Raw genomic sequence first — 72,089 nt, forward strand, 5'->3', positions numbered from 1 at the left:
TCTAAAATTGGTAGGCAGGGCCACATTCCCCGTGTGGGTTCTGAGAATAGTCTGTTTCCATGCCTTTTTCTAGCTTCTGGAGATCCCCTGCATTCCTTGGTTTGTGGCCCCACACTTCGTCTTCAGGTCGGCAGCACAGCATCTTCCAATCTCTCTTTCTCTTGGCCTTTGTCTTCATATTGCCTTTTTTGACTGTGACTCTCCTACATTCTTATTACAAAGACCCTGATGATTACATTGGGACCACACAGACGATCCATGATAGTCTCACCATCAGAAGATCCGTAGGTTAATCACATCGTAATCTCTTTTGCTGTCAGGTAACATACTCACAGGTTGTGGGGCTTAGGACATAAACATCCTTCAGGGGCTATTATTCTGTCTACCACATCTAGGTAAGATGTCCCCAATGATAGCAATCTAAAAGCCAAGAAGAGAGCACATTTCCACACACAGGCCGATGGGCAAAAAAACCAGGAAATCTATATGAAAATTAGAAAGTTGAAGGAAAGCAATACAAGGCAGAGTCTAGACCATGAGCCAGCCACCGGTTTTTGTAAATAATGTTTTGTTGGAAAACAGCCTGTTCATTCATTTCTGTCTTGCTTGCGGTTGCTTTTGTGATGCAGTGGCAGAGTTGAATAATTGTGACGGAAATCATATAGCCTAGAGAGCCAAAAATATTTTCTATCTAGCCCTTTATAGGACAAGCTCTTCGATCCTTTGTTTAGAGAATTATCTGAGTGTAAACTAGAGTGCTTCTTTCCATAGCGGTTTCTCACTTGGATTGGGCGTTGTGTTAGATTCCTAGGGCTGCCGTAACAAAGAGCTGCACACTATACCAATTTATTCTCTCACGGCTCTGGAGGCTAGCAGTCCAAAATCAACAGGCCCACACATTCTCTGAATGTTCTAGGAAAGGAATCAGTCCTTGCCTCTTCTAGCTTTTGGTGGCTGCCAGCAGTCGTTGGCCTTCCTTGGCGTATAGGTGAATCACCCCAATCTCTACCTCCATCTCCAGGTAGCCTTCTTCTTTCTCTGTATGTTGCTGTCTGAATTTCCCTCTTCTTATAAAGGCACCAGTCACTGTCTAGGGCCCATTCTTATCCAGTATGACCTCACCTTGACCTGATTACATCTGCAAAGACCCTATTTCTAAATAAGGTCACATTTGGAAATTCCTAGGGTTAGATGTCAACATATCCTTTTGAGAGGACACAATTCAACACATAGCAGGTATCGAGGGATATAAAAAAAGTTTTTCCAACACGGAAATCAATGATGCTCCTAATTCACATTCCACTTGACATCAATCAGGGCAAATACTGGATCCCTCCAAAAAGGAAAGTGATTAAGTCCTTTAAATGGTAGTGTAATACATTTACAGTTGACACAGGAGTGCCAAAGATGTAGTAGCATATACCCCAAGTCTTGCTGACCTCAATGAGTCAAAACTCTTGATTCCTACATGATCGTGCGGTCTCATTTGAAAAGCTGCAATTTTTTATTTTGGTCTAATTTCTAATTCTCTTTGGTAGGCTTATGCATGCTTTTAACCTTGTACATGTCTCACAACTTAGAATATGTATCATTGAGTAACACACACACTAAAATATAACAAATATGACTATTTCTCACGGCCAGGGTAAATTTTGAAATGCTAGTATCTCTCTTTATATTCTTGAGGTTTGGAACAAATTTTATCTGGACCTATTTTTCATTTGTGTTTCCTGTGGCTAAGTATGTTTTTCTGCTGCCTATTAAGTTGAAGCTGCAGTGGCAGAGACTGCCTCATTACTTCTGTAAATGTGCCCAGAGGTTATTAAGCAATAAGCCTCTCTAATAAATATAATTTACGAATATGAGAATGCTCATAAATGATATTTAATTCTTAAGGGAAGCCATAGAAGCTCTGAATCCATGAGATGATATATCCTTTTTGGACTCTGCATTGCTTTTCTGGTTGAAAGAAATGAATACTGACTTTTAGAACTTTAGTGCAGGTCATAAATTAGAAAGAACTGTCATCTCATAAGGATGTTTTGGAAAAAAATAACATCCTCACTTGTGATCATTATTTGCTGTTGATGAGTTTGTGTTGTTAGATATTTTTTCCTCCCAAATCACAGGATATTTCAAATATTTATAGAAAAAGGAATGTTACTGCAGTTTTAATTAACATTTTTACACAAAAACTTCATATTTAAATATGATCAACACATTAGCAAGCTATCATGAAACAGATTTGTTCATTCATTTATTTATGTTTTCATACTACTTCATACAAAATTCCATGATCATCATTTATCGTATTTTATTATAATCATTCATTTATATGACTGTCACCTCTTCTAAACCGTGAAGACCTTCAAAATAAGACAATGCTTCATTCATCTCTGTAACCACTACCTGCATGCGAACATGTGGTAGGCACTTAATAAATATTTGTGGATTTTTTTGAAAACTTAAATTGAGAACAAACTGGCATAGTTCCTATTAATTAAGCAGTATGTACACATCCAATAAAAGCTAAATATGTAAATAAGTCATGAGTTTTACTTAAGCAAAAAGTTAAATATATGTAAATTGAGATTTTATGTTGATTGAAAGCACACCATATGCTTTGGTAGTGTTCTGCTTTGTCCATTTTACTGAGAACAATGCCAAGAAAAGTTCATATGTCCCAAGAAATTGGGAATCAATAAACTTCTTGGTAGAGTGTTTAGAAGAAAACATGATTATATAGGGCTCTTTTAACTCTATGTAAACTTACTTACATATAAGATCTATATGTGTATATATATTATATACATATAAATCATATATAATTTGTCCGTTTATACTTAATATTTATATTTCAAAATGCACTCAACGAACATATTGCTCTGATTTGATCCCAGGCACCGTTCTGCGCTCTGGGGCACGAGTTGAATGAGGTGTGGCCCTCCCTGCTTAGCTTGTTCTCCTGGGATTAACAACCCCTACTAGTGTTCTTTTATGTTTTGTGTAAATCACATTTCATAAACGATATTCTATATCTTTGAAATTTGTTTCCTTTTTTATGAATTGGCATGTTATAATTACCAATAAACATCTATTGAGCAGTTATTATATTTGATCATGGGAGATACAAAACTGCTCTCTGTTTACATTTCATCTGTATGAGAATGCCTAGTTAAAAGAGAATATTATGGTTCAATGAAGCTTTTTAAATATTTTCTTGAATAATCATGTATTAAAAAAATAAAGTATATTCAGGTGTTTGTCCCTGTCTGACTACACTTCTGTACGATCTAAGGCTGTTACCCTGGACTAGCTGTTGCTATCATATTGGTCAGTTCCATTTTCCCTCCTCCAGCTGTGTCTGTCTCCTGCCCATCCAGGCTTGCCACAAGGCCATATCCCAGTCATCCTTTAAGAGCCATCGAAAAAGTCACCTCTACTTTGCCCAACCGTTACCAGTGTTCTACCCACTCTAAGCTGGGAATAATATTTCCATTCTCTAAATTCCCATTGCATTATATCAGAACATGTTTCATTAAGTTTTGTACCTTTCACTAGAGCCACGTCATACATTATCTACTAGGTGTGAGCTGCCTAAGCGAAGAGAACATGCCCTGCTCATTTTTGAATTCACATAGTGCCTAGCTCAGTGCCTTGCACAAGGCTGCATGTTAAAAGTGTTTATTGGATTAATAAATAAATTAGTGCTAGTTAATTATCTGCTGGAAATACTCTCATCTAATTGTGTGAAAATCATAGGATAAATACTTTCTATGATTCTGATGACATTCTCAATTTAGTCAGAATTAAACCCTAGATCACTGAGATTCTAATATTTGTTACTTATATTTGGATTGAGAAGAGTTCATGGGGTGGGAAGGATATGAGGGCTTTTACTGGCATCAATGATTATTTCTTCAATATTTGGTTAAGAGCTGTCTCTATAAAACATATTGTAAGTAAAATATAACAGAAGTAAGATAGGAAACTATTATCATTGAGCCCACAAAGGAAAACTAAATTTGTAATTTTAGATATATTTTATCAATTGAAATATTAAAGTCATGTGGAATATTTTTTCTGGAAAATAAATATAAAAGGAAATGTAACCTTCTTGGAATAACTGAGTTTCTACTATTAATGGTAATGGTCCTTCCACGTTTAAAAGACCATTACTTCACCGGCACACACTTGATTTTTATTCTCATACTTACTAAAAGAAAATGTATGTAGTTTGGGATCCAAAAAGTAGGTTACCAGATTTTGAGCATTATAAGGTGAAAAAATTATAACCAGGTTCAATTTATTTTCTAAACTTTATTGATATCTTTACCAATTACATAGGGAAGGAAGTTAATACTTATGCGGACACATTCTCTTCCAGGTGACTGACTAGTGGCATTACGTATGATTTCACATTTAATTATAATCACATGAAAAAAATCTTTTGAGGACTGTCCCAGTAGCATAGTGGTTAAGTTCGCACACTCTGCTGCTTTAACTGTCTGAGGTTTGCCAGTTCAGATCCCAGGTGCAGACATACACACCACCCATCAAGCCATGCTGTGGCAGCATCCCACATACAAAGTAGAGGAAGATTGGTATGGATGTTAGCTCAGTGAGAATCTTCCTTAAGCAAAAAGAGGAAGATTGGCAACAGATGTTAGCTCAGGGCCAATCTTCCTCATCAATAAAAAAAAAATTCTTTGTCTCTATTTTATAAATAAGTAACTGAAGCTTAGATACATTTCTAAGATTAAACAGCTAGTAACATTTGGAATTAGAGCCTAATTATATCTGAATCTATACTCCATTTTCTTTTTACTTCCAGAGATTCAGTGATGTGCTAGTAAATATTTCCCAGCTGGCTGGGGGTGGGCTGGTCTGATTTACCGCATTTGCTAATGTTCATGTTACAGATACTCTTGTTTTGACTGGTTTCAAGCTATCAACACTATCTCAGTGAAGATGGAGTTTCACAGAAAATTTAATTCTTGGGTGCTAGTAACAATCACCTCCACACCACTGCAAAAAATGATTCTATAATAGGCAGCTAAAGTATCAGCACAGTGTCACAGAGAAGAGATCAATCGTTCCAGCTGCTAATGCTGAGTCAAGACAGAAAGAAATGGCATTCTAGGAGTTTGGAAAAACAGGAAACAGTGGGCAGACAAGGTGAAATCAAGAATTTCCAGTGGTTAGATACTGGGAAAGAATAAGAGATTACAAATGAGAAAATTTATAAAATTCTTTTTATCTTCAGCACATATTTTCCCATGTCTGATTATGAGATCTTTAACTATCATGTGAATTATATTCCCCAAATAACATAGTTTTTAATTGCAAAAAATTGGAAACAACTCCAATGCTTATCATTAATGGGATGTATACATAATGGTAAAATATTCATACAATGGAATACTATACAAGAGTGGAAAAGAATGAACTACTGTTACCCAAGTGAGTGTGGATGAAAGTCAAGAACATTAACGTGGAATAACAATAAAATGGTCACAGAAAAATGCCAAGAGGATTCCATTTAAATGAAGTTTTTTTAAAAACAGGCAAAATTAATCAATATATCATTTAGTAATATATACACAGAGAGTAAATGACATTACAAATAGTCAAAGAAATGGTTAACAGTAGTGAGTGGGGCTCTCTGCAGGGGCAGAGAAGGGGACGGCAGTTGTTTGCAGCATTGAAGATAATTCTTCATGTTGGTAAGGTTCTATTTCTTGACCTCAGGTCAGTATAGAGTTGTTGAATTTTCTTCGTTCTTCCGTCTTGCTTATGTGTTCACACATGTTCTAGGGATGCAAATGATTTACAGGAGTATTTTGAAAATTCAATAGCAATTTTAGTCATAAATCATAGAAAGTACTCAAAATTATTACATTATTAGCTGCTTGGGGTGGATGCACGGTGTCTGGACATGCAAACATGAGTGAAATAGGTGCTATATAAGACTTGGGAGGATTTTGTTTTGCTCACTTCTATTGTTGGTGATTACAGTAGTCAAACACGTAGAAAACACTTAACGATTGTCAGGTCTGATCACCTTCACATTTGGCTATTTGATCAACATATTTGGTATAAAAATGTATTGATACAACATTAAAGTAAGAGCAGTCAAGTCTAAAAACAAACCAAATTCAAAATAGAAGATCAAGAATCAGAATGATTTGAGATAGTTCGAAAAAAAGAGGAATGTAAACATTCTAGTGAAAAGGAAAGTATTTGGGAAATTTAGGAATTCATTTATATTAAAAACATGTAGTATAGTAGAGTTAGAAGAATATTGGAATATATGCTGAGATATATTAAATTCAACACCAGATGTCAATGTACTAAAAATGAGATTTTGTGCCTCTAAGATAGTAGCTTTATAAAATCACATGTAATTATATATAAGTCTAAAGTAGTGCTAAAATAAATCAAGAAGGAAAACACTTAACAGCAACATGTGTAATAACAAGTACAGAAGAGATTTTTTATTGACAGCTAAATGGACTATACAGGACTCATCATAATACAACAGATAATTTGCAATAATGGCGGCTTCATTGTCTAATACAATAACCAAGTATTTATTCATTTGTTATTATGCAACAGATTCTCAACCTTACACAATGTAGAGAGGGCTCACATTTAAGAACTGACGATTTTTACACAAAAAAGGGATTTTAATACTAATGTTGAACTAGATATTTTGACTGAATGCTATTAATTAAGGCTGAGGGCACATACAGAAGGATTTGTAGGCAAAGTAATGTTGCTTTGTCTTAAAAATTTATGTAGTATTTTTCTCATGAAAAATTAAGCTAAGATTTTTGACATTGTAAAGAAAATATATCACCCAGTATGTCACCAAATATCATAACTAAAACAAGCATTTTTCAGTCTTTTTGTTTTCTTTAAAATGAGGTTTAAAGATTTTAATCATGGAATAATGTATTTTGGGGACCTACTTACTGCACCTAATATAAACGAAGAATGTGCCTGTGAATATCTTTGGGTATATCATGTTCCTTTTAAAGACTGTTTCCTTTGGATAAGTTTTTACAAGTAGAATTACTATTTCCAAGGATCTACGTATCTTTAGACCCTGTTACAAATTGCTGATCCAAAAGATTTTTACTAATTCTTCATGACATTAGAAATATAAGTGTGGGGCCGGCCCAGTGGCGCAGCGGTTAAGTGCGCACGTTCTTCTTTGGCGGCCCAGGGTTCCCCGGTTCAGATCCCGGGTGCGGACATGGCACCACCTGGCAAGCCATGCTGTGGTAGGCGTCCCACATATAAAGTAGAGGAAGATGGGCACGATGTTAGCTCAGGGCCAATCTTCCTCAGCAAAGACAGGAGGATTGGCAGCAGTTAGCTCAGGGCTAATCTTCCTCAAAAAGAAAAAAAAAAGAAATATAAGTGTGTCATTTTAAATCTTATTAAATAGAATTGTTTTACTTTCTGAACAATACTTATTTGTTTGATATGGTGCTGCATTAAAGACTGATTTGCAACCTTATTTCCAGAGACATTAAAAATACTTTCAAAAGTGTGTTGACTGATTAGATTTCCTCTTTTATGCATTATTTGGTTATGTTCTTTTCCAATTTATTTGTGTTTTACTTAGAAATTTTGTAAGCTTTGCACAAGAAATAAAGAAATCTGACTGGTTTGCTAACGTATTTACAGAGAGAAATGGGAAAGAGTAAGATTGATCATTTTAACAAATGGACTAAGTTTATTGGTTTCTAAATTACTAACCAATTAAACCAATCTCATATAATGAATAATCCATTTCATGTCTATTGATTTAGAATGATAGCAAAATGCCATTAAAGTTAATGCCATAAGAATAATATAAAAGTTAGGATGTTAGGCCACTATTGTATTTTTTAGACAACAAAAGATGACAGACAGTAGAGGATAGTGGAGTGGAAATGAAGACGAGGGAAGTTACTCCTTTAAAAATTACTAAAATGCCCTATTAAGCTCTTCTGAACACCAAGAATAGAATATGAGAAGAAAAAAAATCACTTATGACGGTAAAATAAAGATCATTCCTAATGTATGCTTCCCAACACAATATGACTGCCTTCATTTTATAACCATATACTCTCAAAGAGAAAGAAAGTGACTTTTCAAAGAGAGGATAATGCTGAGGAAAACTAAATCGTGGCTGGTTGGCAAGTCAGAATTTTGCAGAATCAGATCTATAATAATTCTATCTTTTCTAAATTATGGTGAAACACTTAAAAAATTATACTATAATTGTATTATATTGTAATATAATAATTATATTGTATTATATCAAAAATTGACTTCAGCTGTTCTTTGAGTGTTGTTTTCTTTTGCACCCAATTTAATTTGAGTCACTGTTAAAAAATTATAGACTGGAAAACCTCAAACAGTCCCCCTACTGCTTCAAGAGGATACGAATGACAACTATTGCTAATTCTTATCCTTATTTGCCTACTCTTACAAATTGCTGGAAAAGAAGGCTCTATATTTACAGTAGAGATCTCTGATTTTCTTACAGAGGAAAAAAAAAAGAAACTGATGGCAAAATTGACAGTCCTATGAATATTACTGACAAAAACGTGAACAAACTGCATACACAGCTATGCTGATGATGCTGTAGTTGTGCATAAGATGCACCGTAATCAGTAGAATATAGCTGTTTTCCTCATAGATTATAGAGCAAGATATAGATAAACATTTTGTCAGGCAACAAGCCAGTGCATCTGGTTGTTGACTGCATTGTCCCAGCATGGAAGTCAGTTTTCTGTATTTTTTTTCAGCACTGTGTCAAAGTCTTTGTTTTTCCATAGTGAAGATAAATTTCATGAATGACTTTCACTGTTTACATCTATCCAAAGTCAAAGCAACTTATTGAAAATTCAAAAATGTAGCCAACTACCCAGATGTGTGGTTTATGCAGTGTCAGGTTTTCTTAAACAATTACTCTGCTGATCCCAATGTAGAAATTTTTAAATATATAGAAAATATAAATACAAGAATAAAAATAATCTGTCATCTCATTACTGAAAGTCTTTTACTACTAATGTGTTGAAATATTTCCTTTGAAGCTTTACACATGTGATTTGACATGTATTTGATATGCCAGTTTTGTCTAATCTATATTTTTAAATATAAATAGCTTGATATCATGATATACTTCCTACAAAAAATACAATACTGTTTAATATTTTTATAGTGTTATATATTTCATATTCGTTTATAGTGTTCGTGGTCTGTAGTTAAACTCAAGGAGACATCTAACTAGTCTATACACTTCAATGAGTAGATGAAAATTTCTCTTTTATAGCAGTTTCCTTTACTAAAGTCAAGTGGTAGACATATTTGGATAACGTTCATGCATTCATCCAGTTCTTCAGTCAGGAATGATTTTTTCTAATTCTCCAAATTTGGGCTTTTAATCACTTCAGCTATAATAAATCTAACTCTTTTTAATATTATACCATCATTTAACCTGTTAGGATTTTTGGAGTCTTCTTTCTAAAGTTAGGTTATGAAAATTTGGATTCAGGTGAATAAAAAACCTAAATTTTGCATGATTACCTTAATCATCCATTGAAAGTTAAATATTTTAAGTCTGGATCCACAAATTCACATCTATGTTTTGCACTGTACTTTTATGCCATAATGGATTAATATTCAAACAATTGAGCAATAACTCATATTTTTTTTAGTAGTGGAAATCACATGAGAGCCTTATAAACTGAAATTAGAGGGAATTTTGAAATGTGAATTATCCCAATTTCAGTTTGTGTGTGTGTTTCTAAAGAGTTGTCTTTGAGACTTTGTGAATCATTGGATGAACCAGGGAAATTATTTTGTGGTGACCCATTAATTAGTACCCTCCTTCTTGGTACACTCTGTGAAGAAAGGAGAAATAAAATAAGGGAAAAGTAATATTATCAATAAAGACTGAGTTGCCTAGTATGAGAACCAAATTCATCTGTTAACTGAATCCCACGGTTAGAGTGAACTACTCACGTGTTCACTGACAACTTTGGAGCAGAGCTACCCAAACTGAAGGACCTGCCCTAGTAATAGTGTTGATCTGATATAAGAAAGAACTCCTGCTTCAGGCAAACAGCTTTGTTCCAAAAGGAAAACTGCAGAACTGAGTTTCATACAAGCAATCATTTTCTCTGAAATAAACTACTAATATTAAAATTCTCCATGCACCATGAGGAGAGAATGATTAAAATGATAGAGGTGAATAGTCCTACACCAGTGAGATATTCTCCACTTGGAAAGAAACATAAAGTGAGAGTAAGCATCCCCCTAAAAAAACCATATAAACACACACATAAACACTATTTAGCATGAACATATTCCTTTGTATTAAAATTTTTAAAATTACCATTCTAAGAACAATGTGCCATTAAAATGCGGGAGGCACAGTTCACTTCACCAATTCTCCCAAAATGTTGATGATTTCGGAGGAGAGTCAGTTTTCAACTGCATTTATTTCTTTCCTTCAGCAGATATTTTCTACTTATTAGTAATTCTTGGCAGAGTCATTTACCTAATGTGCCTTGTAGTTACTTTCTTCTCTGTTTAGGTAGACGCTTTGGTGAAACAAAATTAAACTTTTTCCCTGAAATAATGAAGCAGTTTGGAATTATGCACTCTTCAATTTCATAATCTTTTAAATCTAAGGCCATTATATTTTTATCTATTTTTAAGATACTACTTATGTATTCCTTTGAGAAAGCATCTTGATTCTCACTTCAGTTATTTGTGATTTAAATTTGCATATTATCTTTCTTCTGAAAAGCTTATGGCATTGAATAAAAACACTTTCAACTTTCATTAAACATCTGTCACAATCCAGTGCTAACAAAGCAGCGGGGAAGCTTTACAACAATAACTGGAGAAATATGATGGGAAAAGGAAAATAATAAATAGTAATAACAAGAAATCTATTATACCATCACTCAGGGCCCTTTGATCCAGCTGCAAAATAATTTCTAATTTTACATTAAATGTATTAATTATACATAATCCATTTTCTAGGCAAATAGTTGATTTTTGAACATGACATGCATCTTCTTACCTCAGCAACTTTGTTGAATCATTTGTTTGAAATGCTTACCCATTTGTGTACTAACATTCATGAGTTGAGAATTTACCATTCATCTTTCAGTATTGAGATAAAAAAATCAGTTGTTGAGGCGGGCAAGTGGAGATACAGTGTTTGAATCTTTATGAATACCTCCATTAACAGAGATTGAGCAATTTGGCTAACAAAATGAGATACCTGCAGACAACAATTGCAGAAGGTTGAGTGAAAAGTATTCCTCAAAAGCAAGAAGACCTGTATGGCAACAACAACAATTTGTGAGGAAAAAGAGGAAAGGCCAAAGGAACTCTCCATTCTGACAGCAAGAGAACTCTGAAACCTTGTTAATGAGTTATGGCTACCACACTGAGGGTCCCTGCTTGAATGGAAATCTCAACTAAATAATCTAGGAACACTGTCAAAACTAGGGAAGAGCTTATCAAACTTCTGTTCACAGGCAAATACAAGAGGACTGTGGAAAGGTAAAAAAAATGCCAAAATGTTCTGTAACAGAAGGAAGTCTTAAGTTAATCAAATGAAGCTCCTTTCTAGAATAAAAACCAGCACTGAGAAGAAATTGTTCAGAGCAGAAGTTATATCAAAGAGTTCAGGAACATTGGTGAAGGGAATTAGAAGAGATATTTATTATAAGATACAAAAGAATCATGATCAGGATAAGAGGCAATAAAGGCTTAGGAGAAACACATACTAGAAAGCATATACAAAATTTAAGCTAATAATTACAAACAAGATAACAGAATTTAAGAATGTAATCAAGTTATAAATAGAAAAACATAATTAGAATTCAAAAAATCCAGAAATCAGTTTTTTTTTAAAAGAAAAATTTAAAAAGAGAGCTGATACTATGCAGGAAAAGGTTAGAAATGAGAAAAATATTTAAGATTAACCTAGAAAACACAAAAGGTGAATAAATGCCACAAATAACGTCACAAAATAAATAGAAGATGGAAAGAAGAAAAAAATAGAATAAAGAAGATATAAAGGAAAGGATTTTAAAATGTGAAAATGTGATAGTTAAAGAAGATAGGCAACAAAGGTCCAACATGCAGATAACTGGAGTCCCCACAGAATAAAATCAAAGCACCGGAACAGAACAAATACTAAAATTTATAATTAAGGTATACACTCTGAGATAAAACATAACTTGAACTTATATGTTAAGATGTCATAAGACATAACTAGGAAAAATATCCCAAATCAGCCAATACCAAGACATATTCTAGTAATTCTGTTAAACTGGAATAAAATTTCAGAGATAAAAAAAGACATACTCACTTAAAAGAAGAAGAAAATCAAATTAGCATCAGATATTTCTATAGCAACGCTTAATGCCAGGAGATGATAGAGTAAAATTTTAGCCTGCACAAGGAAAGCCAATTCACTTGTGAGTTTTATATCTAAGAATATTGACTTTGAAGTATAATGGCTGTAAGCAAACTGCCACACACATGCAAAATGTTCAGGGTATGCTCTCATGACCCTTTTCAGATATCAAATAATGAGTGAGCTTCAGACAAGTAAAATGAATAGATAGTCATCAGCATACAGCTTGTGTTGAACAATGAAAATAAATTCAACTGTAGAACTCAGCCTAATTGATGGACTTAAGGAAGATGTTGTATTAAATTGTAGTGATATATTTTGACAACATAGATATAGGATAACACAAATTGGTAGAGAGTGAGAAGAGAATATGAAATATAAAATAAACTTGGTGATTTCCTGTGTTTACTGAAAGGAAAATTATGTTTGTTCAAATTAGGTGCTGTGGGTAAAGGAGGAAACAGATATAAACATATTCAGAATATTTGAAGTAGGAAATCATTATATACACAAAAAAGGAAAAAGAAAAAGAAGACGAGATATTTTATCAGCATGCTCATGTAAACACAGCCTTTTAGGCAAAACTACAAGATTCCCTACATATTAATGTATATATGTAAGAAGTAAAGAGAAGGAAGAGATTGGGTCACATTGTAAAAATCTCTCTTTTTCTCTCTCTCTCTGATAATATTTGGGTTGAATATATTTGGTGAAATCAAATACTATAAGAAAAACATCAATTTGTCTAACAAAAATTCCAACAGTATGCTGTGAGTCAAAGAACTCAAAGATATTTCAAAAAGATTAAAAGAGTAGAAAGGACAAATACTGGACAGATTCAAATTAAAAAGTGAAAGGGTCAATACCACGATATTTGACAGAATAGAACTCAAACCAAAAAAAAAAAAATAAAGATAAGAACCCACATTCGTATGCTAATATTGTAAAATAGAATATATATTAATATCTACACATATGGCAACACAGCAAAACATCCATGCAGTATATACTACAGGAGCTCCAAGGAAAAATTAGATCAAGTAAATAAAAAATAGGTATAAAGATCTAGTTTTTAAAAGTCAGAGGTTATAGCTTTGATTTTAAAATATTCTTCCACTCTAATATAAGGATAGAAAGATATGACATTCCCTATAGGCATTGCTTGTTCTATATCCCACATATTTTGATAATGTGTCTTTTATTATTGTACAGTGTAGATCGCACTACATTTCATTGTCCATGCATGCGTTTTTCCCTATTTTCATTAATTAGTTTTATTAATGTTCAAGAATTGAGACCTTAGATACATTTTGCAATTTCTCATGTAATTCTTTTGTGGCAAAAGAACATATTTTGTATGAGCTCAATCCTTTTAAGTTGATTGATGCTTTTTTTATGTCTTAGGATGTGATCTAGCATACCGTCTGTATTGTATAAACTGTTTCTTGATAAAAAAATATATATATATATTATTGGGTCTTAGTCTTATATTCAATTTTATAATCTCAGCCTTCATGTAGAGTGTTTACTTCATTTATGTTTAGTGTAATTATATACTGTGAGTGCATACACATTGTACCTCCTCCTGCTTGGATTCTTTTTCTTCCATCTGTTCTTTGCTCCATTATTACTACTTTATTGCCTTTTTTTTGGTATTGATTGAGAAATATTTTAGTATTCCATTTTATCTCCTCCATTACATTTTTACCTCTACCTCTTTATATTCTTACCTCACTTCTTTCTCTAAGAAGTAAAGTAGTGATGATTATTTTATCCTATTCTGTCTTTAACTAATATTATATTGATTTATAGACGCTATAAGAACTTTAAGCAGTATAATTCAATTAAACTCTATCACATCCATTGTGTTATTTCCATATATTTTGCTTCTGTCAATACATTTATCTATTTATTATGAATCTCAAAATATATTTTATTTTCATTTTAATCAGTTAAAACAAATAATAATTTTACATTTACTTACATATTTTTCCCTTTCCCAGTGTTCCTCATTCCTTCCTCTAGATCGAGTTTCCACCTGGTATCAATTCTCTTCTGCTTAACTTGCTTTATCATTTTTAAAGTTCTTGTTTGCTAATTCCAAAATGTGATTCTGCTTTTTTAGCCATATTTTCTCTTGACCACTGGTCACGTTGTCCTGCCTCTGTACATGCCTCAAAATTTTTGATATGTCAACTCATTTTTTATTGAAAGACAGATATATATAAAATATTGCTAGAGTCTGAAGGATAAGCAGATTGATTATATCTTCCAATAGGCTATGAGAGTGGTAACCCCTCACCTTAATGAAAATAGGGAATGAATTTGAGAATAGAATGCACTTTCTAAGCCTCATTCTATGGTTTCGTTATACCCTCTTCTTGGGTCCCAACCCAGCATGGTCCCAACTGAAAGCCTGAGGTGTCTTCTATAGTCCCTCCTCCATGGCTGGTCCTGAATTTCATTTTTTTCTTTTTAGCATCATGACACTGCCAGACACTTTGCTCTGCTTCTCAGTGGCTTCCCATTGGGTTCCTTGCTTCTTGTCTTATCTAGCTTAACAAGACTTCAAATATGTCAGACACAACCACAGTGCCGTTTGAGTCCCTCAAATGCTAGCTTCCATGGAAGTTCTGAATTCCAAATTTTATGTCCCTACGTTCATGAAATTTCTGAAATGTGTCCTGTCTTTGCTTCTGCTTAGTAGTACTATTTATCATGATCCTGAGTGCTAAGGATAATCAAATGCTTTGAGAGGAAAATCTCCATACAAAATGTCAGTTCAAATGGATAAGACTTGTTCAGGAATATATAAGGGAAAACCATGAGGATGACATTGCAGCTGTTCAAGGTAAAGACATCACCTAGCTTGGTGGAAAGTGGTGGAAACAAAGAATAAACGTTGGTTGAATATATCGTTGAAACTTGTTAGGGGATTTGATCATGGATAAGGGTGGTAATAAAGAGGGAAGTGTAAAGGATGACTTTTAGGCTTTTGACTTGCACATGTAGAAAGATGTGTTTGAAATGACAGGTAAAAGGAATGCCGCAAGAGAGTACCGTTTGAAAGGAAGACAATGAGTTCAATTAAATGTAAAATTTTAGATGCCTAAGAAACATCCAAAAGAAACATTAAGTAGTTAGGTCAAAATATACATGTGGGATTTTAAGGAGGATTGTGAATTGAAGAAATATAGGTGGTGAAATGGACTAGAGATACATAATGATAGGAGCAAGACAAATAGACCTTGGGACAAGGCTTGAGGAATTCAATGATTTAATGACCTGTTAGATAGCATGAATCTAAAAAGGAGACTGAAAGGAAAGTGCCCCCAGAGAAGGAGAGCTGTGCCACGGAAGTCAAGGCCAGCAGATATTTCAAGATACGAGAAATGAGAGCTGATAGTAAATGCTGCTGAGGAATTAAGGCCATTGTTTCTTAATTGTGTATAACGAATACTCTTCTACCTGCAGCACAGAGCTATTGAGAGAACCAGTGGGATGAAATACATACAATGGATTTCTAACCCATCATATGCTATATGATAACTGTGTATTATTAGTTAAAAGATTTGGTGACGGAAGCTAGATTTGATTTCTTTCATTCTTGCAACGTTCTAGAGAATGGAGCATATGAGATCTAAAACAAAAACTCTAGCCCACCAGCATTTTAAGTGAAAAATCATTCAAGTATGAACTAGGCCAAGTAGGGAGTGAGATTGGAAAGAGTTATTAAGAGACTGGTTTGGATTGGAGGATAAGGAAATGGAGTGGGGAAATCTAGGATGATCTTCAGGTTTCTGTTTAAGGAAGTATAATAGAGAATGAAAGGATAGTAACAGTGCAGAGATGGAAAACGAGAAAAGCTTCTTACTGTACAGGGCGTTGCCAATAATTCAAAAACAAAGTGATAAACAGGTAAAGGATATTACAGTCAATTGACCAATGAATTTCTAAACAACTAAACACTAATCTTGTATTCCTTAATACTGGGCAAATGTGCAAATATCTGCAGGTCAAGTACAATCTGGGGAAAAGGACATCTATCAGTAGAGATTCTGTTTTATCTCGTTTTGCTAATCATGATATATGGAGAGCTTTATGATAGTGGAAGGAATAGCAAAATGTGTGAATGTAAAAGATCACTTTCCTATGTCAGGTATACTCCTATGCATTATAATGCCACTCCTTACCAGCTACACTTTTGTCTATATAGCACAGAAAAAAAGAAATGAATAACGTTGAATTCTATTTCTAAGCAAAACCATTTAGAAAACACGAGCATCAAAATAACTGTGATACACCTGCAATGCAGGTTTTTTTTTTCCTTGCAATTTGGCTATCCTGAATGAAATTTCTTTCCTATGTTTATATTAGCTCACTCTTATGCCTCATGGCAAAACAAGTGCTGATAAAACAATATCACATATAATATTTGCAGTTATTTGAAAATAGTTTTCTGGAGGCTGTGCTGACATATTGAAATTCACTTTATTTAAAATCCAGCATTATGCTTTAAAAATAAATTCAAAGCCTAGATTCTTGTACCAAATTATCAGTTATGTATATAGATAGTATAATTTTAATTATTTTTATTATTTTGTCTTCTATTGCTGACCAATGCAGAAATGCAATTCTTATGTTTACAAAAACACCTGAAATAGAAAATATGATTGATACTTATTTAAATATTATTATATGGGAAATAATTACTTATTAGATCCAGGGAATGGATTAATTTTGATTTCTCTTGCACATGAGTCATTTTTACCTAGTTATTACCTTTTTCCTCATAGATTCATTTTTATGCATTTATATTTTCTATCATTAATTTTTCAAACTTGATGCCTTGTGCTGGTAGACATCACACATTCATACAAACACACTTATGAAATAGAGGCTAATGTAGAACCTTAAATAAATGGATAAGGGTATTTTCAACAGGGACTATGTGAAGTTCATATTTATTGGTATTTCTCTCAACAAAAAAGATAAAGTACAGCTCTTTGAAAGAAGCCAAATAATTAAGCCTAGAAAAAAGGAGACAAATTTCTTTTTGCCATTAACACATATTGTTAAAAAATCTAAATTCTGAACATATATGTGCCCCCAATTCCTGTTTTAAGAAGTAAAAGTGGTAAAAAATGAATGGAAAATTCTAATAGCAAAATACCATTAGTCGTATTTTGAAGTGTTTGTATATTGACCAGCAATTGATAGATTGTTAAGAACTCTGAATACATATTGCAATGATAAAAGCATAATTTTCCTGTGTTTTACGATCGTGAATAGCCCATAACAACTCAAGAATAATAAAAAAGGGATCCAGCATTTCTGTTACATTTTTTCATTTTTTTGTCAATATTTATGTTGATTTAAAGTAGTTGTTTATTTCCAAAAATTCCTTTAAGAATGCATCTCTTGGTTACTTCTAGTTTTTGAGTCTCTGGTGTCTCTAAATTACCAAATAAATGACTTTTTATAAATTCCTTATAAGTTAGTCATTACGTCAAAACATTATTTGTACCAATTGATTTAATTCTGCACTATGAAATGTTTGTTTAAACTAATTTAATTCACTGTGATCTAACTCAGAAAATTAAAGGATCCTCGACTCCCATTAGTAACGTGTTTGCAACTATTTTTTAAAGAGTTATCAATATGCTGTTAACAAAAAGCAGCTGTAGGAAGCCATAAGTTGTACAGTTCTCCCGTTAGCCACATGAGAGGACTGCACTTCCCCTTGGAGTTGATAAAATGGCTTGAATTGGCCAACAAAACACAAATGGAAGTGTCATGTGTCACTTGCAGGTGGAGGCATGTAACTGCCATTGCAAACTATTTCAGTGATCTCCCTGTCCAGGTAACCACGGCAGCCTGTTCCCTAAATAAATATGTAGAGCAGTGACCCTTAATGGTCTTCAAGGGGCATAGAGTGAAAGAAAACATTGACATTAAACCTTTGCAATCAGATGGCATTAGTTACTGCAGCATAACAGAGCTACCCTGACAATACAAAGCCCACAAGGAAATGGTAACATGTTAACTATGCTCCATTTGGTGAAACAGTGTCTGAGACGGAACGAACTTTACAAATCACAAAGACTGTGATATGTAATCAAGTGACAATCTGATTTGAGTTGGTTCAATTTAGTCATTTCTTATTCTATATGCGACAGGTTAGAGGACTATATATTTAATTGATGTAAGAAAGTCATCATATTAAAAGCAAAGCTTGATCTGTGAGAATTTGCAGATGCTACATATACATATGATCCAACACACAGCGCACCAAAGCTAGTTGTGTTTCTAAAAGGCCTTGGGCTAACATATTGTACCGTATGTTTTATAAGAATTTTCCCTATGGTTAGACATAGTTTTTCCTAGTTAGCCTTGTATTTTGATGCATATAAAGGGTACTGATAAACATACCATTTTCCAAATGCCAAAGTGTTAATAGTTCAAAAGGAAATTGGTTCCAGAATTTTTCTTAAATGTAGAATGACCATTTAACATAAGTCGTACATTGCCAGTTTATACATGTTACATAGGTGTAATTATTAAAAACACCCTTCTCACTCTCAAATTTGCCCAGGTTTGAACAATAAACTATATAGTCACTCTATTAGAATATGTATGACTATATGAAGTTTATTATAACAAGTGAAAGATAGTAGCATGCTGAGATTTGCAAAGATTAATTAAAATGAGATATGAAGGCCACATTCATACTCCCATCATAATATACTTTCTATGAAGGCAGGGCATTAACACTCTATCATTAACATCCATTACAATATCTAATAATTAATGAGTGCTCAAAACATGTATAGTGGTTTCGTGGATGATAATGCAAGGTGAGATGGCTAATATATTAATGGAAGATTTAAGTTCAAAAAGATTGTAACGGGTGGGAACCAGTTGACTGAAACCAAAATCATATATAGAAACTCTGGGTTTTTTTTCAAAAATAATTTTGCAAAAACACAACAGAAAATGTTTTTATATGTAAAAACATACAGAAAATTTTAGGATTTTAAAAATATATTAACTTATTAACTTCATACTTCCAAACTGTAATCATTTTTGAGACTCTGGAAGAAAATAGGATGATTTATTTTATAATTTGCATAATATGAAGTTATATTAATCGCAAGGAAAATCCTACTCTAGTCTGCCCTGAATGCACATGTCTGCTTTATGGTTTAGCTTAGGGGTTTAATGATTTAGAAGAAGAGAGCCTCTGAGATTGTAGAGGATATTTTTAAACCAGCTCAGCATTTGCTAAGGGAATTGAGACTATTTAGCATGGAGAAGAGAATACTTAACGGGTTATAATAATTGTTTGCAAATATTTGGAATACTGTAATATATAGGAGAGTGTTCAGATTTTGTTTATCTCCAGAGGGCAGAAATAAGACCAAACCAATAAGTGAAAGTTTTGAGGAGGCAATTTTCAGCCCTATGTTAGAAGAATTTGCCAGAAACGAGAACTCTGACAGTGCAACGAGCTGCTTCAGAAAGCATGGAATGCCATACGTTAGAGATGTCCATCTTTCAGGAATAGGAGTTATTTCTCCCTTGGCAGGAAAGGTTGGACATTTAAGATCCTTTGTAGCCTTCAAATTCCATGTATTTATTATATCATTATATCATACTGAGAGGTATTGATTGAATGAATTATGAATGTACTGATATGATTAAAACAAGAATTAGAACTCTTAGGCCATTCAAACCCAAGGGTACAGTCAATGCATTAGAGAAATTACTACAGTTATGACAGAATTGTCTATCCTTTGATCTCCACAGAATAGCTAGAATGCCAGAACTCCAATGTTTATCTTTCTCTGGCAGGATCGTGAGGAGTGGTTCACAACTTTTCTTCCGGGACTGTTAGGCCTTCTGTCTTTTCTCATCTGTCACACTGATGTCACAACAATAATGTCACTTCTTCCAAATTAGTAAAGATCTGGGTGCTCCTTTCCATTATTTGTCTGCCTGTTTATCTTTCTCAGGCAGAGGATTTTCTCACAACTTTGTGAAAACTTTCGCACCACCGTCAAGTCATTCTGATAGAAATCAAAGTTTAACGGTGACACCATTGTATTTGCTTGTTACCCTTACTCTGAGAGGGAAGGGCATTCTTCCACATTTTATTTTCTCTTGTTTTTTCTAAATCGATAACAGTCTCCTCGACTTTTTAAGTTATTTTTACAAGATCCACAGTGTTTTATGTTCTGTTTTTTTTGTTTTGTTTTGTTTTTCCTGAGGAAGCTTCACCCTGAGCTAACATCTGTTGCCAATCTTCCTCTTTTCACTTGAGGAAACTTCACCCTGAGCTAACATCTATGCCAATCTTCCTCTATTTTGTCTGTGGGTTGCTGCCACAGCATGGCCACAGATAAGTAGTGTAGGTCCACGCCCGGGATCCAAACCTGGGCTGCTGAAGTGGAGCATGCTGAACTTACGCACTAGGCAATGAGGCTGGCCCCATATGTTCTGGTTTCTAAATTAACGTCCTCTTTCAGCTTAAAACATTCTTCTCTAATTCATAAATTAACATGTTTCCTGCAAGTATGGTTTGCAAGACAATCAGGGTAATGCTACATTAAGAAAACGTAAAAAAGCTGTCATTCCCAATGATACTTTTCCATCTGCACACTGTTCAAGGAGAGAAAATACCTGTCCTCTCATTTGCTTCAACCTTTTATTCTAACTGTTCCAATTTACCCTACCTGTTCCATAAAGTCTTTTTCATTTATTCAGTGAAGATTGCAGGACATACCTATTGTCTTCTTGGCCCAGCACCGTCCTTTGTCTTCATAGGAACTGCGCACAGCTACTACCACATCCACCCAGTTACTGTGGGGCTGAGGGTGAGGGCAGGATTGTAGCCACGACTGCTTCAAGATGAATCAGTTCTTGCTTAGAGACCAGTTGGTAATGAGAGAAGGAGAAAGAGAAGAAAGAAATGGAACAAGAAGGCAAGCATGCTGACGGGGCTTCAAGTTCCTAGTTCTAGTCACTTCTGAGGTCCAAAGACGTTCCTGCTACACATAATCCTAAATTCAGGAGTTCTAACCTGACTTAGATTCCATCAGCCAATAAATTCCCTTTTACTAATGCTAGTATGAGTGATGTCTCTGGTTACTGAAAACCAACAGATTAATAACTAATATGAAAATGTATGCACTTGGTTAGGCTAGTTCCTGTGGTTTCTTCCAAGTGTTAATTAACTTAATTATATATTTGACACAATTCGTTACTAGTGTTTGGTTATACTTTGTTTCAATTGTCTTCTTCTTAACATATTTTGAGCCAAAACTCAGGAACCCCACTTTCTTTCTAGCAGACACATTTGACACCGACACTAGACAGGTTAAGAGGAACCCTAGAACTAAGGCTGAGTCTCTGGCTCTCTCAGCCACTTTTTCTGGTCGTATCTTTCTTGACCATTTTTAAGCCTTAGAATAGGTGGGACATTGGAAAAGGGAATTCAAAGGACCAACAGTGTCTCTACTGACTCCTGGTGTTTTAATACAAGCAAAGACAAGAGATCCATATTCGTGACAAAATTTGTGAAGACTGGCATGTTATAAGCTTCTGCTCGTATAATTCTGAAGAGGAAGGAAGCATGTCAACCACTGCATCTTGTAGGGGGTCTTATTCACCGTTTTTAATCTGTGTGCACAGTAAACTGTGAGTATCTGGGAATGTGCTTTTCCCAGGTGCAGACCTTAACGAACAGATGTCAAATGCAGGAACATAAATGCTCCTGCCCCTTTGCCTCTGATCAAGACAACTCTGAGGTGCGTCTTCCACGGTCTCCAGAGCTCCCCAGCAGTTTGGAGTCAGTTAACCTGAGACTTGGCTCCATATCAGACCCTTGTGGTGTTTCCTTCCCTGTCCCGTTTTGTTCCCTGCTGGATTTTCAGTGAATCACATTCTAATAAACCGTTTTCACATCACTCCTATTTGAGGGAATACTTCTGGGCATCCTAAAATAATGTGTGTACCAATGACTTGAGAAGTGATGACCTGAGCCTGGGCTATGTGTCCACAGAGAAGGGAACTTCATGAAAAGAGGGACCACCTGTCAATCAAATTGTAATCTGAGAAAACCTCACCCACTTTCTCTGTAATCTTATCATTATGTCTTATTCTGATTTGATATCACAAATAACTTTCTTCTGAGTTCTTGGTGAGTAGCCAAGTACAGTTCATGTTTTATCTAACACTGCACACCATGTGGGTCTTTGGGCACATTCATATACATTTACAATTTTCTACTTTACATTATAATTAACTAAATGTAAAAACAACAATTATCCAGTGTTTCTCAGCCAGAAATGGGGTAATTATCACATTTTTTTTTGTAGTAGAAAATGCAGAGATCCTCTTATGAGCAAGAATATTCCCCTAAACCCTGTCTTCCATAAAAAGCCTTATGTATTCATGATATAAAACTACAAAGCTCTGAGGTGAGGGTTCAGGTCCATCTAAAACTGTTCTTATTGCTGTTGAGAGATCAATATGGAAACATTATCTCGATGATGGTAAAGATAGCAATAGAGTTGGCCCTTTTTTATTTTTTTCTCATTATTTTTGTACTATTTTGGAAATTTCTTTGGAATTTATATTTTAGATTTATCAAAAAGATTCTTGTAATAAAACTAAGAATCAGTGGCTCGTGAAACTAAAATCACTGCTTGTGTTTCATGAGTTGAATAATCCTCCTTATCTGAAACTAAATAGGATATTGTATGGGAGCGGTTGGCACCCTTTAGTGGCCAGCTCAGGATGCTTCACCTTCTGCTGGTGTCAATAGCAGCTAATGCCCCACAGCTGCTCACTTCTCAAATGGCCCCTCACTGAACAGGAGCTGCCTGGACTGGGCGAGTTTGCCAGATTTAGCAAATAAATGTGAAAGGTCAAAACTATTTAATAATAATAAATAATAAGAAGAATACCTTATTTGCCTTTTTTACATTGATTCTCCCACAAGTGTACAATGGAGCGTTTCAGAATATACGTGACGTGTGATGAAGCCATTCTGCTGACTAATGAAATGTGTGAGTCAATGAGGAGACTCCACTCTTTTCTAAGTCAGTTATTTGAAAATAAATAAAACAATGTTACTCTTCTCATTGAATATTTTTATTTTGAAAATATTATAATTTTCATGAAAATATTTTTATGTTAATTTTTAATATACTTCTATTTGTAAAATGAATGAATAGTATGCATATATTTAATTTCTCAGTCAATTTCAATTAACGAAAGTTTTCCTGGATCATCGATAAGAACGTAGAATTTAGAATGGGCCCTGAAACCAAAAAGTTAACAACTGTTGGGTTAGGTTCCTTGTCTAATTTTAAACATATATAAATGGTGAGAGAGAGAATAGATGTTCTAATGCCTAGTACAATGATATTTTTCTCATGTAAAACTATATCTCATTATATATATAAATATATATATATTACTTAAATCCAGAAGTGTTTCAGTAGTTTTAATTTTAACACTTGAAACTAAAAGCATGATGTAAAATGTTATGATTATATATTAGATATGCCAGGATAAAAGTATATATATATATAATTTACATATTAAAGTTACATTTTAAATTTTAAAGAAAGATGCTTGCATTTTATTTTGAAATACTTAAGTGGTGTTTGAAAGATAACAGGATTAGAAATTGCCATCCTTTGGAGCTTTAAAAGAAAAATTTCAGTTGTTTTTGAAATTTGTTCATGGTTTCTTTTCAATATATGTGGACACAAATTTATGAGTCACTGTAGGTTTTTAAATACAATGTCTGTAACTCTGTTTCTTACAGAAATTTGAAACTGAAAATCAGAAAGATAATACAGTCAGTAATATTTTACATGCTTAACACCATAGCTCCCTTGTTGCTCAGAATGTCAGTGTGAATGAGTTCTCTGTATTTAAAATGAAAATATAAGCCTATCGAGAAGTGACAAGCAGCCACTAGTGGTTAATTTTACTTTAAATTTGTTGTCCTCATTATTAACAAAAACAATTTCCTCAATAATAGCGAGGCAAAATAAACAAATACTAAACTTCTCTCCCTTTTTATTATTTGGATTGTTTTTGTTTTTAAAGGAAATTCTTTCCTTGAACCATAGGAAGTGAAAACATGGTAAATGAACTAATTTTGTAAAAGTTTTGTTGCTGACATTGTCATCTAAAATTGAGAATAATTCATTGCCCAATATCTATCACATTTTAAAAACTAGTTTTAAAATACTTAAAGGTGAATATTAAAAATTGTGGTTTAATTGACATGGTAATAAGAGCTACATGTGAATGAGTTTAATGGTAGTAATTGGCTTAGTAGGGCAGTAATGCCTGAATTCTGCCCAAAATAAGCAAATCTGCCACCCAAACTCCTGAGGGGGATTCATGCACAGGATTCAAAACAACCAAAATAACACTTTATTATTTTATTGAGCTTAGTCCAAAATTCCATTTAGATCTTGAACAAGTTGGGCTGGACCCCACTTAAATGATCCCACTTTAATATGTATTCCAGGGCGGCCTCAAGGCTCCTTGAAATAATGAGAGTTGTAAAGCTTGCCTTATCTATTTTCCTAGAATTTCCAAAACCATTATGTACTTTTGGCTCTCACCAGTCCGATGAGAGGAATGTTGGGCACTTGCCTAGGATCTGGGTTGGGTAAAGCAAGAGGAAAGGGGACTGTGGGGAGAGAGACTGAATGAGGTAACGGGGCCTAATACCTAGAGTTCATTGCCTATCCTGGGCCGGCTCTGCAGCCTGGAGCCAGCTGCCAAATTGATGGGAAAGGGTGGACGCTCCAAACAATACCACACTTCTCTAGATTTTTTGGAGGGAAGACATTTAGAGGGATTTCCCCAGTAAATTGTATAAATGACTGCCTAGCAGCAGGTTTTAGCACCTTTTATGTGGTTTTCTGGATCTTTAAACCTCTGAAAACTACCCTTCATGTAAACAGGCCCAGTCAGGGCCCTATAAAATGACCTATTTAGATCACCTGCTGTTTTTGAACAATACAGTGGGGAGGAAAAGGGATGGTAGAGAAAATTGTTTTGATTGAGTCTTGGGGCTTTTTAGTGCCTGACAATTCCATGGAGTTATTGGGATGACTTTTGTGTGTCAGAGCTGTGACTGCCCATTTTAGGGGAAAATGCAGGCACTCAGAAAGGCACTGCCCAAACTTTGGATGCCACTACTTGCATGCTTGTTGCTGCACCACTGTGACCTTCTCACAGTAGTTCTGACATATGTGAACTCAAGACTTTTTGATTACCCCTTGATCGTATCTCTAGGAACTTCAGTACTGGTTCAAAACAACACAGTTTGAAAACAAGGCCACATTACAAACTGTGCTGCTAATCAACCTCCATCTATTTCCTGCCTTGAATTCTGCTCAGCTGTGTTGCTCAAGCAAGCTCACCAGTCCCCAGACCTGCCTTTGACAGAGAGAGATGAACATTGAAAAAATTAAATCATTTCACTCTTGAAATCACATCAATTTAAAGTTAAAATTCTAAAATTTTCCCTCACTCACTGCCATCGTACTCTGGCCAAATCAGGACTTTTATGCAAGAACAGATAGAAGGCCCACAGCTGGTGGTGTCACTGAAATAATAACCGGCTCAGAACCCCTCCTCCATCCCCAAACTCTCATTAAGTCCTACTTTTCCAAAGTTTTTTCAAAAATACACATGCAGATATTATAAAACCAGCCTTTGAACCAATAACTGCAGAACACACAAATTACCAAAATGCTACCTCTTTAAAGTTTATAATCCAAGTAAAATCCCTTAATACAGTCCTACTTCAGAAAGAAGTAGAAGTTCCAAAACATATCAAATATTATGTTATGTTGTTATTTTTGTTAGCTATAATATACAGAAGAAACAATGCTATCTGTGAGAAAGACGTAGAAAGAGAAAATGGAGGAACCATAATTCTTGATTGACAAGGGTTCACTTTCATTGATCCATATATACCTATATTGTGTTCTATGAATTTTGTTATGGATTGAATTACATCCCCCAAAATTCATCTGTTGAAGTCCTAACCATCAGGACCTCAGAATGTGACCTTATTTGAAAATAGAGTCTTTTCAGATGTGATTAGTTGAAATAAGGCCATACTACAGGAAGGTGAGCTCCTAGTCCAATATTACTGGTCTCTTTATATAAAGGGGAAATTTGGAGACAGACATGCATGCAGGGAGAATGCCGTGTGAAGACAAAGGCAGAGATTGGGTGAGACTTCTATATGCCAAGGAATGCTAAAGGTTGCCAGTCAACCACCAAGAGGCCACATTCTTCCTTACAGCTCTCAGAAAAATCTAATCACGCTGACACGTTGATCTCAAACTTCTGCCTCTACCACTGTGAGGCAATGTATTTCTGTTGTTTAAGTCACTCAGTTTCTGCTACTTTGTTATGGCAGCCCTAGCAAACGGATAGAAATATTTTTAGCTTATTTATTTATTTCATCTGTTTGATTTTAATCATCTGATGAACACTCATGAAAATATCAACTGCATTATTCAAAGAGGTGAGACTATGGTGCAGTAACAAACCACATCAAAACAGTAGATTATTATAATAAGATTTGTTTCTTGTTTACACTACCTGTCCATTGAGGATCGGCTAGAGTTCTGCTCCACCTCACTCAGTGACCCAGCAAGGTGGCCACCTACGATGAGGCGGTCTGTTACAGCAGGGAGAAGAGATATGGTAAATCACACTCTCTTAAGGCCTCCCTCTGGAGGTGGCACATAGCCTGCCATGGGCCAGTGAAAGTCACACGGCCTCACTTAGTTTCAAGAGGCAGGAAAATATCCTACAACGGGTTCAAAAGGAGAAGAAGCAAAATATATACGGACAGGCTAATAATTACTAACACATCCCAAATCCAATGTATTACCAATAATCTTTCAGGACATTTCCATTGTCTCAAAAAGTCCCCATAACCCATTTGGAGTCCCTTTTTCCAACTCTCCTCCTCTAGAGAAGCAACCAGGATTCGCTTTCTGTCTCTGTAAGATTGCTTTTTGGGACAATTCACATAAATGGAATCATACCATATGCAGTCTAATTTCAAGTAATTTAACACCTTTACATAAATTGTAAAATCTTTACAACAATATACTTTGTCACCTCTCATCTGTTGTGCTATTATTAGCGTAAATTTTATTTCTACATCTGTTATAAACTTCAACATATATTTACCTTTTTTTGGCTTTTAAGAATCAATTATCTTTTAAAGATGTTTTTTAAATGAAAGAATTCATATCAAAATATTTGAAGAATTATAATTCAAAGAAAATATACAACTTAATTTAAAAAATGGATGAGACTTGAGCAAACACATTACACAAGAAGATGACACAAAACACTTTATTAAAAAAATAACACAAATGGCTAATAAGCACAAAAAGAGATGCTGAAAATCATTAACAGGAAAATTTAAAATGAAAATGAAAATGAGTTATCTCTACACACACAGGCTAAAACATTTTTTAAAAAGTGACAAATGCAAGTGTTGGCAAGGATATAGAGAAACTGGAACTCTCATTCATAACTGGTGGGAGTATCTTAAAAAATAATATATGTATTTGCTCTGCTTCCTAACAGTTCTGTCTAAATATTTACACGCCCTATGGAAATATATGTATATACATACATATACATTTGAATACATATGTTCATGGCAACTTTTTTCATAATGGCCAACAACTCTGAAAACCTAAATAAACATCAACAGGTAAATAGATAACAAATTGTGGCATATGAATATAATGGAATACATCTCACCAATATAAAGAGATAAATTATTGATACATTTAACAATAGGAATGAATCAAAAAAAGATCATGATGAGTTAAAGAAGTCAAATGCAAAAAACTATATACTGCATAAGTCAATTTATAGGAAGTTTCAATACATAGGAAACAAATCAAAGTAATATAAATCAGATCAATAGTTGCCTAAGGAGATGGATATGCTCTACATCTTGGTTGTGTGGTGGTTATACAGGTAAATATATTTGTCAAAACTCTTTGAACTGTTGAAGTAAATGTGTGTTGTTGTATGTAAAATATACTTCAATAAAATTGATTTGAAATTTTTTGTCCCTAATCACTCTGTAAACCTACTAATAATCAGCTATGAATATTTACAATTCCCATCTTTAATGGCAGTTAAGTTATGTGTATTTCACTTTCCCCTTAATATGTGTCTATTCTGACTTCTAAAATTCAATCTATCTTTTAAATAGGAATTTCTCTTCCTTTTCAGTTTAATTTAAACCCTAGAAAGGAGTAATACAAGGGAGCAGTATGGTAATGGAACATGTCTGTGTCTTGACTACTGTGCTAGATCCGTGAACATATACAAATGATAAAATTGTATAGAACTAAATACACACACACACAAATGAGTACAAGTAAAACTGAGGAAATCTAAGAAGATCAGTGGATTGTATCAATGTCAAAATCATGGTTCTGATTTAATACTATAATTTTGCAAGATGCTACCATTGAAGAAATATGGATGAAGAGTATGTGGAATCTCTGTTTTAGTTCTTACAGCTGCATGTGCATCTACAATTATCTCAAAATGAAAGGTTTAGTTAAAAAAAACAAAACTAAATCTGTTCCAAGAAAAACAGTTTTTGTTCACTAAAAGTATCCTACATTTACTGCTCCCAGTGACTACATTTCTTACACCACACCTGTGGCAATCAAATTCAAAACGTCAGGAACTTCTAAAGACAGATTTTCTTAAACAAAACTTTGACTTTGGAGATAAGTGAATCTCATTTAGTTTTGTCTGAAGTTGTTCCAAGAAGAATCTGTATTTATTCTGTGCCCCATTGTATTTGTTCTATTCCTTGCAGCACACTGAAGATTCCCTGTGGTTGAACGCACACTCCAGAACCCTGGAATCCATAACGATAATCTGGACTAATCCGATGTGTAAACAAAACCATTTAGGGAACATGTGTAACAGAGGGCATAACAGTCTCCAGATATGCCACCCATGCTGTGTGTCTCTCCTCTACCATATATATGGTTCACAACAAGATAAAGAGCAGAATTGTTGGACCCTGGGAGGCCAAGTATCCTCTTCAAGCCTTGAACTTATTACATCGTACCCAAGACAGAAGACCCCTGTTGGACCTAATTTTCTTAGGAGTAGAATCACGGTGCAGGCAATCATCAGATATGAGATATAGTCCTTCTTTCTCACTCATCCATTTTGCAGGAGTGGTAACAATATAAAGGATCATTTCAAATAGCTGTGATTGTTCTTTTTAGGTGTGTTTTGCTCCCCCAAATATAAACCTGATGCTGGATTGTCCATCAGGAAAAGGAGAATAAGCAACTGCTGCTTAGCTTTTTTTATTTATACTGGATATTTTTTTTTCTTTCTAAAATACTAGTGTCACAAGAGAAAAGCTGCCGGGAAACTCCGAACACTTGACACCGAAGAAAACTTAATAAACTTCCCAAGCCTACAGGAGGAGATTCAGGTGTTCATTTTCTTGAGCAGATTAGTCACCTTTCTGTAAAAATGACGTACTGGAGGAGGGGAATTTATTTTGCTTGGTTGCTAGCTGGAAATCGGAAATAGCCCCTGGAATAACCCCTAAGAGACCTCAGTCCAGTAACTGTCAAGGTGGTCATGGCTAAAATCCCTCCAAATTCAAAATATTCTGTCCTTTTTTTGCAACTATTATTTTTGTAAAGCAAGCCAAGGCTCCGTGGTGTTAATGACTTCCACAAAGAGTTCAGCGGACCACCTCTTGGTCTCTGACCACTTAGTGTCATCTTGCACCTACTGAACCCACTTTTAAACAAGTGGACTCTGCCTTCATTTCTACTTCTTATTCCAAATGAGTTAAATTGTTTTAAACCAGCTAGAATGACTTTTCTTATATTATTTTCTTATATTCTTAGATTTAATCCTACATGTATCATTCTGGGAAACAGTGACTCAGTTAGCCCCGCCTCCACCTCAGTACGTCTGTAGACCCGAAATGCTTTATCCTTCGAAAACCTATTCAGTTTCACCCTGTTAAGGTTATTTATATGATTTTTCTATGCTCTTTAAACGGTAAGTTTCTCAGTTTGAACAGCGATTCTAGCAGAGCTAATGCTGCCTTAGGAGCTAATCAGCCACCTGGGAATCAAGCCTCCGATTTTTAATTTCCTTTCTCTGACTGACTTGCCAAAATTCTGAGATAATCACAAATTTCAGGTACATCAAATTCTGCCTTAAGTAAAGTCAGGTTAATAATGTAGGAAGGATTTGGTGAGATGGAACTAATGGATTTTAATACTTTGCAATGATAAAATATCACATGGGGATATTTGGAAATAGGTTTATCATTCTACTGAACCAAATGTCTAAGCATGTGAATTCTCTTTTGAAACCCGAACCCAATCTTTGAAAGTATGTTTAGTCTGTTTCTGGATCCTTGCAGCTTTCAAAAATTTTATTTATTCAGGACTAGGTTAAGAACAGGTAAAATTAAAGCAACTTTGCCGTTGTTCCTATTGAAAACACCTCTGAAGACTAAACAGTAAATGAGGCCTAAAATGCACCGTCAGCTTAAGCCCAGCAGGAGAGTCCCTCAGAGGCGGACAGATTTGGAAACTAACACTTTTCCATTTGCTGTATCTCCACAGAGGTGTAAATTTCCAGGATGTCACATGGACTGCTTAAATGGGAAAACCTACAGAGCAAAGAAAATTCTACTCTCCAGGTCATCTTAGACTCCTATCCTTCCCACACTCCAGAATCTCTTATTTCGTATCAGTGTAATATACCTGTCAAGATTACATCTCATTAGGGTCCTTACTACAGATCCTAAATAGACTACTGCTCCATTAGCTTTTTATAAGAAAATTGATAATTTCTTAGATCAGCCCGGTTTAGAAAAGTGCAAGCTCTTGGAGTTAGGTGACTGTGGGTGGAGGGAGCAGTGTTGATTCTAAGGGAACATTGACAATGCAAGTCCCTTCAGTTCCAAAAGGCTGCACTCCGATTTTTTTTTTTCCTAAACTCAAAGCATATACAAAAGTCTCCTGGCAATGTACTGCTAGCCTTTTTTTCTGTTAGACATTCAGCCATTATTGTTAATGACTATAATCACAACAGTGATAGTAACACCTGCGACTTATTCAACATATTCTACATGCCAGACACTCGACTCTGCTTTCTATCTGTAATATCTGATTTTTAATCTCACAACCACCATGCGAGGTATTTTTACCCTCATCTTATATATGAAAATGTGGAAGCTTGGAGAATTGGAGTAACTTACTTAAAGTAACAAACTAACAAATGACGGATTTACACAAAAACTCAACTTTCTCTGAGTCCAAAGTCCATCGTGCCACACTTTCTTTTCATTACTGTCACTCTTCATTAGAAGAAGCTGCTGTAATGCCTTAGTCAAGCTTGAATGTTGCCCTGGGGATGTGACATTCTAAGAGATAGGATGACTCCGATTTTCTCCATATGGGGTCTAAAATTTAATAATTGAGCATTACATAAATTAGATCATTAGAAATCTCTTTGAAAAGGCAAATAGTGGTTATTTTCAGGTGAATGAGAATAAATGTCAGCTCCCTTTTCCCCAACAACTGTGGAAAGCATTTTAACAGAGAGGGTTACAAACCAGGGTAAGAAAAAACTGCAGTAGGCAAACTTTCTATCCCAGGTCCCTTTCTACCTCCCACGTATTTTCCTTTCTATATAATCTCCTTCCAGACCTCTAATTATGTTCCCAAAGTTTCTTTCTCTCACTTCCACATCCTTCTCTCTCATTCTCCATAATTCCTTCCTGCCTCCTCCTTATTACTTCTTTCTTTCTCTTTCTCCTCCTTCACCATCTCTAAGTCATAAATATTGTCAGTCAGTAGTCTACACAGTATGTCTACTTATGCTTGCATTTTCAAGTTTGTTTTATTTTGAGTAGAAATGTGAAAACTTAACATATTTGTGACCCTTCAGGGATAGAATTAAGATATCAAGACTGGCAAGAGGAAGTGTTTGTTTGGTATGGCACCTTCTCAGAAACCCTCAAATCACACTTCTTTCTTTGTAAAATCAGCCTGAAGAACAACAAATAAAGATACTTTTGAGACTAGAAGTGATTAAGGAGACTTGCTAAGGATGGCTAAGGGGCAAGTTGGCATTATAGGAAGCATGAGTGCTGATCCTAGAGCTCATCATTGAAAGCACTGAGTTTCTGATTTTAAAACATTTGCCAATATGATAAATGGCAATTCTTGACCGGGATTCACAAAATTTTTTCTATAAAGGCCAGAGAGTAAATAGTTTAGGCTTTGAGGGTCATGAGGTCTCCATCATGACTTCTCAACTCTGCCATCGTAATGAGAAAGTAGCTGAAGATAATGTGTAAATAAATGACCCTGTTCCCATAAAATTTTATTTACAAAATATGCATAGATATCCATATTTGGCACACACAGTGTAATCTCCTGAACTCTGTTCTAGACTCTCTTTCGTGTTTTCCTGCCTATATCTAACCAATCATCATATTTTAGATAATCTACATCTAAACAGGTATAATCCATCATCTCTCCTTTCCTAGGCATTTATTATGTAACATTCATTGAGTTAATCAATGTCTATGGATTATGTTATTTAAACTGTCTACCACCTCTAAGTTGTTCTGCTATCCTCATTAGGAGGCTTAAAAAGGTTAGGTAACCTGTCCCACACCATGCTGCTGTTAAATAGTTGGAATATATCTGATTGCGGAACCTATGGTTTTCATGGTCTCTCCTCTAATCGCCTATCTGATCTCTTTGCCAAGGTTCCCAGCACTTCTCATCCTGAACAAGCTTACTGGAGTAATTAACTAATCCCAAATATAGTCAGGTTCCTGACTTGATTAGAAGTCCTCAGTGAACTCACCCCCCCTCTGACCTCTTCAGCTTTTGTCCAGCAGGAACCCACTCATCCTCACTCACTCCCCCTGAACATACACACACACACACACACACATTCACACTCACACAGTTGAACCTAGATCTCACCCGTACCAAAATTGCCCCTCTTCCCAATCATTCTCCTTCACTCACCTCTCTATTATTCTCTGCCTTTTAATGTGTTTCCAATATTCTTCCAAGGAAACTTTCTTGACACGGTTCAATTGAAAATGTATCTCCCTTGTTCTGAATGTTTTTGCCTCATGATACATGTAATATATCATTGTGTAATATTTTTGTTTTACTGTGCTCTATTTTTGTTGTCTTTTTCTTGTGTCTGCTTGTCTATTATATAGACCAGGGTACTATCTGGGAAGGAATTTGACTGATTATTATGCAACCAGAAAATTTCACAAATTTGCGAGAGTAGAGAGTAATGAAATTCTGAGGGGACACAAGAAAGGGTGCCAAATATAAACTGTGGTTATTCAAAAATATATATTAGGTCTTTGTAAATATAAAAATTTACCCTGGTGATAAAGGACACATATAGATAGAGTTTTAGAGTGTTGGGTCTTTTTGTTTGGTTTGGTTTTTTGTTTTTCAAGGGAGGAAGGAAGCTACAATGTGAGAGAGATGTGCAAAGATTTAAGTAACGTGTCTCTTACAGGGTCGGATCTATTGTACATGGACTGCCCTGTAATGAATTTGATCTAGATAAATGGAATAGTCATATTCTTAATATTATAGGACAGTTACTTCACACCCAATGAGAACATTATACTAAATATAATTTTCAAAGTACTGCATTGTAAGATTATTCAAAATCTCTGATGATGATTATGACCATGATTTAGAAAGTTAACTATTAGAATTGTCCTGAGGTACAAATTTAAGAATAAAATCTAAGCAATAGGTCTATAATAACAAATAAAACATCCTTTGAAGTCTTTATAATGTGTATGAGAAACTACACTGAAAAATAATCTAGCATGTAAAAGCACAAAGGAGTTTTATATCATTCAGGGCAAATGTATTCACAGTTTATGTTAATAATGTGTTTGTCCTATTCTTTTATCATTTTTCACAAGACAGAATATTTTACTTTGCCATAGCTGTTCTCTTTACTTGAGATGACTTTTTAATATTCTGATTAAAAAAAAAAAGAACAGAAACAAAACTCTGATACTACACAGTAATCTTGAGCCTCGTGTGATAAGTTAGTTGGGAAACTCTCCAGCTAGACTGGAACCTTGCTGACAGGGCCACATGGAGACAAAGAATCATCTTCTACAAAATTGGCAAAAGGCCTTCATAGTCCTGCCTCTTACAGGGCCAGGGAATAGCTATGTGGCTAGGGAATCGTCCACAGGGATGAGTGAGTTGGGGAGAAGGAAGCTTCTATGTGAATTGACGTGAGAAGAGTGTTTACTAATGAACTACTCCAAACATATCAGCGGCCCAAGGGAGCCTTCTCCATATCTCAGAAGCATAGTATTTGATCACTAACACACTTTACTCATGACAGCTGTAAAGTGATCCAGCCTGTGGTCCTGCCTCCTAACAAGAATGCAAGGAATCCCCACGAGACATTTAGGAGATACACGGGGCATTATGGCTTCTAACTTCAGAGAAGCAAACAGGGGACAGAAATAAAGCCACAGGACCTTGAGTCCCAATTCATTAAAATTAGTGGAGAGTATGGTGCGCCAGCCTTCAATTTAGTAAAGGATTGTGTTTTATCTTTGATTTGGATAATAATGAGAAATCAGTTTCATATCTCATGAATAATAACATGCCTCAAATCACTACATATAATGCTGTGGCCAATGACCAACAAGTAACAAAATATGAGGCAATGATTTATATATGGTTTTAATATACATGACAATCTAAGGAAAACATGGGAAAAGATCCACTAGGTTTGGTGGCAAATCAAGATCCACGAAAAATGTCAACCGACAGAGCGTACTTCTTGTTTTCATATTAAAAAACTCTGGAGCATATCATAGGCACCATTGATATCGATCAAGGCCAATGCATTAAACGCAAAATAACCTCTAAGCCCATGGTTCCTAAATTGTGCAAAGAGACTCAGCGGGATGCCACACGATATTTTATATGTTCAAGGGAAACACAGATGTATCACACAAGCTACTAGAATATTAGAATATTATCATTTTGGTGATGTCACACCTTTACAAAGACAGGATTTAGATAATTACTGTTATTGAAAGCAAATACTGCAGGAAATGAGAGAGGTGCTATCTAAAGTTTGAGAAGTTGTATGGTGCCCAATTCATGCACACATCCCACTAGTAAATAATTGCCTTTTTGAATTGTGCTCCTGGCATCAATGACTGTTATGCTTGAGAACTATGCAAGACACTAATTGTGTTCTCTTTTTAATTGAAGTGAATATCACTTTACTAATAAAGCGACTCAAGCAAGCAACTACAGAAACAACATTCAGTTGGGATCGGTCAAAACAAATGCCATCTGTTTCTGGCTTTAATAACTTTATCATCTGGTTTATAAATTTATTGGTACACAGAATAACATGGAGAATGGTTTTGGTTGAATAATCCAGGCAAGAATAAGGAAGCAAGTTTCTTCTAAACTTATTTGCCCGACAGACATGACCCTACAGCTTCAGTAAGTATTGAACATTTTTCTTCCCTAGGCTAGAAAAACCCCATAATGTCCTGCCTCCTGTTGAGACATTCTTGAATAAGGCAGCAGAGGATTGTCAAGAGTCTCAGACCCTGTAATAGATTTTTAGGGGAAACAGATGCCCCTGTGAGAGTCACAAGAACAGCTGGCTCCAAATCGTGTCTTAGAATCTAGGTCCTTTTAACAATGTGGGAGCGAAGGAGGGTGTTAAGGGATGGGGTAAGAGGGATGCCAAGAGTAAGACTAGGGGAGAAGATGAGATGTGAGGAGAGCTAGGAGAAAGAATCTGACTAGTAGTTAGGGTAATTTGCATTCCCTGAAGTCACACCTCCCTGTCGTGTAATGAGAAGCTGAGAGCAGTAAATGAGAGTAGATTCTTTAACATAACAGCACAACGCAATGCCAGCAGCCCTTTAACAGTACTCTCTGCTTATCCATTGGGCTCAAAGTCAAAAAACATTACTTGAGAGGCAGCAATAATCTGAGGAGCCAGCACAAGCTCCACCTGAGCAGAATGCTGTGGTCATCAGGTCTACACTGCTGCCAGCAATTAAAAATTAACTTTGGCATTTTCAGAAAAGAATGTAGCAATTCATATGCAGCTCCTCTTCTGCTTGACAATATGTCTAAAGAACATCTGCTTTCTTGAGTCGAGATAGTTACACGCAGTGAACCTCTTTCGTGTGCAATGTGCAAAACTAGGTCATTAACACACCTGCCAGAATAGGAGGGAAGAAGAAAAAAAAATCCTTTCTCTTGGTAAACTCATTCATTTAAGGCACTCAGGTCCACAGTGCTGTCCTTTGAACACCTCAATTACCTCCGCTTGCCCTTACTAACAAGTGGTGTGAATTTTAATCAGCTGGAATACAATCAAGGGCTGAAATAAACAGTGTTGTTAAATCATTTTTATGGAGAAAAGCAACTCCCATACCTACACTATACGTATCTCTAGTTTTCACAAGGGTGGAATGCCCTTGCCGCGGACTGAAACAAACAATGTTTTATTTTTGTTTCAACCTCTGTTGACTTTCCTCTGCATTCCTTTCTCCTCCTATGCCAGCGCCTCAGCTCTGAGAATAATTAGCAACACCCACCGGTGATAACAGGGCCACAGCAACCTAACAGCGCTATCTTGCCGGCGCCAGCTGTGCTTCAGTATTTATTTATTAAGATCACAATATTTACGCAGTATGAACTCGTTGAGATGGTGGGGCATTGAGCAATGCTCCAGCAGCTAAATTTCATCTGTATTTTTAAATGAAGAGGAAAACGTATCTGGGCTATGTACTGTTTACTTCTCTGGACAGAAAATTCAAGTTTCTAATTCCCTCCGGGTCCTGCTTTCTGGCAGCTGAACCCTGGAGAGGCTCTTCGGGCATGCACTGCCCCCGCTGCTGCTGTGAAACCCACTTGTCTGCCAGGGAGGGGAAGCTTCAAGCTGCCACAGGTGCAGGGAATGACACGGCAAAGAAATCAGGCACCAGGTTTTCAGTGGCTGATAATTCCACTGAGCCCAGATCTGTGACTGAGCAATTTAGACATTTGCTCAAAATCCCACTTCACTTGAATTATTATATCTTTCCATTTGCTCGTCTGTGAGGATTTGTTAACATGCTGATAAGCAACATGTGTTCTGATGCTCATCTACTGACTGAGTTGCCGCGTAAGGGCCTACCTCAGAGAGAATTTTTGGGGTAGATAGGCAATTGTAAGACTTCGGTTGGGAAAAAATTGTTAAACGTATATTTTATGTAAGCAATAAATAAATGCAGGAACAAAGAGCATATGCATTTCTTTTTCCAGCATGTAGAACCTCCTGATATTTCTGTCTTGAAATTCCTCCAAACAGAGTCGGTTCTACTTTCAAAATGTTAACATCGTTCAAGAACAAGCAGAAATCAGGGTCGAGTGGGAGGCTCTTGGATTTTTCCTTTATCACAGTGACCTCAAAGAAACTGCCTAACTTTTATCCATTTTTATTTTCTCGCATCATAAACATAAAGAGAAATATGTTCATCACCAAGTAAATTTGGTATCTTTAAAATCATTGACTTAATATGTTTAAGTATTTTGTATATGGGGGCTTAATGTAGTTACATAAATAGACTTTAAAGATAGTAAATAAATCATATTAAATTTAAATTAACTGAAGAGGTATTCTATCAATATTGAAGCAAATGGAATCTTCAAAATGTAGCTGTTGACAAGTAATATTAGTGACAGATTATTCTAACAAGTGGCAATAATTTATATAATTATATTATATATTGTGAGGGATCAGAATTTGCCACCCAAAAATGTGTGTCTCTGGCTTGAAAAGATTCTGAAGGAAACTTTGATATTCCCCCTAACCACCTAAAAGAATTTAAGATAGAAGGCCTGTCCCCAGGATAGGCCATCACCATAGATAACTCTGGATCTCTGTAGACTGTGAGGGTCCTTGCTAAGCTGGTTCTTATCAAAGTTCTCACCCTAACACTCACTCACTCTCTGTCTCTCTCTGTCTCTCCCTCGTCTCATTGTCTATAGATGGCCTGGCAAACATTTGTTTATCAAACATTTGCTTTTCCCCCTCCGTGTAAATTGCCTTCCTCCCCTTTGAAATCCCAAACCACCACTGCCAACATCCTCCTCTGTCTTTGGCAGAAGATGATATTCAAGGTGAGGGATTCAGCCATTTTGGTGAGTTACTCAGTTTTCCTGGGTTTCTCCCACGTATACGTGTTATTAAACTGCTTGATTTTCTCGTGTTATTCAGTCTCGTGTCAATTTAATTCTTATATCAGCCCGAAGGACCTAGATGGTAGAGGAATAGCTCTTCCTCCCCTACAATATCTAATTATAATTATATTATAAAATTATATTGTATATCTAATTATTTCCAATAATGTGTATATGACTATAGAATAATTTTCATTATTGACTCATAGATCTTCCTTGAAAGAGTTGCAAGTATTTGATTTACCAGACAATAATGTTGCACAAGGTCATAAATTATAAAGTTATTTGCAAGCACTGTTTATTTTCATGCCAGCCTGAGCCTTTTTAAAAATTAAAAAGAGGATAATGCAGCAGTTCAGTTGACATTTAATATTGTATTGTCCATATCGCTTTATCTTTCGTCAGTCTTATTGCTTTTATATTATTAAAATATCCCAGAATGATCTAACATGAATAAGAAATCTGATTTTCTGTACTATTTGAACTTTTGTTTTAGAAAATAGTTGAAAAAGAATATGACTATTTTTTGGGCAAACGTATTATTGAAGTGAAATATACATACAGAAAAGTCAACAGAACATAATTGTACAGACTGGTGCACGTTCTCAATCCAAACATATCTGTGTTCCCAGACCAAGATCAAGATGTGGATGAGCACCTGTCCACACAAACCCCTTGGACCTCTCCATGCACTGCCCAGCCCCCAAGGGAGCCACTAGTCCAAAACCTTAAGGGACAGATTATTCTGGAGGATAATTTCAACATTCACAAAATGAATAGATCACAACATTAACATTAATGTTGATTAACATTGTTGATTAACAATATAGCTTAACATTGTTGATATTCCAAATGATAAAATGCATAAAAATGATTAAAGATAGCAAGAAAAACTGCTTTGAATTTTAAGGGGAAACCATGCATGTACGTGAATAGCAACTGCTGACAAGGATAACTGCTGTGTTTATATTTGGAACAAAACAATCCTGTTCTATCTTCATTTGGCTACAGGCAAAATCAGGAAGCTGGAACTTGACTGCTGCCTCAGACACGGAGGGTACATTTTAGGTTGCCCCTAAGTTATTTAGTTCAAAAATTACCATGCAAGAAGAATTCTTCAATTCTAGATAGAACAAATAGGTAAGATGGGAATCTAAACACTAAGTAAAGCTAACATTGTCTCAATCTTAGCTTTTGTCAGTTTCAAGTGACCATTTCAGGTATATGTTCAAAGATACACAGGAGTTTGTTATTCTCAAAACAGTTTGTTATTATTGTATTTTTAACTTTACTTATTCTTTAAAAAGTTTGTTATTCTTTACCTTTAATTAATGTTGAGTGTTTAATTCTCAAAAATAAACTAGGAAACATATTTTTCAATATTGTTCATCTAATGCTATTTTTAGGGAACATGCTGATGCTTACGACTTTCTTATAAATAACTGAATGTATGGAGCAATCATCTACATAGAAAGCATAATGCACCTAAACAGATATGGAAGAGAGCTTACTGACTTCATGCAACCCCATGTGAAGAGGGGGTGGGTTTGTGTAAATAAGCACATATTTAGCTATATCCATTATCGAATGTCTTTTTGTACTTGATATCCTTGAATCTTCTTACTAATGAAGCAATACCCCAATATCACTTTACAGTGAAACCCTAGAAGCACTGAATTACATAAAAATCAGTATAGAAGCATGAGATGTCCAAATTGAAGGTCAAACGAGCAGTCTTCCTTTTATATATTCAAAATGTTAGATTCCAATTCTCAGAACGTATCCACTTTTTGCCACGATGTAGGTGAGTGGTCCTAAGGACCAAGGATGCTGGAAGCCTGCAAGTTCTCCCAATGAGTTAAATGGTTCAGATACCCATTATTTAAATAACACAGTCATAATAATACAGTCATTATTTAAATACCTCAGTCATCAGCTAGAATATTACCTCAAATGGAGAGGATATAGAATTATAACAGTAAGCAAAAACAATTGGCTAATCATTATAAATTTTTTGAAAGTGTCTTTTTTTTCCTAATCCAACTAAATGCACCTCTTCTTTATCTCCATTTCTCGCATCTCATCAACGATGAGTGATTATTCACAGCCTCTGACAAGATTGTAAAGCACGTGGCCAAAACAGTGTAGGGTTGAAAATGATGTCCTACAGGCTGACTAGGACAATGCAAGAGCAACGCCTTACCTGTGACATGTCACTGATGTGATATAGTTAGTCTACTTCAACTCAAATTTGTGAGAATTCAAAATATTAAATAGTTAAGTCTGAAATGTATTTGAAATATTGAAAACTTTATTTTTCTCTAAATCAGGAAGCCTTATAACTCTGGCCACCATCTACCCCAAACTTTACTGTATTGCAGATTAAAAGGGATTTATGATACCAAATAATCAGTTTACTGATTTTGGTACAATTTTAATAAAAATTTATCTGGATTTATAAAAATAAAACATTTGAAAAACAGCTCTTGGAGACAGAACATCCAGTGAATTTATTTCAATCTAATCACATTCTGCTCCTTTCTTTATAAACTGGATCTCTGTAATTGTCCCACAAGGATGAACTGGTATCTCCTCGTAATCTGGAATTTATGGTGAAAATTCAAGCTGTTTCTCTTGGGCCTAGCCTCAGTGAATAGTGACAGTTATTCCTGGCCCCAAGTATGGCAGCCTGCCTGATCTCAATTGTAGGGAAATATTCATTTGGGAAGTTTTGTCTAGTCTTTTGTTTCAGTTCTTAAAAAATACTGAATCTGACTAGGGCTGGCCCGGTGGCGCAGCAGTTAAGTGTGCACATTCTGCTTCTTGGCGGCCCAGGGTTCACCCGTTCGGATCCCAGGTGTGGACATGGCATCACTTGGCAAAAGCCATGCTGTGGTGGGCATGCCACATATAAAGTGGAGGAAGATGGGCACGGATGTTAGCTCAGGGTCAGTCTTCCTCAGCAAAAAGAGGAGGACTGGCAGCAGATGTTAGCTCAGGGCTAATTTTCCTCGAAAAAAAAAAAACACTGAATCTGAGAAACTGGAGTCATGTTCATTTTCTGTCAGATTATTGTTTGATGTCCTTGAACAAGCTTCTTTTCTTTTTTTTTGGTGAGGAAGATTGTCACTGAGCTAACATCTGTGCCCATCTTCCTTTATTTTATGTGGGATGCCACCACAGCATGGCTTGACAAGCAGTGCTGGGTCCACACCTGGGATCTGAATCTGGGAACCCCAGGCCACCGAAGCAGAGCATGCAAACCTAATCACTATGCCACTGGGCCTGGCCCTTGAACAAGTTTGTGAATCTCTTTGATCATCTCTTTCTTTTTTGATAACTTGAAGATCATGAGAAGTTACTTCCCAGAGTAGCACTATATTAGACACTCTCCATTTTCTTCTGTTCTTTCCAGTTCTTTTAGGATCTTGTACAGGAATACCTCATTTTGTTGTGCTTCACTTTATTGCACCTCACAGTCACTACATTTTTACAGATTGAAGGTTTTTGGCAACTTTGTACTGAGCAAGTCTATCAGCACCATATTCCCAGCAGCATTTGCTCACTATGTGTCTCTGTGTCACATTTTGGTAATTCTCAAAACTATAACCTTTTCATTAGTATTATATTTGTTATGGGGACCAGTCATCAATGATCTTTGATGTTTCTATTGTAATTGTTTAGATGCGCCATGGACTGTGCCCATAAGATGGCGAACTTGATAAATGTTGTGTGTGTTCCAACTGCTGCACCCACTGGCCCTTCCCTAATTTCTCTCCCTCTCCTCATGCCTACCTATACCCTGAGACAAAACAATATTGAAATTAGGGCAGTTAGCAACCCTACAATGGACTCATAGTGTTCAAGTGAAAGGAAGGGTTGCACATCTGTCACTTTAAATCAAAAGCTAGAAACGATCAAGCTGAGTGAGGGAGGCGTGTCGAAAGCCAAGACAGGCTGAAGCCAGGCCTCTTGTGCCAGTTAGCCAAGTCTGAATGCAAAGGAAAAGTTCTTGAAGGACATCAAGTGCTACCCCTGTGAACACATGAATAATCCAAAAGCAAAACAGCCTTGTTGCTGATATGGAGAAAGTTCTTGTGGTCTGGATAGAAGATCAAACCAGCCACAACATTCCCTTAAGCCAAAGCCTAATCTAGAGCAAGGCCCTGACTGCCTTCAATTCTCTGAAGGCTGAGAGAGGTGAGGAAGCTGCAGAAGACAAGTTTGAAGCCAGCAGAGGTTGGTTCATGAGGTTTAAGGAAAGAAGTCAGCTTCATAACACAAAAGTGCAAGGTGAAGCAGCAGGTGCTGACGGAGAAGCTGCAGCACGGTATCCAGAAGATCCAGCTACGATCATTACTGAAGGCGGCTACACTGAACAGATTTTCACTGTAGATGAAACAGCCTTCCATTGGAAGTAGATGCCATGCAGGACCTTCCTAGCTAGGGAGCAGAAGTCAATGCCTGGCTTCACAGTGTCAAAGAACAGGCTGACTCTTGTCAGGGGCTAATGCAGCTGGTGACTAAGGTGAAGCCAGTGCTCATCTACCATTCCAAAAACCCTGGGGCCCTTGAGAATTATGCTAAGTCTACTCTTCCTGTGCTCCACAAATGGAACAACAAAGTTTGGATGACAGCACATCTGTTTATGACATGGTTTACTGAATATTTAAACCCACTGTTGAGACCTGCTGCTCAGAAAAAAAATTCCTTTCAAAGTATTACTGCTCATTGACAATGCACCTGGTCACCCAAGACCAGCATTTTTTAGCAATAAGTTATTTTTAAATTAATGTGTGTACCTTTTCTTTTAGGTATATTGCTATTGCACACTTAATAGACTACAGTATAGTGTAACATAACTTTCATATGCACTGGAAAACCAAAAGAATCATGTGATTCACGTTATTGAGATATTCGCTTTATTGTGGTGGTCTGGAACTGAACCAGGATATCTCTGAAGTACGCTTGTATTCCATACAAGCCTTCCCCTAATGCCACAGGTGTGACTGTTTGATTCCAGGTGGAATAATGAGACTTGCTCACCTTCTTGGTGAAAGTAAATTGAGATAAAAGCTGAATTAATCAAATAATGGCCTTTGGAGTCTCCTATGTGTACAAAGCCAGCCCTGGTGGGCTAGTGGTTAAGATTCGGTGCTCTCGCTGCCATGGCCAGGGTTCATTTCCTGGTCAGGGAACCACCCCTACATCAGTTGTCATACTGTGGCACCTGCGTGCTGCTGTCATGCTGAAAGCTATGCCACTGAGATTTCAAATACCAGCAGGGTCATCCATGGTGGACGGGTTTTAGTGGAGCTTCCAGACTAAGACAGACTAGGAAGAAAGACCTGGCCACACACTTCTGAAAAATTGGCCACGAAAACCAGTGAATAGCAGTAGAGCATTGTCTGATACAGCCCTAGAAGAGGAGAGGATGGTGCAAAAAGACCAGGCAGGTTCTGCTCTTCTGCCCACAGGGTCGCTAAGAATTGGAATCCACTCGACAGCACACATGTGCACAAACAGAGAACAAAACAGACCATCTTTTATCTTCTTCTATTCCAATGGTAGGCAATGAACAATAAATCAGTAAACCTAAAGCATGTCTATGGTGAAAATCATCATGGAGAAAAATAAGCAGGGGCCAGCCTGGTGGCACAGTACTTAGGTTCTCACACTCTGCTTCAGTGGCCTGGGGTTTGTGGGTTTGGATCCCAGGAGTGAACCTACACACTGCTCATCAAACCATGCTGTGGTGGTATCCCACATATAAAATAGAGGACAACTGGCACAGATGTTAGCTCAGCAACAATCTTCATCAAGCAAAAAGAGGAAGATTGGCACAAATGTTAGATCAGGGACAATCTTCCCCACTCAAAAAGAAAAAAAAAAGCAGCAAAGGGGGATAGGAAATGCCAGGACTTGGTGTTTGCAATTTTAACATCGTTATGGTTAAAGAGAATTAAAGAATACCTATACAGCACTGTTGAATCTTATTCTGTTAATGCCCTTGGTAGACACCTCTCTGTCCTAGAAATGGTTCATGCTGTCAGATTCAAGCAACCAGAAACCTCAGGTTTTACTGGGCAAACTCATTATTTTTTGGACAACTCAGTCTAGCAGATTTTTATCTGAGACTTGTATTCGGAAACTACTGACTTAAACTGCCAGCATAAGAAAAATTCCTTGGGCACTGAGGTCTCAATAAGCTCCCAGCAACCCTCCAACATGAGCAACATACGAAATGCAGATTCACGAATTCGTGTCTCAATAGTTTCTAAGTATATCCCTGCCAGGGTGACTTAACTTATTCACGGAATACATAATTAATTGCCCATTCAGAGTCAGCTAATATTTGCTTCTTATATACCATAGAAGCATTATAGTATATAATGATATATTATGGTCTTATATATTAAGTACATATAACCATTTCTTAAAGAGTCAAGTGAATGAAGCCAAAATAAATCTTGACCCCCAACAACTAATATGTTGTGTATACCTGTTATTTACATGAAAACCGGTATAAAATATAAACAGTTTTGTTTAGAAGAGTTTTACACTATATTAGGGGCTTTTTGTTAAAGAAAGAATACAGTGTATCCAAAATCAGAGGTTACTATGACTCAATAATGATTAATGTGCTTGGTCTGCTTTTAGCTCTTTTGATTTCATGCAATTTATTTGCTCCAAATTTTTATGTCTAAGTACGATCATGTATGTATATCGTCAGCTGTGAAATCCTGTTAGAAGGCAGGGCTAAAGGTTAAAGAGTAGAAAAATATGATAGAGAAAATACATTAGGCACGTAGGAACTCTGAGGTCTGGAATATCAGAAAAAACAAAGAAAGTTGAGAAATGAAAATCGTTCCTCCTCAAAACCGCTCATTGCAATGATATCTTACTCATGGCCTTAAATTTTTCTGCATTACAATTACTAGGGCCTTGTTTTACTTTTTACTACTGAAAGGTAAATTGCTTGTGGGAAAATGCTATAATATATTTTATTATCCATATTTGGAGTATAATGATTTGGATGTTAGCCATTGCTTCACACAAATTTATTGGATGAATATGTCTATGATATTCTTTTCCTAAGGAAAATATCTCATTACTATTTTTAAAAAATCAACCATCGTAAAATATATCATTAAATGAGCTATAGGCTTGTTTCTCAAATTGTGTTATCTACCTGATCTAGGATATCTGAAGGGAAAATACAATATAAAACTAATCTCCAGTTCCTTATGCCCCTAGGGTGCCTGGTAATAAGCAAACATCCATCTGGAAGGACACACATACATACATCTGTCATCCAGACAGAATTCCCATGGTCAAAGCCCTAAGAAATATGGAATCACACTTCAAAATTACAAAACACATAAAGAAATGATCCATCACAAGCAAAGCTCGGCAGTAAACGTTAGAACAAGACACCAAATAATCTGAGTTAATAAGATCACAGTAAGTAGAAACCATAAATAAATAAGCTTAAAATGATCAATAGTCATCAAAAATGCATCAAAAGATAAAAAATGTAACAAAATAATTTAAAAAGCACTAAATAAATGTATTCTGGAAATAAAAATTGACATCAAAAGTTAAGAAATTAAAATATATAAAAGAAGTTAAACAATGAAGGGTAGAATTAGAATGTACAAAATTCGCCCACCTAAGTGTCCAGAACTAGCAATGAAAGTCAACGAAGGAGAGGCAACATTCAAAACAACAAGGCTGAGAAATCTCCAAAATTAAAGTAAGTCATGAGTTCTCAGGTACAGGCATCATAGCGGTTCTTAGACAGAAAACTGAAAAATATTTCAAACATAGACATTGCTGTAAACTGAATGTTTGTGGCACGAGGATCTTGATAAAAGGGACTCTCTACGGCTCCCTCACCTGCTCCCATCATGTGAAGACAGAGTGGAAAGACAGCTCTCCAGGAAGCGGGAAGGGAGCCCTCACCAGACACTGAGTCTGCAACCTTGGACTTCCCAGCCCCCAGAACTGTGATAAATAAATTTCTGTCTATTTATAAACTAACCAGTCTATGATATTTTTGTTATAGCAGCCTTAGTGACTAGGACAGACATTTCTTAATACAATTTAGAATATCAGTGATAGATGTAAGAGCTAAATTTATCTTCAGCTGAGAAATAAATTGTTCACAAAGAAACAATTCGACTGACACCAGCTTCTGCAGTAAGAAAAATGTTTACTATGAATATGTTTTCAGTAAAATAACTTCCAAATGATAAATTTCAGGAAATAGAAAATTGGCTAGAAATAATAAATGAAATTCAAACAGGAATATGTGAACAAAACTGATGTTAAACTTTGGGTAATAGAATTCTGCCTCGGCTTAGATACAGAAAGCCACAGGCAACACTGTTCTCACTCTAACAATGAGAAAAGGCTGGACAATCTACAGAATTCTAAATTTTCTTGAGTCTATTAGAGAGCTGTCAACTAAGAGAACTAAATTCTAAAGATGGGGCACATAGTTCCACCATTGGGAGAGTATTAGAGGAAGAGATGAGTGGCCATCAAAAGCTGGTAGGAATGACACAGCTAAAATTTGAACCAATTCCTAAAGGCTGAATGTGGGCTACTGTACACGTGTAGAACCTCCATGAACCCCAAACAGTCCATACTCACTCACTAGCTAATTTCCTTGAGCCCCACCAGGTGCTCACGAGAAAGAATGAGGTCAGGGCAGAAAAGGTAAGAGACTCCGCTCAGTGGCACAATCCCAAGAAACCCCACACACCTCTCAGATCCTTTTTACTTGTTAATTAAGGCCTGGAAGCTGCTGAGTGAGGAGTAAAAACCTCTCCTGCCCCGAGGCCCAGGGTCTGCATTTGAGCGATTGAGGGATGGGTACAAGAAAAACTTTCAACCTATGGCAGAGGAGCAAGACAATCTGATAGGGGCCAGGATCTTGCAAAGACGCTAAGAAGATGTCTGGTGCTGCTGGGGTGGGACAGAAAATTCCCTCTTGCTCAATATGCCCCAAAATACACGTCAGACACTATGCAGGGTGGGCAATAATGATGACTAAGATTGACCTCAAAAACCAGGCACACAGTACTTGCATAAAGTAGGCTGGTAGATAAGAATTGGGAAACTCTGTCATAGGTTGAATTGTGGCCCCCCAAAAGATGTGTTGAAGGCCTAAACCTCCCCTCCAGTACCTTATTTGTGGGAATGTGACCTTATTTAGAAATAGGGTCTTTGCAGATGTAATCAAGTTAAGGGGAGGTCATCAGGGTGGGGCATAATCCAGCATTACTGGTGTCTTTATAAGAGAAGAGGAGACAGCGATAGAGACACACAGGGAGAATGCCATGTGATAATGGAGGTAGGCTTTGAATGATGTGTCTACAAGCTGAGGAATGCCAAAGATTGCTGGCAACACCGGAAGCTAAGAGAAAAGCATGGAACAGATTCTTCCAGAGAGACAGAGAAAGTATGGCTTGCTAACACTTTGATTGCAGACTTCTAGCCTCCAGGACTGTGAAAGAACATGTCTTTTGTTTTAAGCCACTCAGTTTGTGGTTCTTTGTTATGGCAGTTCTAGGACTAATGCATCTTCCTTGCCTTCCCTGCAAGAATCACACTGAGTAACAGTCAAGAACAGTGTGGTAGAGGTGGAGAAAAACTCTGTGGAGAGTCCTTAGCACTCGAGGTTCCACGCTAACCACTGGTAGGAGCTGTAAGGGGGTGGAAAATTTTGGAGTGTGTGCTGGAGATAATCAGGGCAACATCCAAATTCAAACCAACTCAACTCGTTACTAGACAAGTTCAATCCCCCACAGTAACAGCAAGACCGAAGATGAGGTGGGCCCATTCTGGGCATAAATACTATTTACCTCAGTCTCAACTGTTTCTTACACACAGTGTCCATCATTGCATAAAAATGATGAGGTACACAAAAACTAAGTGGGGAAAACATTCGTTAACAATAGATAAAACAGACAACAAAACAGGCACAGAGATTATCTAGATATTGGAAATATCTGAAGGGACTAGGAAATGACTCTGGTAATATGTGAAAGGCTGTAGTGGAAAGATGGACGGCATGTATAAACTTAGGGATTTCATCAGAAAAACAGAAAATACATTTTAAAAGATTAAAATGTAAATAGTAGAAATAAAAGCACATTATTAAAGATGAAGAATTCTTTTGACAGAGTAGCAGACTTGATATGGCAGGGAAAAGAATCATTGAAAATGGGACACTAGAAATTATCCAAACTGAAATGCAAAGAAAAAGAGAGAGAAAGAAAACAAAAAATAAACGACAATAAGGACAACAAGCAGAACATCCGATAGTGGTTGAAAGGTGTCGAATGATCCAGCACACGTGTCGTTTAAATCCGGGAAGTAAAAAAGAAAGAGAAAGGGGTAGAAAAAATATTTGAAGAAACAATGCCTAAGAAATTTCCAAAATTGATAAAACAAACTATCCATCTAAGAAGAGATTAGTAGAGAAATCAGAGAACAAATCAGAGAACCTCCAAAAGGACGTATACGAATAAAAACACATCCGGGAATATTATAAACTGCTGAAAACTAAAGACAGCAACAAATCCTGAAGCCAGACAACCAGGCAAAGGGTCTGAATGACAGCTAGCTCCCCATCAAATACCGTGCAAGCCAGAAGAAACTAGAGTGACATCATAAAAGTACAGAAAAAAGAAGGAAAAAAAAGTTGTCCTGTAAGCTACATCCAGTGGAATTATCTTACAAATTGTGGGTAAATGTAAACAATTAATTACTAATAAAGCAATATAATAATGACTAATTTTGGATACATAGAGTACATGTGTTATTATTTTTATAATGTAGGCACTAAACAGATAAAAAGAATGTTTAACTTATTTTTTAGTTAAGCTAATACTACAGAATGATGAAAGGAAGGGAAAAGTATGTTGAAATAAACTAAATTCCAATATGTCGATGTCTCAATTATTTTAAATAGGCTATCTCCCAATTTATAAGACAAATTGTGAGAATAATTTTTCAAATGTTCAACTATGTTTTTACAAAAGACACAAAGGCAAAGCAATATCAGACAAATAACAATTACAGAATATAACTTACAATATAAAATATAGAATAAATATACTTAAGTCTATAGTGATATAATTAAGTTACTGAGTAAATAAATAAATGAGGAAGAAGAGACAAATCTTCCTTATAGAAGAATTCCAAATAATATATATAGATACTCTTCCATCTAAGAGTTGGAGCTTAATCTCTTGCCCTTGAGTGTGGGCTAGAATTAACCACTTCCTTCAAAGAAGAGAATATAGAAAGTGGAAAAAGCAGTACCTTTACCTTTGCAGAAAACTGGAAAACACTACATTAACCAAGAGACCAAGGTTATATCGCCATTGGCGAATGATGCCGATATCACGTGCTACTGATGGGATATGGTGAGAATGACACCTAACCCAAGTGTAGTCGTGAGAGAACATTAGACAAACACAGGTTGAGGGATGTTCTACATATCTGAACAATACCCTTCCGCGCTCTCATCAGCATGAAAAACAAAAAAAAGCCTGAACTACCTTCACAGACTGGAGGAGATGAGGGAGACATGACGACATGATGACTGAATGCAGTGTGGTGACCTGGTGTGGATCCTGGAACAGAAAAAGGACAACAGTGAGAAACCAGCAAAATCAAAATAACATAATACTGGGAGTTCAGTTAATAGCAATGTACCAATGTTGCTGTTTTCACTTTTGACAAGCGTACCATGGTGATATAAGATGCTAAAATTTGGGGAAACTGGGTGAGAGATAATGGAACATTTTTCTACTATCTTTGCAACTTTTCTGTAGATCTAAAATAAATCCAAAGTAAAAAAGTTTATTAAAAATAAGAAATTAGATAGAAATTTAACATCAGAAAATATAGATACAAAAATATATTTTAGGTAAAGAATGTTAATACCTAATGATTAAAGTAATGATTCACTGGAAATATGTTACTGTTCCACAATATATATCAATGTATATGATAAGAAGACTTCAAGGCTGGCCCCGTGGCCTAGGGTTTAAGTTTGGTGTGCTCCACTTCGTTCCATTCCTGGTACGCACCTATACCACTCATTGGTGGCCATGATGTGGCAGTGCCTCACATACAAAATAGAGGAAGATTGGCATGAATGTTAGCTTAGGGTGAATCTTCCTCAAGCGAAAAAGAGGAAGATTTGCAACAGATGTTAGCTCAGGGCCAATCTTCCTCAGCCAAAAAAAAAAGGAAAGACAGAAAAGACTTCAAAATATTTAAAGGAAATATGTTACAGCTCTCAGCAAATAACTCCAGTAGATAGCAAGCAATGCAAGAAAATAGAAGACTTCAGCAATATATTTAAAACCTTGATCTACATCTACTAATAGAGCCTGGTGGACAATAACTAGAGAATATCCCTTTTTTAGTATACACAGGAAACTTTTACAAAAGTTGATTATATTCAGGTCACAAAGCAAGTAAAAAGAGTCAAAATGGAAATTAAAACTTACTGAGAACTGAGAGATAAGGAAAATTCTACATCTCTAATTTCTAGGACACAGCTAAAGATACATTAGATATTTATGCAATAAACAAAACTACTAGTTTGGTTTGTTCAACACTGTTTTCACTGTTTCCATCGTCTAGGTGGCAGAGCACTTCAGTTTATTAAATAAATTCTGAATAGATCTTTTAATGTATAATTAACCCAGTATTCGCCAAACTTTTTCCAAACCAAGGACATCTGTCTTTCATTTAGCACCTAATAACCTCCCACAAAGGGAACTTTCTAGGGACCGCTTTGGGAAAATCTGTCTAATTTCATTATTTTCTCAGTTTATAGCAGCAAATGAGTAACATTGTGTACTTAATAAGTGTACACTATTATACATATATGTACATAAATCTAAAATTTTATGTATACATAGTAAATATAAATCTTATAAGGACACTCAGCCATCTATCAGCACCCTCAGGTGTGTTCCGGATGGCAGGCTGAGGTACAGCTACGGCTGAATAAGTAGAACAAAGCTTCAGTTAGTCATGTTGGCCACAGTGAATTATAACAAGGACCATATAATATGCCTGGGGAGTAGGAGGGTTCTTACAATGTTCTCATTTGCACCATCGCAGGAAAACAGAATTTGTCTTTCAACAGATATTTGTACAAATGGAGCTCTCTCCATGTGGACCATCACGTAGCATGTTCTACTCAAAATATTTAGAATATTTTATAGATCTAAATATAATTGGGTAAATAAATTAATTACCATTTAGAAGGCTACTATATATATGTTTTTCATTCTAATAACCTTAAAGTTAAAATGCTGACAGATTGGAAAGTTAGTTTGAGTGTCAGCTGAACACAAATGGAAAAGTTTTATCGGTCTACTATGCAACTTAATAGAAATCGGTTTTGTATTTTTGAACGTTAACCTAAGTTACTAATTTTTCATTATGAGAAAATTCTATACAATGGAATATAAAACAGTTGGCTTTGACTCCGAACAAATTATTTATTGTAACTGAGTTGTAGTTGCTTCGTATCTTAAAAACATGTAGTTCAGGAAATAAGTCGTAAAACACTAAGGTGATGTTTAACATGTAGAATTCACTCCTCCCTTTAAACACTAGACTCTGATGAAGCTAGAAGTAATGTGCTTAGATCGAATGAGGGAGACATCTTAATGATCAAGTCAGACTACTTGGCCAATGAAATAGGAGTACACACTAAGACTTTCTAAATAAATTTTACCCCAGTCTTTATTTATTTTTGCATAATACAAACTTAACCTATTACTAAGAGGATTAAGAAGAAAGTTTTGCTAAAGCCTCACATTAATACTCATATTAGAGCAAGTAATAGTCACATTAATATGCATATTAACTTGAATAAATATTTCTCCTCTTTAAAAACTTGCATTGATATTCTGATTAGAATTCTGACTGTAAAATATCAAACAGAAAAGATTGCTGGTGAGAACTTTTTACAGAAAGCTGGACATTTGCATACAGTATTAGTATTCAAATATAAAAATTTCAATAAACAAATTAAAATGTCTATTCAGACAGAAAGCCATTTTAGAGTTACAGATGAGATGAAACTGTACAGTTCCAAGACTATTTTCTAATATATCTCCATAATGTCATGGATGTTCTTAACCGTAATTATTTGATTCTTCATAATTATAGTTTAGAATGTAGTTCAATTATTAAAAGACGTTTAAATTTGAAATATTTTATACAAGACGTTATAAAAATCTGTTCAGCTTCCGTTCTAATGGACACTGTGTCTGCATCCAGCATTTTCATTTATTAAGTCTTGACACCTTCTCTCATTTGAATAACATTATCAGCTATTTTAAATGAAGTAAATGTTCTTCAAAGCATTATAAATTACTCTTTAAGTATCTGATAATGTGTTTAAATGGGCAACACACCAACAAAGTCTTGGGGAATCAATAATGAAGCTTAATTCAATCTACCACAGCTCTGCTAGCTAGTATAGCATTTAAAAATTTAAGAGTATTTAAACTACTGAGAAATTTCCTGGCATTTTAATAGACCATTTTATAACAATCTTTTCCCCCTTGTACAAACAATCACGGCCACTGCTAATGGAACCAATTCTAAACTCATTAGCTTTTTCTTTCCTTCCCTTTCCTTTCCTTCCTTTTCCTTTCCTTCCCTCTCTTTCCCTGCCTCCCTGCCTCCCTTCCTTCTTGCCTGTTTTGTTTTATTTCGTTTTTTCTTCTCTCAGTAGGACATCCACCTTCTACCACGATTTATTACTGATAGTCTTGGCAGAATAGAATCGGTTTCACTCATCAGAGAGAATTGCAGGGTACGTTTTAGGTAGACTAAAGCTGGAACTTTTATAATACTGAAGATCAATCACATGGAGGAAGAGACAACGCTGTGTTCCAGAACTAGAAATAAAGAGCTGCAAATGGCACTGAATCAAGTTGGGAGAACATCAAAGAGTTACATTTGTCAGTCAATGCCCTGCATACCAACTGACAAACAAAATAAACGATTTCTTAGTTCCAGCTAAATTTTTCTTCACTTCTGTCACGACATTAAATTAAGGTTTAAAATAACTAATTAGAAACTCAAAGTTCTATCACTTTGCTTACCTGCCAGAAAGTGACGCATAGATTAGACAAATTACAGCATATTCACTTTTTAAATTATAATTAATAATATATGCTGTGAGGTCCTGTGGAGTTACTAACATTTGCAAAAGTAAAACACTTAAAATTTAGCAACGATTTCGGGAAAATGGGAATTTTGACATCTCTGTCTATCTATCTATCATTTATCTACTCTTTAAGTAAACTCACATAGTTCATTAGTTATTAATAATTACTGATAAGCTAAACTCTCCTCAGCAGTTTTGGGATATAATTTCTGAAGTTCAAACTTATTTTCAGAAATTTCAAATATATGTAGAGCAATTTACAGCAGTTGACTCATTTTCTGACTTCCACAAATAGTAAAAGAAACTCACAATTCTCCCTATCTGAGGATGTCTGCCAAAAAACTAATTTTGTCATTTTTCTTACACGTATGTTATTCTTGAAGTTTTAAAATTTCCTTTTGTAGGCCAAAGTGGTAATATTCATAACTGAACACTAGTTAATTCAGCTCTAAAAGGAGTATTTTCAAATAATTATTTCGAGTGGTAGCTCTCTCTATAAACTCATAAGCAGTACAACTCTAAAAAGTCATCAATGAGTACAATAAAATAAATTAATTTATCTACTCTTAATTGATTTGATGTATTTCTTCACAACAGTGCCGATCCACTCATTTGAGTTATTTCAGACTTTCAGTTAAACTCAGCAAACTCATGTTAAATACCTTCCACTTCAAAGAGTCTGTGCTAACTGCTTCAGGGGACAAAATAATGAATGAAAGATAGTATCTGGTCTCAACATATTCATAGTTATATTAGATTGATAGATGAAATATTTTTATACTCTATTTATGAAATGCATTGAGACCTATAAACATTATTAGCAAGGAGAATTGAGTATGAAAACTAATTTTATTGTGTTCCTGTGTGCCAGAAACCAGCCTGGGCGCTCTAGATATGCCATTTAACTGATCCTCACATGACATTTTGCCTAACTATTACTATCAAGAAACTGATTGAGTGAAATTAAGTAGATTGCTTTTTGCCTCTTATTATTAAGTAACAGAAATAAGCTTCAAATCCAGGACTAACTCCAAAGATATTGTTTCAAAATTGCATTAGTTAAAAATGAGCAAGTGCAACCTTGGCTAACAAGCTTGCTTAAAGTGTAATCTGTTCTTCTACTAAGGGAAACCAGCAAATCCAGAGAATAAGTAAATTAAAAAAAAAAAATCAATAAAAATAATTTAAGGGCCAGCCCTGATGGCCTAGAGGTTAAAGTTCAGCACTCTCTGCTTCAGCAGCCTGGGTTCAGTTCCCAGGTGTGGAACCACACCACTCAGGTGTTAGTGGCCATGCTGTGGCAGCGGCTCACATGAAAAAAAGAGGAAGATTGGCAACAGATGTTAGCTCAGGGCAAATCTTCCTCAGCAAAATAATAATAATAATTTAAAATAAGAACTATAAAGAGCTTAAAAATAAGAAATAAGTAGCAAGAAAATGTCATTTGCTAACAGGCTTGAAAAATGTACACCTTCCTGCACAAAGAAGTAAAAAGTAAATCAAAACTATGACTTTTAAAGTTTTAACAACAACTATTACACAAATCTGTTTCGGTCACAAAAAAATAACATATAAATAGAGTAAAAAGTGAAATTTCCTTGCATCTATCTCTATGTTTTTCTCACCCACATATAATCAATGTTTCTAATTCCACATTTTCCTACACATCATAAATATGTTTCACTAGATAGATAAATATAGAGCTATACACATACTTATATACATAGATACATAGATAAACAAATAGGAGAAACAGAGAATGACATGTTTAGATAGACCAAATGCATATAGGAATGGGCTTTGTTTTACGTGAATGGGGTTATACCATATAGCCATTTTGTCTATTCTATTTTATTTGATTTTTCACCCTAACAATACATTTTGGTGATCTTGCCATATCATGATATCTACAATATTCTTTTTAACCTCCATAGAATGTCATGATATGAATGGACCATAATTTATTAAAATATTTCTCTATTATTGAGCATGTTTTCATTTTCTCACACTAAATATAGTCCTGTTTCTTCTCTTACAAAGTAGAGAGTATCACAGAATTGACCTGCTCTTATTTGCTCAGTTCAATGGAGTCGAAAGTTCATGGCCCTTCAGAAAGGAGCCACAAGTTCACACCGCAGCTAAAATTGTTGGAGAGGGCAGCATTCCCTACAGGCCTCACAGGGAACATATTCATCTTTTAAAAATAGGATATATTATTATTATTTTACTTGTATTTTCTATGCCATTTATTTAGGTGTTGAATATATTTTTTTTTTAAGTGAAAACCTACTAAGTTCCAAAATAACACTATTCTAAAAGCTGGGGGCTTGGAGATAAGCAGTTCAAGCCTGGGTGCTTCCCTGATTTGGAATTTCCATCCTAATGAGATGAAATGGTCAATACTTACGCTAGCAAATTATGAACCAGACAAATTTTTAGTAAACACTTGATAATATTTTACTGTGTATTATATATTACCCCCACTTAATGGACAACTAGTCTTTTCTTTAATTACTTTTCTTTTTAAATACACATAATTTTTCCCCCAAATCTTTTTTTTTTTTTTTTTTTAATGATAATTTTTTTTTTTTTTTTTTTTAAAGATTTTATTTTTTCCTTTTTCTCCCCAAAGCCCCCCGGTACATAGTTGTATATTCTTTGTTGTGGGTTCTTCTAGTTGTGGCATGTGGGACGCTGCCTCAGCGTGGTTCGACGAGCAGTGTCATGTCCGCGCCCAGGATTCGAACCAACGAAACACTGGGCCGCCTGCAGCGGAGCGCGCGAACTTAACCGCTCGGCCACGGGGCCAGCCCCTCCCCCAAATCTTTATTAATATTTACTTTCTTCTTTTGAACCAAAGGATTAAGGTTCATAAAGTCTTTTCCTTTATAGTTGTATATGTTTTCCTTTATCGATTTCCACATACCAATATTTAAAAAAATAGAAGTTTATATTTTCATCTAATATACTTATTGTTTTGATTTTACTTTTAGTCATGTAATTAATTTCTTTTTCCAAATGAATAGTCAATTCTTATGGTCAAATTATGGTGAATTCTTCCAACACTGTTTATTAGACAGTTTATGCTTTCTCCACTGAATGCGGTTGACAAGTTAAAATCACTGGACATTCTTCTTCTCCATTGTTCTTTTTTCCCCTTTTTTCCGTACAGTTGCCACACTGTTTTAATTATTTTAGCTTTATAATATCTTTTGATATCTAGAAGGACATGTCTCACCCCTGTTCATCTTTTCAGAAAATGCTCACATCATTACTTATTTTTCCTTTTCTGGTTGCAGTCCCATTTAGAACACTTCGGGGAGGGGAAATTTTCAAAGGACTTACTTTGAATGTGAAGTTTAAGCAGAGAAAATGGACGTTTTACAATAACACATTTTCTTATCCAGGAACAGGTGCTTCATTCTACTTGTTCAAGACTTCTTTTTGCATGCCTTTTAAAAATTTTTGTTGCACTGTACTTTTGGCTTTATTCATTTTTGGTTTTACTCTCTTTCCTTTTACTATCTAATTTTTGCTGGTTTTATTCTGGAAACTTTGTTGAATTCATATGCTGATCGTTTGTGTGGACCATTTTCTAAATTAGCTCACTAAATGCAAACAATGTTCTAGGAAAATGTCTTTAATTTACTACAATAAAGAACCATACAATGCAAATATTAATGGTTTAAACTCTTCTCTACTTAACTTTTAAGATTTATTTTTAAATTTTCTTTGTTTTCATTGTGTAGGACCTCTAGGTCAATGTTGAAGAATAAATTCAATGACATAAAACATCCTTCTATTTTCCCAAATAAAATTTTGTCTTGAATTCTACTCCTTCTGAAAATAATATTTTCTATAATTCATTTTCTGTTATGCCTTTGTTCTCATTTTTTTTAACTTATTTGTGTTACTTTGTTTTTTTGGTGTGACATATTTCAGGGGAAAGAACTCAAGATTATATAGGATTTTTCTTCTTTTTAAAGAAACTGAAAGTATTTGTTTTTATTTTTCTTTTACTAAATTCACATGCATTACAAAAAAAATTAAACCGTGTGTTTTATTTATGTAAAATACAGTTAAGAAGATGAGAATCCTGAACTTCTGACATATCTTGCAGCAGAGCCATGCTCCTTTCTATAACAACTAGAAAAAATAACCGATTACATGCCAAAAATATATTTTTTGAGATATTAGAAGACTGCTGAAGTAAACAAGAGTCTAGGGGCCAAGATCCGCAGAAAAGGGGAATCTGTAGAAGATTCTATCCTAGGGCAATCACCAATTTTTGGCACAAACCTAGCCAAGTTCCCAGAATGATGGCCTCTGCTCCTAGGAAGGAAGCCAGCACAGATTTTGGCAATCTCACAGGGCTGGAGAGACAGAAATGGAGTTTAGGGAGGCCCAAACAGCCAGGAGTGGAAGGGAGTCAAGATCCTGCTGAGAATGGAAGTACAGGGAATGGATCCAAAACTCTGCCGATTTCCCCTTAGACATATGCTGAATATTTGAACTGCAAAGGAAAGACAGTAAGAAGCTAGACACAAAGCTGCCGGAGGGCAGAGCAGAGTGTTCCACAGGCTCCCGGTGCACAAAAGAAACATCTGCAGTTTAGGACTTGACAAGAAGGGGAGGCCTTTAATATTACCCCAAGATTTCAGGTGGGATCTTTAAAGGACTACACCTAAATGCACAGTGAGCCAAAGGTAGACGGGGCCTTACAAAGGCTGCAGTCCAGCGTCAGGTCAGCCCAGTGTCTGACGGGATAAAGGTGGTCCACCCCCAGTCTAGGCATCTTCCAGAGGAGGGGTGAACTCTCTTCAGATGACAACATCATCCAGAGACGTTAGGGCGTATTTTATTAAGAGGGCCAAGTAAGTAGACTACGAGAGGGAGAGCTGCACTGGAGAGCTAGAATCTGCTAAATAAAATAGAGAGATTTTTGAAACGAAAAATGCAAGAACTCTTCCAAAACTCCAGTGTAATTATGAGAAAGAAACAGGCAAATACCAAATGAGGGATATTGTACAATATTGTACCTGTCCAGGACAAATCAAATCTGTCAAGGTCATCAAAAACTAGGAAAGCCTGGGAAAGTATTTCAGTCAAGAGGAGTCAAAGGAGACAGAGTGACTGAATGTCATGTGATGTCCTGTGTTGGAACCGGGGACAGAAAGAAAGGCCATTAGGTAAAAAATTAAGGAACTCTCAATAAAATGTGGGTGCTAGTTGACAATAATGTATCAATATTGGTTCATAATTTGTAACAAATATGCTGTACTACAATAAGATGTTCCTCAACTCATTGAGGAATAAGATGTGTCAATCAATCAAGTGTCCTATTGGTAACTGGTAGACAGTGATGCTGAATTCATTATCAGGGCTCATGGAAGAAAACGCACTGCGCTTTTCTTGCATTAGCCTGGAATGCTTTGTAGAAAAAACATCATAGAGAATATTTAAGCAGCTGGAAAGTCAGCTTGGCAAACTGAGTGTGAACATTTGTTTCATGAACTTAGCCATCCTTGTGCAAAAGACTCAGAAACTTGCATGAGTTTTATATAAGTAATCTTGAAGTCGATGAGGACATGATGGAATGTCAGGAAAAACATAAGAGAAATAGTCTGAAGTTGTGAAGCAAAGCTCAGGGAGCTACAGAGCAGCAGGAAGCAAGAACTCAAATAGAAGGCAAGGTCAGAGGCAAAGGAAGAGCCCAATAATTCCACAGATTCAGTGCACGCTGACCTGCAGGGGCAGAGCTGGAAATTTCACAATCACTACCAGAAATCTGCAGCTATCCTGGGATAGGATAAGGGTAGCACGAATAGGGAAGAAGAGACCCCTATTGATGTTGCTTATGGAGAATTCAATCATCAAATTATAATTTAAATAGAGTTCTGGTAAGTTCCTGGAATGAGAAATCTTCACACAATGTACATGAATATACTACTATCACTATGAAATTTACTGCTGCTGCTACAAGCGAGAGCTTATATTTATTGAGGGCTTACCAGATTTCAGGAGCTAGGGTCTCACAATTAAAAAATAATAACTAAAATGACAAAGGTGATAAACGAGTTTAATAATAGATAGGACACAGCCAAACACAGGATTAGTAAACTGAAAGTGAGGTCATTAGAAAATATACAGACTGAATTATGGGGAGCAAAGAGGCAAAAAAAATGAAAGAATATAATAGCCATGGGATGGATGAAAGAAGGCTGAAAACTTGTCGCTGGAGTTCCAGATTGGGAGGAGAGACAGAATGGGGAAAAGCAATATTTGAAGAGATAATATGATATTAGAGAAATCTCCAAAACTGACAAGACTACTGACCATAGGTTTTAGAGACACTACACACCTCAAACAGGATAAATAACAGGTAAACCATAACTAAGAACATCAAACTTAAGCTTCTGTAAACTAAAGGAAAAGAAAAGAAGGAGAAGAAAGAAAATCCTAAAAGTAGGCAGAGGAAAAAAAGACAATACTTTCAAAGGAGCTAACTTTTCAACTGACAACTAACTTTTCAACAGGAAACATGAAAAAATAGAAGACAGTGGAATTATATCTTTCAAGTGCTAAAGAAAAGCACTATAATTCTCTACCTAGCAAAAATTTACCAATTTAGAATTCTCTACCAAACAACCTAGAATTTTCTACCCATCAAAAATATTTTTTACAAGGAAAGGCAAAATAAATACATTTCCATATCAACAAATACAAGAGAATTCATGTCTAGTAGGACCATCACCAAACTAAGGACAAATGAGGTCTTCAGGCAGCAGGAAAATTACGTGGAAAGAAGGCAGAAGAAAACATGGAAATCAGAAGGAATGAAGAACAACAAAATGGTGACTGGGGCCTGGGGACTTGTGGACAGATGGAAGAGAGGAGACACAGGTACCAAGGTGGAAGATGACCAGAGAGTAAGTCCAATTGAAAGGACATAATTTATTGGATTTAACAGCAATGATGTTTATTTGTTCATTAGCCACATGCATCTACTGTGTATGAATTACTGAATCTAGGTAGGGATCCACGTCAAGAAGATACAGACTTTGGACTTGAGGATCTTAAATCTCGTAAATAATGGTCATATATCTCCTCTTTTACATTGTCACTGCCACTGCAGACTGACACCTGATATAGCCAATTTTACATTTTCTTTTATGCACGGAATTCTATTACTTTGCAGTCTGTGTAAATTCACTGGGTAAATTTTGTCAAACACTTCAGAACTCCTGTCACTATTTCCTTGGGGAATAACTGTAGAAGCTTATATCTAGGTTTTGGGATAAAATGACCAGAGAAATCACCAATAGAAATGAATAACCACCATAAGTTGGTTATGGATTATCAAAGAAAAAGCACTCAGTGATAATTAAGATCAATAAGCGACATGAAACAACTAGGAAAATATAAATAATTTTGAAGATTCATACATGTACTGGAAAGGCATCGGGTTTCTTGCAGTCCCAAGAATAAGGATTTCAATTATGTTTTTTTGAATATTGTCAAGAAGAGTGATCTCAGAGAGCTGGAGGAGAGCAGGAGCAATGGAAAGGAAGCACACTGAGGTCTACCCCATCCAGGTCGGGGCTCTTATCAAATGCTCTGTGGACTTCAATTCAGCACTTCTGTATCCAGGTTAACCACTCAACTGAGGGCTCCTTGGTGGTTTTCTAATGAACTTCAATGGTTTGCTTGTCTGCATAGAGGTCACGCTGTGCCTGGCAGTAGTCTCCAGCACCCGTCAGGAATTCCAGAACTCCCATTCCATGGGAGACGGTGGCTAGGGTAGGTTACAGTTTAGTATTCCCTTCTGCCAGATGGAAGACTAGCGCTGATTGGAATTGGGTATTTCCCTTCCCCCAGGCTAGTTGAGCTCTGAAAATACCCCAGCTTAGACTCTGCTTAACTGGTTTCCCCTGAGGGCTGGCCTTATTAAGATCAGTGCGCTGGGGTATTTCAAAATGGTTCCTCTTCCCCTCGTGCAGGAAGCAGGAGGGGATTCTTCTCCGAAATTCACTGTGAGGACCTGCTGGAGCTTCTGGAGGTAAGTCTATCGAAATTGTGCGGTACCCCTATGACTGGGCCCTCTAGAGTGTTTAACTCTCATACTTGTCTGTGCTGAGCCCCCAGCAGTTCAACAATTACCGTTGTTTTCGGGCCCAGATACTGATTCCCGTGTGGCGGTTTCAGCGCCTGAGTCTCTGCTCAGGTGAGGTGTTACTCTCTGTGTTTACCTGTTGGTCTCTCCAATCTTGGGAGCTTCCATTTGCTCTGCATCCTAACCTTTCTTAAGGATCCTGAGAGAGTTTTTTTTTTCAGTCTGTTCAGCTTTTTACCAGGATGGAGTGGTGATTGCTAAGCGTCTTACATGCAGAACCAGAAGCCAGTCAGTATTTTTTACTCTTGATCAGCAATAGAAGTTCAAATAGCATTTCAGAAAATTATAAAATTCGTGGAGTTTGGAAAATGTAGTCATGAGCCATGTTATAGCAAGGCTTGTAAGCCACACTCTGCTTAATTAGGTAGGTAAATTGGGAAAAAGAACATAACATAGTATTAACGTTTGAGTTTTCTCTCTTTGTTCTCCCTTTCCATTTTCTCTACACCTTAAGGGCTGGTCCATTCTTAATACCCCGACCCTGTCCCCTGCCCCTATGTTCCAAACTCAAACAAAAGCAGAAACAAAGACTCAAAGATATCACCAGCTTGTATTCAAGGGGTGAAGGTTTATATAACATGTATTATTCCCTGAGTGGCTGCTATATATATTTAAGCACAAGAATCCTGAAAAATCTATATTTATTATACATATTACAGAGATGATAAAATGTTCAACTGATAATTGTATGCAATATTTCAGATAATTTTTCAGAAATCTTTATGATGTTATATTATCATCCTGACAAGATAAATAAAGAAACCTATACTATTTCAAGGAGAAAAACTCTAGTCCAGGGATTCCTCTCATTTTAGGCTTTGATGGAAACAGGGCTTTAGGTAATGATATCAGAGTTGATTTTCTCCACATCTTGGTTCAGGCATGGGCTTTGTTTTATGAGTTGGCTCCATTCTCAGAATACTTTTCACTTATGGGGGCAAGGTGGCTGGGAGCCAATCAGTCTTGCATGCCCCGAGGTTAATAGGAGGGAAAGAATACCTCTTCCCGCTCACTGAAGCAATATTCAGATTAGTTTTGGTTGGCTTGGATCACACGTCCATTCTACACTCTCCTGGAGATTGAGGAATGGCTTGCTCTAATGAGCTAGAGGGAGCAACAGCCACCGGCTCTGCCTCTGGAGCAGGTGGAGACAATTCTACCTGAATTACATCAGCTTAAGGAGGGAGGAGTATTTCTCCTCCAAGTAAAATTTACAGGCTGAAACCAGGAAAAGTCTTAATTAAGATTCTTTGGGGGGGGGGTCAATTACAGTAAGAAAGACTATTAAACTTAGGGAAACAAATACCTTTCCATTTGTCAGTTAATGCAAATATCCTATAGTAATGATATACTTTTTACCATTAGAAGACTCACTAAGATATATATATAAAGCTCAAATTTTAGTATGAGCTTCATTCTCTCCTTTACTCTTCATAATTAATTTCTTCATTTGGAGCTTGAATGTTTGTTCTAGTAAAAATATCTAAATTCAAGTTCTGGGTACAAATAAATAATAGATCATAGTTACTTGGGAATATAAATTAAAGTTGATATTTTCCAAAATATCCTTAGGTGATGCGACTGAGGCAAATGAAAGAAAAGATTCACACAAATTCAAATCTATGAAAGTCAGACTTTACTAAAATGTTTATATCAACTGTTGAGCTAAAGGGAGATAGTGATTTGTTCGTAATCTTTGTCCACATGACTGCTATAAATGTTGAATAAGAAATATGTATTGAAAACAATAGTTTGGTTAAGAACAACCGACCAACCAAATAAAAATAAAAACAGAAAACCAAACAGAAACAGAACTACAAAACTGATCTACAAACAGAGGTGGAAAATGGAGCACCTTCACAGGTGAGGTTATCCGGGGAGCAGCCTCAGCGACACTTCCATGGAGGAAACACACATGCAGGAAGTTAGTCTGGAGTGTTCTAGCTGCCAATAATGGTCTGGAAGTGAGAGCAGCAGGGGTGGCGAGAAGGAGAATGTGGGCCACCATAAGGACCTGTAACGTGGGTCATTAAAAAGAAAGAAACTCTGAGTATCACACAAGGCGTCCTGGAGCTAGGTTGGCCCTGCACAGCTGGCCTGAATTGAAGCAAGTAGGCTGCTCGTTCGGTACCACGCTTATTGATCAGTCATTGGATGCACAGCTGCATCAGGAAGGTGACATGACCTTGGGCGAAGCAACTTTCTTCAGCTGAGGACAGTCTTCATGAAGGGGGCTGAGATGTAAGGCGTTACTGACAATATGCCCAACAACTGGGGAAACGTGTTTTAGTCTGGCAGCTAGGTTGGTGGTGGGAGTGAGGGAAGATCTTAGTGTTGCTCGCAGCACCCTCTGTCACTCTAGCATGAGTGAGGTATCAGCGCAAAATTATGGCCTGAAAAGAACAAATCATTTCTGTAGCAGGGCCACTGAAGAAACACAAAAGATTGCCTAGTTTTAATTGAGAATAAATATGTTCCCAGCATGACATTTTTGATGCCATAAATACAACAGGTTTGTGCCACATAGTACTCATTTGAAGTGACTGAGAAAAAATAAATGGGATTCATTTGTTCTGCAGAAAATGATCTAACTGAAGAAGCTTAAAGTTCTTTCTGACCCGATTTCTCTAATTCACGTAATTTAAACAGTCCTCTCCTCTTAATTTTCTGGTGGGTGCTTTTTGAGACCGTGCTTTTGTTAATGTATTCTGTGTCCTAATGGGCACAATAGAGAGGAAATTAGGATCTCTGAAAATATATAATACAAGTACACATTTCTGCTAAAAATATTCAAGATTTCCAATAATCCAAAACAAATAGTACAGAACTGCACAGGGGATCATTTAAAGGTCAATTTTCAGTATCATGTACTTTTAGACCCAGCAAAGTAAATATAATGTTCTTGCACTTATTAAGCTAGAACAGTTTAAACATGAGGCATGAACCAATTAGATTGGCCTGTAGTACATTATCATTAAAAACAGTAATTATCTTTACTGCTGAGTGAATTAGTAAATTGCTCCTGACCCGCTTTCCCATCTATTCATAAGACAGGCCAGATTGCTATTGTTTTCCTAAGGATTATATCCAGTATGTTGGCCTCAGTGTAATAAACCTGAACTCTGAATGAAATTATCCCACTAATTTATGAGGCTCTGTCTTTATGGAGCCATGTTGTTGAGTAGAGAATTTCTAAGCCTGAGAAATGTCTGTTATTCCTCTGTTTATTTCACTATAAATCAAAAATTGTTTCTCAGCATTTTCTTTCAAAGATTATTAAACTCTTGATCACAGAAAAGATCTGAAACATGCTCCACATTCTTAACTGAAAACCAGAATACTTTCATCAGAAAACTCATTCCAATGAAATATATTTATGCTCTTTAATGCATAGTTTATTGTGGACAATTAATTGTACCTATTGTTTGTGCTTTACAAATTTATACTCATTACCATGTTTGTAATTGAAAAATTAACCTGATAGCAATGCTTTCTGATACAATGTTATGGACATATGATTTCCCTTGAAATCAAGTGCTGATATTAAATCATACCCAATGTTTTAATGTTTTGAAAACATGTCCATTTTTTTCAAGGATATATAGAAACCATAATAAGAGTAAATTTTGATGAAAACAAATTTTGTGTGAAGAGCATTTTAGAAATGACTTGAGAGAAAGTTCAGCCCCAGTCCCAAGAGATGAATCTCTGGTTAGATCTCAGGCGAGGCTTCTCCTTCACCAAGAGGAGAAGGCAGATCTTGGCAAGAAGCCAAGCACAGACATCTTGGGTCTGTGGTGGGCAGTGTCGGAAGACTTCCAAAATAAAAGAACCAGGGTAGGCAGGTCTGGAGGATTGATTGCTTCCTTGGACATTTCAGCAGACTTTTTTTTTTTGTAGTCAATTGAGAGAGAGGGAACTTACTTCTCTGAAGTCCTTCTGAAGACTTCTAAGTGCCCAGTAACCAAAGAGATACAGACGCCCAAGCTTCTTTTTTATTTTAAATGAGAAACCTTCCCTGACCAAAAATAAATTGCTATCATGAACTCAAATTCTTTCCAATTCACTTGTTTCTTTTTGTTTAAATGAAATTTCATCGTGGATATTTCCATGGTTGAAGGAAAAGGTAAAGGGATTAATGGTCAAAAGTGATGTGGTTTAGTTCACTAAAATTTCTTTTCCTGTCAATATCAAGAAGGATGTGAGATTTGCTAGTATGACTGAGAAGGGGAGAGCATTCCTGGCAGGGGAATAATGTCTAAAGGCTCTGAAAACCGAAAATCTCTTGGAGTATTTGAGGTCTGAAAAAGATCAGGAAGGCTGGACTTGAATATCTGAGTCGTCGATGTGATTGGAGGGGTATGAAGGAATCCCACCATGCAGGCACTTATCTGCTCCAATCAGTTCAGACTGTATTTGAAGGATATATAGGATGTATGTTGTGATACAAAAATGTTTCACAAATTGAGATTTGTTTTGGGATTTTGTTTATGATGCTGCAGCCACATTAATTTATTGTACACATGGTTCTTAGGCCTGTAAGATAGGATGTTTCATGCCCACTGCCTCAAAGAAAGAGTGACATACAAAACTCAGAATTAAAAAAGTCAACTCCTTGGCCTTTGAATTTCAAAGTGAAAGTAAAATTTAAAAACAGGGAGAATGCATGCGAAGGCAAAGAAGGTATTTCGAGTGTTTGGACTAGAAAGAATCGCCTTATGCAGGGTTTGGTGTAGTGGGAAGAGGGATATCAGGGAGGGGAGGATAGCGAGAGATGTGGCAAATACAGCATAGAGAGCAAGTGGACGGTGACAGGGTCAGCAGTGGCCTGTGTGTCCTGTGTTCTTGCCCAAAGGCTGGATGAGACAATGGATGTCTTGCCATATGTCGACTTCAATAGACAATGCCCTTAGCCACATTCTCAGTTGACGTCATTACTGTTACTCCTCCATATGGTCCCTGCACTTGCGGGAAACATGCATATAAGCTACCAGAACTGAGAAAAATCCCTGAAAAAAGGAAGCATGGAGCCCAGTTTGAGATTAATTTCTCTCAATAAAATCGGTCTTGTTATTTCATTCAAACCTTGGAAGGACACATTGTTCACATTCCACTGTGCTTTCGAAAGAGAAGTAAGCCAAGAAAGATAACCTCATTCCACCCTTGCTGATAAGGGAGGAGTATCAGGACTTAGTGCCTGACCTGAACATCTCTTCAGGGTTCTATTTAATCATAGCTATCTAATTTTTTTCTAATCTGTACTATAATCTGTTCTCTCAGAAAAATGAGGCTCGAGGAAGAAGCAAGTAATGTCTCATCCATGTAGATTTAAATTTGACATGTTGAAATTTTTGGCAATTGCGTGTATTTTTGTTATGAAATGTCTCATTTATAGACAATGTAGAGAGAAAAAACTGTTACATAAAATAGCAGCAGAACATTAAGAAATATAGTATTTGCAGACATTTAAAGAATGACGTTACTCTCTAAAATATGTCAGAGCTATTTCCATTATACATTTTTAAATCTTGAAGAAAATAACCTTTCAAAAACTTTCCTAGAGAGAGCAAAGATTTCTCAGAAGTTGTGTTCAAGTGAGTATATTTTAAAATGTCTATTATTGGCAGCACAAAAAGTTGGCAACCTGTTTTAGTCCGACCGTCTTTAAAACGTCTGTCCATAAGACTGAGTCGGAAACCATTGTGTTACTGTGTTAGAGAATTAAGCTTGGTCGCTCCCCCCTTCCTCCCATGTTATGCACAGTGAAATGTACAGATCTTGAGTGCAGAGTTCGATGCCTGTTGATATGTGTGTAGCCTCATGTAACCCCACACCCCAATCAGGTTATAGAATATGCAGAATATTGCTTATTCCTCACCTTACTATTGTTCCCAACACACGATTGGCAACCACTATTCTGACTATCTTTGTGATGGATTAGTTCTGTCTGTTAACTGCATATAAATGTAATAATATCTTACATACACATTTGATTTGGGCTTCTGTCGCTCAACATGTTTTCTTTTTAATTTACATACATGTTGTTGCCTGTATCAGCAGTTTATTCCTTTTTATTGCTTACTATGTAGTAGGAATACAGTAATATCTTTACTCATTTTACTGTTGATAGACATTAGTTCTTGTTTTTCTTTGACTATCATAGACAAAGCCTTTCTCTCATTATTATAAATGTCTTTCTTTAGGCATATGTTTTAGTTCTCTTGGTTAAATACCTACAAGTAGAATTAACTAATGGAGTAAGTGAATATTTAACATCACAAAAAAGAAATTTAACATGCCAATCTGTTTTCCAAAGTAGTTGCAAAATTTTATATTCTCACCAGCAATTTATGAGTTCAAGGTGATCCTCATCGTTGCCAACATTCGTTTTTGATCTGTCTGTCTCTCATTTTAACCATTCTAGTGTGTTTGAAATGGTATCTAATTGTAGTATTAGTTTACATCCCCAATCAATAATGATGGTGAACACTTTTCTATGTATTTAATCCTTATTCATATTTTCTTTTGTGAAGTGTACACATTTTTGCCACATTTTATTAGTTTGCCTTTTAATAGATTTGAAGTTCTCTCTATATTTTATATACAAAGCTCTTGTCAGATATATGTATTTCATGTATTTTCTTCCTCTCTGTGGCTTGTCTTTTTAAAATAGTGTTATTAGATGAGGTTTTAATTCTAAAAGTATAATTGATCATTGTCCTCTTAGCATTTGTGCTTTTACCTATCCCAAGATTAGAAAGATATTCTCCAGCGTTTTTTTTTTTTTTTTTTTTTTTATGGGATCTTTAGTATTTTAGCTTTTGTATTTAGGCCTGTATCTATTTTGAATTAATTTTTTTATATGGTACAAGTTACGGGGTATGGTTTTCTATATGTTAATTCAGTTCTTCCAAAACTGTTAAAAAGACTTTTCTTTTCTTGTAGAATTACCTTGGCACTGCTGTTGAGTATGGATTGACTGTGTTTGTATTTATTCTGTAATCTCTTTTCCATTGATTGATTTTATCTACTCTTACACCAGGCCACACTGTCGTTATTAATGTCCCTTTAGGGTAAAAGTCTGATAAGCTGAGTTTCCAACAGTATTCTTTTTCCAGGATTGTATGAACTATTGTAAGCCATTGAATTTTCACAAATTTTGGCATCTAAATACATACGTTGCACAGGGATTTAATTGCCATGCTTCTCAATTTATTAATCAATTAATGGATAGTTGATTCCTTATCAATACCGGCTCATCCAATCCATTAAGATGATATGTCATTCCATTTATTTAGGTCATTATTTCTCTCAACTGTAGTCTTAGTTTATAGAGTAGAAGGGTTGCACAGATTTTTAAAAAATTTATTCCAAAATATTATATATTTGTAATCCTGTTGTAACTATAATTATTTTTGTAATTACAATTACATTTTTTTGCATGCAAATATGTGGAAGGCTAATTGATTTTTTTAAAATTGACTTTCTATCCTGTGAACTCGCTAAATTAATTTTAGTTCTAGTAAGTTGTTTTGAAGATTTCTCGGGGCTTTCCACAAAAACATTCAAGTTGACAGGGAATACAGTTTTACTTCTTAGCTTTTTGTATCTGTGTCTTCATCTGTTTTTCCTGTCTTACTCCCGGCACAGCTAGACCTTTTAATACAGTGTTGAATAGAAGTGAAGAGGGAAGGTATCCTTGCTTTTTCTGCATCCTTTTATGCTATTAAGTATATTATTAGCTGAAGTTGTTAGTACCTTCTTTATATCAACTTAAGGAAGTTCTTTAATTTTACCTTGCAGAGAATTTTTTTGATGTATCAGTTTTTGTCAAATGCATTTCCTGAATGGAGTGAGATAATTTTTTTTCCTTTATTCTGTTAATTGGTAAAATACAATGACTTTCGAACATAGAAACCACCTTGCATTTCTAGAGTAGAACCCCCTTGGTCATGAGATATTATCTTTTTTAGATATTGATATATTTGATTTGCTAATATCTTGTTAATGAATTTTCTGTCAATATCCTTTAAGGAGTTATCGGTAACTTTCTTTTCTTGACAAGTCTTGTCAGGTTTTGACATGAAGGTCAAGGTGAAGTCATAAGATGGGTTGTGCATTTTACATCCTCTGTTTTCTGAAAGCCTACAATGTTGGTGTCATCTCTTCCTTAAATATTTTATAGAATTCAGCAGTGTAACAACGTCCTTTTGCAGTTCTCTTTGTGGAAAAGTTCATAATTAAGAATTTACTTTCATAGATAGAGATATTTGGATTTTCTACCATTTCTTCAGTCAGTTTTGACAAGTTGTGTTTTCCAAAGAATCTTTCCATTTAATCCATTAAATTTGTTGGCCTAAAGTTGTTCTTAACAGTCCTTTTTATCCTTTTCAGGTCTATGAGATTTTGCCTTAATATTTCCTCCGTTTCTAATATTGTATTTTGGACTTTCTCTTTTTTTTCTCTGCAAGAGTCTTCTAAGGATTTCTCAACTTAAATAATCCCTTCAACAAAACAACTTTTAACTCTAACTTTATCCGTGTTTATCCTTTTTTCTTTTAATTGGTTTTGGCTCTGTTATTTCCTTCCACTGTTTACTTTGGGTTTAATTTTCTCACTTTTTCTAGTCTTAAGGTGGCAACATTATTCATGGATTTAGTAAGCCTTTTTTGTTTTCTAATAAGAGCATTTAAGCTATACATTTCTATACATGTGCCACTTTGGCAACAATCCACAAATTGTGATACGTTTTATTTTCATTATCCCCTTCAAATTATTTTCTAATTTCTCTTGTGATATCTCTTTGACCTATTAGTTATTTAGTAATCTCTTATTGACTTTCCAAATATCTCTATTTTAATTAAATTCTCCTTTGATCAGAGAACATTATGTGTAATATTATAATCTCTTGAATATATTTTCACATATTATTATTATTATTATTTTCCTGAGGAAGATTCGCCCTGAGATAAGATCCATGCCAATCTTCCTCTATTTTTTAGTATGTAGGCTGCCAGCACAACACGGCCACTAACAGAGCAGTGTAGGTCCACACCCAGGAACCAAACCTGGGCCACCTAAGCAGAGTACACTGAACCTAACCACTAGGCCACCAAGGCTGGCCCTAGTTTCACATATTTTATTTAACATATTGAAATATATTTCACATATTTTCAGAGTGTGATCTATCTTGATCGTTTTCCATGTGAACCTGAAGTGGATTTGTATCTTGCAGTTATTTGAATCTTCTATATCTTTAATAAATTTTGTCTAGTTGCTCTATCATTTACAAAGTGAGGGTTGTTAAAATATCCATCTGTATATGTGGATTTGTCTATGTTTCCTTTTATTTCTGTCAGTTTTTGCTTCATGTATTTTGACATTCTGTCATTAAGGGTGAAATTATTGTTGTGTCTTACTGATGAATTGACCCTTTCATCAGCATAAAATGTCCTCATTTCTCTCTGGTAATAGTCTCGAAGTCTATTTTGTCAGAAAATTGCATAGCCACAGTAACTTCCTTGTGCTGAATGTTTGCATACTATATCTTTTTCTGTCTTGCTTTCAACATTTCGTGCTTAGCATTTAAGCTATATTTCTTGTAGGCAGCATACAGCTGTGTATTACTTTATTATTCTACCTTATAAACTCTACCTTTTTAATTGGAGTGTTTAGTCTATTTATATATAACAATTATTAATATGGCTATGTTTAATTCCATAATTTTTCTATTTGTAATCTAGTTTTTCTCTTTTTTCCTGTTTTCCTGATTATTTTGGATTAGTTAAATATTTTCCAATATTCCACCTTAACACCTCATTTGCCTTTTTAGCTACATATTTTCATCCATTTTTC

The 72,089-nt window shown here is 35.8% G+C and overlaps 1 long non-coding RNA gene across 1 annotated transcript; it reads right to left on the reverse strand.

Moving 5' to 3' along the window:
- Nucleotides 1-4,300: 4,300 nt before the first annotated feature.
- On the reverse strand, nt 4,301-53,745 carry LOC138921654 (uncharacterized). The gene is made up of 3 exons (XR_011434398.1): nt 53,587-53,745; nt 50,412-50,486; nt 4,301-5,813 (listed from the first exon to the last, which is right to left on the reverse strand). It is a non-coding gene; the product is annotated as an uncharacterized lncRNA (long non-coding RNA).
- Nucleotides 53,746-72,089: the final 18,344 nt, after the last annotated feature.

Source organism: Equus caballus, chromosome 31 (genome assembly GCF_041296265.1).
Source record: "Equus caballus isolate H_3958 breed thoroughbred chromosome 31, TB-T2T, whole genome shotgun sequence".
Lineage (NCBI taxonomy): Eukaryota > Metazoa > Chordata > Mammalia > Perissodactyla > Equidae > Equus > Equus caballus.